Here is a 72,089-nt window from a genome sequence, read left to right as displayed (position 1 = left end):
AGACATGTTTGATTATCAGTATGGTCTTTCCATTCTTGAATGTCGTGGCTCTGTGGTCCATAATGTTATGCCTCTGCGGTGTTAGTTGCAACCTCTATCTCTTAGTCACACGACCTCTCCGCTATCACACAATTGTAACTAGAAAACGATTCTTCTGTATTTTTTCAAGCGCTTACTTGTTAATACTGATGACGTGTGGAGCGCTGTCTCCGGTTCCCGATTCTCCCTTCATTGCGATATTCATAGACCAATGTCAAACCCTTCGAGTCGTGAAAAAAACTCCAATATTCTTTATCAACTACATTTATCTTTCTCTCCCAGTATTCGTGACAACGATATGTACAACCATCATTTATATCAGGCTTCTGATAATTGCCAGGAAGAAATCAAAAGAGGTGGGAAACCTAGAAAGACCGCGCGAAGAAATGGACTTACAGCATAGACAGCCACAGAATGGAGCTGACCTACAAGTGGGTGGCAACGTGGAACGTCGAAAGAGAAGATTGTTCAAAGGTTTCGTTACCACACTCATCCTGACATGTTCGTTTTGTATCTCTTTGGTACCGTACCTTTTCATCGCCATACCAACGAATGGGATATTGCAGGCAATCTTGATCTGTTTTCCTTTGAACAATACGTGGATACAGCCTATTGTGTACTTGTTGACGAATTCTGAGGCAAGAGGACTATTCTTGAAGTTAGTAAGGTCTTGCTGCCTTTAGTGATCCTACCTAAGCTCTATATACATTATGGTGCACGTTTGTAATACAGAGGAGAATCTCAATCAGCGAGGAGTCAGATTAAATCCATCAACCCTGTCATGCCTGTGATATTTTTGCGTTAATCTAAAAAACAAATAGCCTAATATTGGGGGTATACATCACACAACTCTAAATGCAGTCCTCCCCAAGTCAATGCTATAAGCAGCCCTGATTGGAATCGCCGCCGGTTAAAATAAATATCCTTAAGAAGAGGCTAAATGAAATAGGGAAAGAAAGAGAGAGATAGAAGCTGGATTGAGCTTACTCTTTCAACATCATTGTAGATTGGTTTTCGAAACGAGTTTAGTTTCATCCTGTTTTGCTCTATCTCCTATCGAATAATTGTCACAGTATTTACAAGATAATTTCGATTATTATTCATATCCAGTAGTATTTCCCTTTCTCCAATAAACTGAAAGTTTGAATTGACAAATCGATTTTCTTCCGATCGAGTCTTGGTTTCTTTCATAAAAACCTTCATGTACCAATGACGTACAGTTTACGCACGGTCTAGGAAATGTCCTTTATTCACGATCATGATCTATATATTCACGTGGATGGATAGGAATCATTGTAAAACATTAGTTATAACAGCTAATACCAGAGCGAAATCTTGTCATTATCAGGGAAAATTATACATTGAACTATTTCATCAGGAACTCCATTGAACGTAATCGCCTCGGAGACTCTTGACACACCAAATGCCATATTCTACGTGGTGACATTGCTCTTTCCGTAATTTCCAACGGACTTTTATTGAGAGTACTTCGCAACCAAAAAGAGCTTCACCCTAATATGCAAGTTCTGTATAGAATCCTGGCAACTTGTAACCTGATCTTGAGTGTAACATGGAACACTTGGAATATGATTTGGTTTTCAATTGAAAGCGCGAAAATGTGCACGATCATAAGTCACGCGTTTCCTTTCGTATTTGTCTTATCGTTTGGTTCGTCTTGCAAACACTGTTCGCAATCAGTTTCAAGTTTCAGTTTCAAGCCTGATGACCTCCTGGTCACCAGGCCCCTCCGGTATCCTACGATAGTGACGAAGACCAGATTGATTGTAGCCCTTGTGCCTACCGGAGCAACTTCATTGGTGGTATGTGGAACATACCTGTCGATTCCAGAATCGCCTACTGTTTCTCGTCCTTGTGACGATGTTCTTCACAGCAATAATATACATTCGACTCTTACTCATCGCTTGTCAAAAAGAAAAGACTGTCGCAAATCAGAAAGACAGTGCGTTTTGCAGGAACGAACGTCGGATATCGAGATGCAGAACGCCAGGAAGCAACGGAATGGATTACCACAGAACAGACCTAACCCGAATGCAATGGGATACCAAAAATGACATCCCAAGAAGAGGGCTGTCAAAGGCCTCACGACTGATGGCCTCGTTTGGATTGGGTCATTCTACGTTACGTGGGTATCATTTTGTTGTGTTTTTCTCAAGAAAATGGGAACCGCGTGCTCTCGCCATTCTTGATAAGTTTGCAGTCTGCAGTACTTGGGTCCAGCCGATAGTGTACCTGTTGATGAATCCCGAAGCAAGGAAGATAATGCTTGAAGATATTCAGGTTTGATCGCGGAGCTCATGCATTAGATGTCTGATATTGCCAATCATCTGTTTATTTTGTTGGATGTAGACCTCAGACCCCATCAAACTAAACCATGATAAAGGCGAAAAACGGAAAAACACGAGATGAAGAGAATGACAAATGGGAGAAAAGGGAGAAGTAGTTCGGTAAGAAGGAAAAAAAAGAGAAGTCTCACGTTGTGAGTTTCAATAATTTCATAAAATGAAGAGGTTCTCGGGCTAGCGTTCAAACTCACTTGACACTCCGTTTTGTTGACGATCAGCCATGCATTAAGTCTTTTGGTCACCATGCGATAGCTTCTATGGGAAACCGATGAAAACACGTTTATTTAATGTGTAGCGACCAAACTAATTTCTTAATTTTTCTGTTTGATTTACCTATTTTTCACCACCCTACGACCAATTCGGGTGTGGTAAAATTTTATCACAGACCGCGAAACCTAATCACTTTTGGGTCACGTGGGTCTAGTGTCATCCCACCGAGGAAAAACAGTTCTCCCCTTTATTATTTTTAAAAACATGTATTATGATGCTATTGTTGGACATAGATGCATGAATGTAAATATACATATATATATATATATATATATATATTACACATTAATGTCGATTTAGATTTATATTCACTAGCATATCATATTGTGATGCATTAGAATGTGAGGTCATGAATATTTAAATGCGGAGATATATTAGGCAAGGCCCGGTAGCTGGGCAGTGGCATTATCCCGCGCAAAACACAGAACGAAGTCGTCGCGGCTTGTTGACTATTTTAGAGGCTGCACATTAGCTTTCGACTGTATGTTTGCAGTTGTTATTTACCAGGTATGTTAATTATATTTTATCTGATGAATGTTTTACTTTGCTGGAATGTATAGGAATGATCTTGCTACTTGAAAATATGCTTATTTCTATGGAATAGTTCATTTTCTAGCCGGACAAAGTAGTGTTAGAAAACACTTGTTTTACATTTTGGAGTGTGTCGTTATGTATATGCAGTTTATAACTTTTTAATCTTGGAACACACATTAATATTCATTATGTACCCCAAAATAAACTGCTTATATGTTTTACAGCTTATTGGATTGACAGTGATGATATTTAATCACCTTGCATTTATTATACGACATGTTTTATCTTTATTCACCAAATGATGGAATGTATAATCATTTACGTAAGCCTACTCCTTGTGATATTTGCTTACAATAATTATTTAGATTGCTTAGTCTAAAGTATCAGACCCAGTTTGGTTTTGCGAATTTAATCGTTTCTTTTTTTGAAGTAACAATTTATATGATGAAATACATAGTAGATAACGGATCTATTCCTTTTTTATAGCCGCTGATATAGAGGCTGTTGAGTGTTCATGGCTGCTGACCATGGGCGCAGCTGACCAGGAGACATATATTCCTGGGACCTTATTATACTAGGGTGAGTTACTTAATCTAGTGATTTACGCCAAATTCTAACATATGACCACCCGAGTCAGAAATAGTTTGATGTCATAATTTCAGGTGTTTTTCCTATCCGGAAATTAGGATGACATTTATAATATTATATGATAATAATTTCTATATTGTTTGGTTAAATAACTACGATTGATATTCCATATCAATTTACTTTAATTGAACTGCTTATTTGTACAGAAAGTCTGATAACTGATGATACAACTTGTAACAATTCATGTTATTTTTATTCTCATGATGTTTTCTTTTGTCTTCTGTACATTGCAGGGGTTTTCTGTTTTTCATTCTTCTGTTTGGTTTACGATTAATAAACACTACCCAACACATCTGCCTGTCCCTTCGCTCTCATCTGTTCTTCTCTTGTCGCCCTTGATGAGTGAATGGTTGCGGCCGACTTAGGGCCCCAACAAATGTAATTATGGAAATACAAGCCTTATTTAAAATAACCAGAACTTTTTTATTTCATGACCTGATACAGCCCGCCAAATGACTTTTGGTATCCCCTCTTCAAATTGTTTTTGCTCACTCATGCGTAAATGAGGAATAACCAAAGTAATATCAGATAAAAGAGGAGATTCTAAGTTTTACAGTGGTAGGTCATTTGTCTATTGTTTTTTTGTGATTACGTTATGATGAATCATCGATAAATCTCGGTTTCATTTTTTTTCTGGGACGCACTGTATATGTCCACATCAGAAAAGTGTCAGACAACACCAGTTTCGTTTTGGTATAACACCAGATAGGTATTTATACAACACCAATTTTTATTAACAGCATCGGTTTGATTCCAAACTGGTGTTGTTTCAATACTTCTCTGGTGAGGACATTCGATTCCGGGCTGGTGTTAAATCAACACCGGAGTTTTTGCAGTGTATGATTAGAGCCAGGTAACACAAAGGTCAGCGATTAATCATTAATTTGAAAGAAGAATTGTGATAGGCTCATTGTCAGTCTACTGAGCAAAATGCGCATGTGACGATGATCTTGATTGGCCGTTTCATTTAGCGACTTCAGCGTTACGTGGCCCCTCTTGATGATGCTGTTGATTGAATAAATTCATCATTTTCTGATAAAGCCTAACATGGACGAAAATTTGAACGTTTTGCCTCACATGCGATTGTCTTTTTTTGTACTGCGAAGATCGTTATGTTCTTCGCAGAGTAGACGTGTTTTGATTGGTGCTCCGCCAACCATTGCAACTATATACAAAAGCAGCAACTCTGTAGTATGACGGGCGAAAAGAAATCAAAGCGAGACGAACCAGAAACCCAGACCGATAGTCGCCCGACGAAAAAGAAGAGAAGTAAAGCAAAAAAAGCTGCTGAAGTACTCAGTGACGAATGTGCAGATGACATCCACGATTTGACTGAATCAATTAAATCAGCCTTTGAGACCTTGCTTACAGACAGTTTATTCGTCGACAAATTTGTGAATGTGATCAGGGAGAAGCTAGTTTTGGAAATGCATGAATCCCTCTGCAAGGAAATTAAGCAATCGCTGGTCTTCGACACTGAATCTCGTGACGCCAAAATTATAGAGTTAGAAAAAGAAATAGAAGTACTGAAAGCTGAAAGTATGGCAGAGATTCATAGAGAGATGCAAGATGTTCACGGATCCATGGACGACTTGGAGCAATACTCCCGCAGGAGCTGTTTGATCTTCTCAGGCATTAAGGAGAATCGAGGAGAAAATACCACGGAAGTGATTAGGGACCTTTGTCGTGATAATCTCGGCATCGAAGTCAACGTTCACGATGTCGACCGGAGTCACCGGCTTGGTCCCGTTCGACCGGATGGCGAAAACCCGGAGTCAACCGACGGTCACGCAACGACTTCGAGATCGACAACCAAAGCAAGAAACATCATTGTGAAGTTCAGCAATTATGGTGCCCGCGAGAGAGTATATAGCGCTCGGAAACGTTTGAAGGATTCTCCATCAATTACAAATGTGTACATCAATGAAAACTTGACGAAAACCAGATCGAAGCTCTTGTGGAAAATCAGAAAAGCAACCAAAAACACAGAGTATCGAGTATGGACACAGGACGGTGTAATAATCGTCAACAAACCTGGTGGCGGACATGTCAAGGTAACCCGAGAAATTCACCTCTCCAGATTATCCGATCTAGATTTTTCGTGAACGGACTAAACGATTTTTGTCATTTTGAACTGTGATGTTTTATATCACTTTCTTTACTTGTTTGTTAGTATGATTCTATGTATAATTTTATTAATTCTTTCTAAAATGCGTTGTAACATTTGTTGTAAGTGTGCTAATAAGAATCAATCAATATACCTTTGCTCATGTGCTCATGTGGAAATATATGTCATGTAGCATGTGCTAATGATAACTCTTATTCAATACCCTGGATATGTCAATTTTGTTTAAGTAATGTAATTCCTTTCAACCATATAATTGATGACTTAGATTTCAAATTCGCTATTCATTCATTTTTTCAATTAAATCACATTCCACTTCATAATTCTGGTATATTCAGTAACAATGATTTTGACATCTTTTCCTCTAATGAAGTGACGGCTTCTATGCTAGACGATAATATTTCTAATTGTAACTATTATTTCAATGACACCTTTAATATCAAACTGAGTAATAGAACATCGGAACTTCAATTTTCCTTGTTCCACTTGAATGCTCGAAGTCTTATTTCTAAGTTTTCTCATATAATTGATTATATACACACTCTCCACCACGATTTCACAATCTATGCATTTACAGAAACCTGGTTTAAGGAAGACCCACACTCATTTTACAATATACCAAATTATAAACTTATTCATAAACATAGAAGTGATCGTTTAGGGGGTGGTATATGTATGTATATCAAGAACAATGTCACTTTCAAGCAGAGAACTGATTTAGACTTTTGTACCTCAACTATAGACACTGTTTTTATTGAAATCATGAAGGAAGGGAAGAATGTGATTGTTGGAACTGTATACAAAGCTCCCAATAGTAGTGGTGCTGAGTTTAATGACCTTTTTGAAGTATGTCTTGCTAAAATCAACAGAGAAAAGAAACATTGTTATATTGCTGGAGACTTTAACTTTGATTTACTTAGTTACGCCCTTCATTCTGATACTAGTGCTTTTATCGATACAATATATTCATCCTCTTTTCTCCCACTTATCTCGAGACCAACTCGTGTTACAATCAATTCTTCTACTTGTATCGACAATATCTTTACAAATGTTTTGGATAAGCCGATTTTACCTGGTATTTTGTATTCAGATCTATCTGACCATTTCCCCATCTTTCAATTAACGAACTCTTTTCCACCGAGTTACCACACCCATGTCTATAATAAAACTCACGTTAAACACCTAATAGACTTTAAGTCATTGTGTTAAGATTTAGCAGCTAACAATTGGTCCTCTGTGACAAACTTATCCAATGTCAACGTAGCTTACGATACTTTTATTAAGGGTTTAAAAGAGACTATATCCAGGCATTCAAGGATAGCATCCGATAAAGAAAGAAGTAGAGCACCCCAAAAACCCTGGATTACAAAAGGCATTCTTAAATCCATTAATAGGAAGGAACGCTTATATAAGCGATATTTAAAACAGAAAACCCATAACATGAAGAAAAAATATACATCCTATAAAAACAAACTTATTCATATTATACGTGTCTCTAAACAAAACTATTTTGCTGCAAAACTCAAATCGAATTGTTATGACTTAAAGAAAACTTGGAATATTCTGAACAGCCTGCTCGGTAAAGAGAGATCGTTTAAATTGCCTTCATTCATCCGTAAAGATGGCGTTAAACTTACTGAACCGAAATCAATTGCAAGTGCTTTTAACTCTTTTTTTGTTAATGCTGGTTGTTTTGACGATCCAAATACCATTGGATGTTTTCGTGATTATTTAAAAAACAGTGTAACCAATTCTTTTTTTCTTTCGCCGACAGACAGAAGTGAAATTTTGAAGGTATCTTACTCTTTAAAGAATAAACATTCATGTGGGGTTGATGATATGTCACCATATCTTGTAAAGAAAATAATTAATTATATTGTTGAACCTTTAACCCACGTGTTTAATTTATCTTTTCAATCTGGATTATTTCCAAATTCAATGAGTGTTTCAAAAGTTATACCCTTATTCAAAAAGGGTGACAAAAACGATTTATCAAACTATCGTCCAATTTCATTGCTGTCGACCTTTTCCAAGATTCTAGAAAAATTGATGTACAATCGATTATTTACTTTCCTCAATAAACATTCAATTATTTTTTCTGAGCAATTTGGATTTCGAAAATGTTATTCTACAGAGTCAGCTTTGCTTTTTGCTTCTGAACTTCTGTATAAATTTTACGAAAAGAAAGAGATAGCTTTGGGGGTCTACGTAGACCTTAGCAAAGCATTCGATTGTCTGGATCACCAAATCTTATTACAAAAACTAAAATTTTATGGAGTCAGAGGTATTCCCTTGGAATGGTTTAAAAGTTATTTATCAAAAAGAAAGCAATTTGTAAAATACAATGAAACTGATTCTGAACTGCTTTTTATACGACAAGGTGTGCCTCAAGGTAGTATCCTGGGCCCGTTGTTATTTTTGCTGTTTATTAATGACATTATTGAATCTTCAAAGAAATTACATTATATATTATATGCTGACGACACGAACATATTCTATTCAGGTAATAATTTGAAAAACTTGATTTTTGAAGCAAATGTTGAACTTCAGAAGGTTGCTAATTGGTTTTCTGCAAATAAATTGAAAATTAATGATACAAAAACCAAATATATGATTTTTAATTTTGGCAAGAAAAATGATACTGTCATTGAAAATATAACTTTGAAATTGGACGGAAAATGTATCGACCAAGTCCAATTTGCAAATTTTTTAGGTTTAACCATTGACAACAATCTTTCATGGGAAAAAAATATTGAAATAATTTCCAAGAAGATTCGATGTAATGTTGGCGTTATGTGTAAACTAAGAAGTTTTTTACCATCTTCTGCCATGCTTTCTTTATATTATACACTTGTATATCCGTACTTAATGTATTGTAATCTTGTATGGGCAAGAACATTTGACAAATTTTTAAAACCCCTTTTTATACTTCAAAAACGGGGCTGTTCGTTTATGCTGCAACGCCACCTTCAGGGCACACACATCTCCATTGTTTAAATCTTTGAAATTACTCAAATTTGCAGATATTCTTTCCCAAGGAACATCTTTATTTATGTATAAATTGAAATACTCCATGTTACCAGATACTTTTTATGACAGTTTTCATTTGAACTCCGATTATCATTCAATTAATACAAGAAAAAAGGGCGACTTTCGTCTTCCAAAATTTACAAATTCTTTTTTACAAAATAGATCAATTAGATTTCAGGGATCAAAAAAATGGAATTCTCTAAACAGTGATTTAAAGGGTACTTTCAATTACATTTCATTCAAAAATAAATTAAAGAGCACAATACTTGCCACTTATTGATATATTCAATTATGCTGAATGATTCTTACTATTTCTCTAATGTTAGTTAATCCTTAAGTTTTCGTATGACTTTCTTGTTATACTTACATCGTTATTTATTTTATGTATATATATATATATTTTTTTTTTATCTTATGTAATTGTATTCTCATTGTATTTGATTATTTTATATGTCGAGGGTTGCTTGTTTACAAGTTTTTAACTTTTTTTAGCAATCCTGGTATTTTATTTACTACGTTGTTTTACATTATATTATTGTAATTTGATTTTTATCTTATACCAAATAAATGTTAATCTGAATCTGAATCTGAATCTACTTCGTCTATTGTTTGTTGTGACCCCAACCGACACAGATTTTTTCCCATTTTACTGCCTATAAAAATATGTTGCACATCAATCAGCACCTCATAGCATTGGCGTAATGATGTCCCCCTCCCCCCAACAAAAATAAATAAATAATAATTATAAGATAACAAGTCACGACTAAGAAAAAATAAACAGGGGAAAAAATGAAAGAGAGAATGGTATAATGTGATATCATTTTCTGAATATTATGTAAAAATATATCACAAATTGGAGTTTTGTAATAAAAGTGTAGATTTTTTCGCTCACTAGCAATTTTGTAAATTTTTTGCTCGATATGATTTCCCATGGTCATTTTTTCGGGGGGGGGGGGGGGGGGTCATTATGCCACTGCACACACTTACAAGTTTGAAAAGGATGGGTAAAATGAGTAATTTGTTGGTATAAATGGCATTTATCGGATTAAGATGAATTATGTTTCATTGGTAAAAAAAAAATCAAGTAACATGGATTAACAGTAAGCCCGTCTCACTCTATGCGATCCGGTGCTACGCGTTTTTTCAAGAAATCTCATTTTATATTAAATATGAAAAATCTGAAGGAGACAAATGACTTTATTTAAAGTTTGGAATATTGTTAGGAAAACTAAAATCATATTTTTACTTTGCGGCAAGCCCTATGGTCGGAGTAAAGTCCCCATCATCTTCAAGTCGAAGCCGATGAAGACATCATTATGATTTGGAATTGAACTTGTTTTTATTCATTCAGGGAGGCTCTAACTGGACTGAAATTCGGTTTCAGTAGTTCTACCACTATTCTGAGCTCTGATCTGTAATATTTTAGTTGTTGGAATATCCATATCAAATTCTATCACAATTAATTTGAAATTCGGATCGCAACGAATCGCATAGTGCGAGACAGGCTTAAAAGCCCCCTCACACCTGACCGAATGTAGGCGGACGGAGGGTGACGAATGGGAAAAATGCACGAAATGCACGCGAATTCAACGAATTCAAATAAAATTTCCGTCAAATCATGTGATCATTAGCTATTGTCAAATTTTATCAACGAACGGTAAAGCCCCTTTTACACCTTCACGGAAGCAACACGGATCATCCCGGATTGTCAATCCGGGGTCATCCGTGTACAGTCCGGGACTACCGTGTACACTCCGGCTACTCATCCGGCGCCATCCTTGATGTACCGGCATGGCCGGGAGAAAAATTGAACTTGTTCAATTTTTCATCCCGGAGTACACGGACTGATAATCATCCGTGTTCATCATTGTAGCCTCCTTGTACATCCCGGCGTGCAGCTACCGAATGCATCCGGTAGGCTCCTTGTAAGAACCGGGTGATCCTTGTTGATACCGGCTTTATGCAGGGTCAAATGTTTGTATTGTTTGCGTACATGAACAATAGTCTGTATTCATAACTAGACAAGACCAATATTGGGAGAATTTGAATTCAAGGAGCATTTTGGGGTAAAAGTTGGAAACCGGTCATTTCACCTAATTTGAAGGTGCTGAATCTGATAAGACCGGTTCCCAAGCCAATTTTCAATGTCTAGACTACCTAATTTGCATAAACAAAATGGCTGCCAAATTGACCATTTAAAATCTTATTTCTACAATATTCTTTTATAATACTCGCTTTCATCGACATGGATACTGCAAAATCCTGCATACATGACATGTACCATTCTTGAAAATTTGTTATTTCTGTTTGCGGCTAATTAATTATGCAAATTTATGCATATTTTGCAATATTATGTATAATTTGATAATTACACCTAAAAGTTTATCATTTTGGGTACAAATAGCATTTGTATCATTATGATAATTGTTTCGCCCTTAAATATAATATTTAGGTCAATTTTTCTATGTATTTTATCGTCAGAATACTTGCCTAATGCACTTGATATATCCCAGTACAGAATGTGAGCAACCGTGAAGGTCCGTGTAAAGACCCAGTAACATCCGTGATCATCCGGGTATTCCGTGTTGGCTCCGGGAGCATATCAAACAGGATCCCTATTGCTACCTTGCCTATCCTTGTAGACTCCGTACTTTTCCGTACATATCCGTGTTAATAACCAGTTAACTCCGTACTCACTCCGGGAATGCTAGGAAAATACAAATTTGTGCCCCGGATCATCACGGACTGAGATCCGCGATGATCCGTGTTGCATCCGTGAAGTTGTAAAAGGGTCTTAAACGAAGGATTAACATGACATGCAAATGATATCGACTTTCGGTTCACCTCTTTGAGGAAATTGCTGCCGAAGGCGAGCAAAGGGTTGATATAACACAATAAGACGAAGGAACAGTGAGCAATGATCTGATATGGCGTCCGATTAGAAACGAAGACGAGAGAATAGATCAGGCAATCTTGTTCGTTGTGTCATCGTGATGCTTCGTTACGGGTTCTTTCGAGATCGGTCCACTTTTGCAAAAGCGGAATTTGATGTCCATACATTGTGTTTATATTTATTTTATTTTTAATGAAGCTGTTCAAGAAATAAAAAAGGGAAAAAGAGATACTGGGTAAAATCATCCTTCAGGTTTAAAAAAAAATACAGTATACGTTTTATAATGACATTTTGAAAAATTAACTTATTGTTGTTAGTATTGTTATCATCCTCATAATCAATATAATTTTTACTATTATTATAGTGTTTAATAATCATCATTGCGAATAAAAAAAATTCCCCGCTCGCTTCCCTTACTTACAATATTGTTTATAGACAATTAGCTTATAGATTTGTATGTACGTACACTCATATAGCCGATGTATAATACACACCCTCACCCACACATATTTGCCCTATTGAAATTTATATATCAAGACATCTAAGATGTTAGTATAATGTCAAGTAAATTTTCAGTTGAATTTCGTGAATCCTCCAATCTCTTAACCTTTAATGGAAACCAAAATACGACCAGGTGGGTGCTTCATAAGCTGTTCGTAAGAGACGAGTGACTTTTTTTTTATATTTATAGTTTTTATTGAAAATCAACACAAATCACAATATTTACATATCATTAACAAGGTTAGAATAAGATTACAAAATAAAAAACAATAAGAGGCAGAGTAACGAACAAGCAATAAATATGTGCACCTCAAGAGCAGAGCCAATACCAAGATTGTATTACAATAACAAATGAATAAAACAGAAGTCCAAAATCCAGACCGGTCTACAAGGCAAAGAAAAAGAAATACATAACACTTTCAAAATCTAGTCTCACTCATAGATTCCAGTACTCTCTCTCTCTCCCTCTCTCTTTCACTCTAACACATTCACTTATCTCCATCTTGATACTACCCCAACCTCACGCTCAAAAAATCTTCACGAATCAGCCTCCCCCTCTCTCCCTCACGTTCCCTCCCTAAATCACTACAAAGCTTTTCAAACACTCATCTATGTCTTGTTGCCCGATCCACGAAAAAATCTATTGATTAATAAACAAAGGCCAAAAGGTCATATTGGCTCTGATCGAGAAGGGCACTATGCTTGCAGGCAGCTAATACAAAGTACAGTGTACATGTAACATGTACGTAAATACAATAGTTCACATACATCATACTTCAAACTTACAGGGGAAAGGAGGAAATTTTTCAGTGCAGGGGTAACAAAATATTTAAGGAATGTCGAAACACCACTTTTGGAAGTGAATGTTAAGTTTGTTTCGTTTCTTGGCTAAATAGAATTCTGTCTCCTTATATTTTCTCACAAAAGATTTGAAAGAAACAAAATTTGGAAGATTACCATTAAATTTGCAACAATAGATATGGTATTTCAGCAACAAAAATAGAAAGGTTAGAAATTTATCATTGTAAATACCAAAAAGTTTTTCGAAATTAGAGATATTGATGTTGCGATTAGATCTTTGATTAATCAATGTAAGAAGATCTTGCCAAATAGGAATTACTTTATCACAGTCACAAAACAGGTGTACCATTGTTTCTTCTTGTTCATCACAAAAAGCACAATTAGGAGAATCTTTTCGTTTGATCTTAAAAAGAAAACTATTTAAAGCAATTGCATTGTGGAAAATTTTAAAATAAAACGACCGTAGTTTAGAATCAATTGTACAGAGAAAATTTGAGTTGTGGATCTTATCCCAACTAATGCAAGGAGGTATTGGAAGATTGTTTTGCCAAAAAACATATCTCTTGTCGGGACTAAAACTACCAAGTAATAAGCAATAAACATTCTTGGGAACCTTTTTTAAGCTCAGTAATTTCAAAACCACTGTATCATGCACACCAACAATGTCAGTATCACAATTTTCCAACCAATCATTTGGAATGTTCTTAATAAAAAAATTAAACTTCCTCCTATCTGTAGAGGGAACATTAAAATCTAGTACAAGTTCCTCAAAAAGTTTGTGCCCAAGAAGAGGAGGGTTAAACAAATCAGAGATAGTATAGATATTTTTAACAAACCAGGATGGGTAATAAAAATATTGCTTGGACTTAGAGCGAATACATCTGTTATACCAAATAGATTGACACGCACTCAATTGAGAATACTTTGAATCATAAAATTCGATGGTAGCATTTTCTCGAAACAAATACCAACAACGAAGTGAATCAGCTAGTTGTATATCTTTCAAAGAGTTCAAAATACTTTCAGGTGCATGAGCTTTCCATAATAAAGATACATCAGGATTAAACTTTTCCAAGAAAGATAGTTCAATAGCTTTCCAAAGAGAATTATAACTGTCGTCAAGTAAATTTCTTACCCAAACCATCTTTAGAGCAATAGAAAAATTAAGAGGGTCAATCATTCTAAGACCAGCTTCATTGTAATCATTACACATGACCTTTCTCTGCACCCTGTCTCTGCCTCCATTCCATATGAAATTATAAAATATCTTGTTCAATTCCTTGAAAAAGGAATTTGGAATTTTAACACAAAGAACAGAGAAAAGGTATATTAGTTGAGGTAACATAAGAGTCTTGATCACACAAACTTTACCAATAAGAGAAAGATTTCTCAAACGCCAGCAGTTAATGCTTTGTTTGATATGTTTTAACTTGACCTTATAGTTCAAATCAAAAATAGAACTTACATTTAAAGACAAATTTACTCCTAAACATTTAAACTGATTCACTTTCCATGTGATACCACGATTTATGGGGGGAATGTGTTGACAATCCTTTTTGGAACCAATCCATATTGCTTCAGTTTTGTTAATATTAATTTGACATCCAGAATAAAGCCCAAACTTATGAAGGGTATTGAAAAGATGAATAAAAGAGTTATCAGAACCATCTAAAAAACACACAGAGTCATCTGCAAATAAAGATATCTTAGCCTCTTGATCACCTATAGCAATACCAATAATTTGATCATTTTGGCGTATCAAAAGGGCCATTATTTCAATAACAAATAGAAACAAATAAGGAGATATGGGGCAACCTTGAAAAATACCTCTCTCCATGTTTATACACTCTGTTAAAAAACCATTATTTATAACATAGCTTTGACGAGCCGAATATAAAGTTTTAACCGAACTAATAAAAGTTGCACCAAAATTGAATTGTTCTAAGGTTTTGAATAAAAAATCATGAGAAACACTATCGAAGGCTTTCTCAATATCAAGTAAAATAATTGATCCTGGAATATCATTGCACTCTGTATACTCTAATATATCCAATATCAAACGAATGTTGTAGCCAATGTATCTATCTTTCATAAACCCAGATTGATCAGGATGGATAAGATCATGTAAACAACGTTTTAAGCGGTTAGCAAAACATTTGGCCAAAATTTTGTAATCAGTGGTCAATAAGGTAATAGGTCTATAGTTTTTGATGAATAAAGGGTGTTTGTCTTTCTTAGGAAGGAGAGTTATAATACCATATCTCTGCGAAGCAGACATAAAACCACTACGTAATGAAAAATTAAATGAATCTAATAGCATATCACTGATATCAGGCCAAAAAGCAACATAAAATTCAACAGGCAAACCATCAAATCCAGGAGTTTTGTTCGATTTCATAGATGTGATAACTTCAAACAGTTCTTTTTTGGAAAGTGGAGAATCCAAACGTTTTTTATCATCTTCATTTAATTTGGGATTGTAATATTGTCAAAAATATTTTCAATACTATTTGGATCAGAAGTGTTACTATTGAAGATGTTTGGAGAAGAGTATAACTTACAATAAAAATCATGTATATTTTTCAAAATGTCTTTTGAATTTGTTACTATATTATTATCATTGTCTTTCAATTTATTGATAATTTTCTTCTGCCAGGCCCTGTTTTCTAAATTACAAAAATATTTGCTACTCTTTTCACCCTCCTCTAACCATCTTACTCTCGACCTAATTATCAAACCCTTAGTTTCAAATTAAAAAATTTTATTTAATTTGTTTTCTAACTCTTCTAACTGCAAAAAAAGAGGGTCATCAGAAGTAACCTGACTACTTGGTAATTGAGATTTAATAATGTCAATATCTACTAATAACTTATTTTTCTCAATGTTACGTTCTTTTTTCTTTTTTGCGGAATATTTTATAGCAACACCGGTAATATAACATTTCAGAGAATCCCACAATATATTAGCATTACATTGGGAGTCTTTATGAATGGACTGAAAATCTTTGATACTTTTTTTAATCAAATTAATGAAATCAGAGTCATGATGTAAATAGTGTGTATTAAGTTTCCAGTAACCTCTACAAGAGACGAGTGACTTTACGCACGACTGGTGATTCTTTCATGTACTATATGATACATGTATCCCCGTGTAATTGGGTTATGACCTAAGAACATGTTCCAGTTGTGCGTAAAGACGTTCGTAACATTACGAACAGCCTTATTAAACACCTACCTGGCCTTAATTGTCATTGGCAGTTAATGAGCGTTACCACGGTAGTTACCATTGGATGGCAAAGTTAACATAGTGGTAACTTTTATGCAACAGGACCCTGAACGTTAAACAAACAAGCTGCTTACTTTACAAGATAATTCAAGGAGGAGAAAGTAGACTTTAATCAGATTATAATGTGTTGTCTCGCTCTTTGAGGAAATTGTTATGGGATTTCCCCTGGTAAATATCTATTCAAAAGTACCGCCTCACCTTAATGACGCATCCTGATGGTATGTCTAGGGAATTACAGAAATTAACTGCATGTTCAGTGAACCAGCGGCTAGCTATAGGCGATCAGCACAAGTCACACACACAATTAAGGGCGTTGTGATGACCCTCTACCGGACAAGGACAAAACATTACAATTTATCTGGGCTTTCCCTAAAAAAGATCATGTGGATTCTATATTTAGGATTCTATATTTAGAATTTGAAGGGGGAAAATAATAGGCCTGTTATACCGTCTTCCAAACATGACGTCAACAGTAAATACCATGAATACGTACGAGTGAATATGAATTCAAATGCGTTTTCTCTGTATAGAAGCCATTATCTGTAGCTGTCAATTCAAAACTCACTTTTGTCACGCTCCATGGACAATGGCAATGTTCGCGTTTGCAGTTGTTCGCGCGCAGCCATGCTGTGACAAGATGGACTTTTCTACAGGTGTGAGGCAGCAGTTCCATCAGGATGTTTCCGAACAGACCAACTTTCACCGACTACTACAGAAAACGCGTTTGGTGTTGCAGGAAGGCTGTTGATTGCTCCTGTTGATTCGTTCCGACTACGAAGATAAAACTTTTAAATGCAACCCGAAGCAGCACCGGAAGCAGTGTAGGACCATGGGCCCGACACCTTCACGCCCAAGGGAATCGGAGTAAGTGATCAATGATTTTCATATTATTTTTATAAACTAACAAGCTTAAATATCTCGGATCTAGCTATTACACTGCAAAATTTCTGGTGTCGATTTATTGCCAGCCCGGAATCTATATATGTCCACACCAGAGAAATGTTAAACAACACCAGTTTCGTTTTGGTCTGACACCAGATTAGTATTAAAACCGCATCGATTTGATTCCAAACTGGTGTTGTTTCAATACTTCTCTGGTGTTGACATATATAGATTCTGGGCTGGTGTTAAATCAACACCGGAGGTTTAGCAGTGTATATTATTCTCTGATGTCCGCTAGTTTGCTTCAGTTGCTTTTTAAGTCATTGTATTTACTGTCAATTGAATGATCTTTTACTTTATCTTTAATATTGTTCTACATATACTTACAAATATATTCATGCCTATGTTATGACATGATGTTAAGTGTTATATGCTACATGTATTGTCACAAAGGCCCATGAGAGACCAACAAATTGTTTAATAGGCTTCCCTGTTTTAATAAAACTACTTTATACCCATATCAGGGGCTGCAGCTGTCTCTTAACATTGACAACTGATTTAGAGCATTAGATATGTATTGCTGCAATTTATTTCATTATAAGGGAGACATATTATTCACACAAGTATGAAATAATGAAAAAAAAATATGATTTGTATGTAATAGCATAAGAAAACGGAAAGTGGAGATGTGACATCATCAGCCCACCTAATGAATATTAATGACGACTGTTTTCACAAAATATTACTGAAGTTTAAACTTCAATAACTTTATTATTTGTTATCCGATTTTGATGAAATTTTCGGCATTTTGCTCAGTGAATTCTACTCTATGTATTAAGATATAAATATTTTCAGCCCGGACCATCCCTTTAATAACATATTTTCATAATTTAAACTAACGACTCTTATCACGCAGCACAATTGAATGAAAATGTTTTCAGTACTTGGGATTTTTGAAACCCGCTCTCAAACTGTCAAGTTATGATTTGTTTCAGTAATCCCTATTGTCAATTTTGTGTCAAGGTCAAGTTGAATGAAGACATACGCGATAACACATGGGACATTGTCTATTGCATTTTCATTTTAACAAAATTGTGCCAATATCTTCTTTTACAATTTTATTTATGAAAATCACACTGATATCAAGAATGAAAGAATCAGCTTATCAATTGAAGCTATACACTCGGCAAAACAGTTCTCGGACACTTATAAAAGTTAAAATATTCCATATAGATAATTGATTAAATTCAAATTATTGTATGTCAACATGACCAGACAATATTCTTCTTCCAGTATGACATGACATTTTCATGTGAACAGTCATACATGGGTGGTTAAATGCTTTAAACAATAGCAATGTCAGTTAAAGTAAATTGTAAGAAATGGACCATTCCAATGCTAATGATCATGGCCATCCTGTAGGCATACATTCAACCATTTCAACAGGTGGTTATATATCATTTGAATTGAATGCTTAGGGATGCATCATGAGATGCATAATGAGATGGATCATCACTTTCAAGATGAAGCTTTCCAACCAAGAGTGTGCAAGAGCAATAGGAATATTGAAGTCTGGGCAGTCATTTAGACAAGTGGCTCAATATTTCCAAGTTTCACCAACAACAATTTCAAATTTGAACCAGCGGTATTTGGCTACTGATGAAGTCAGAGACCGCCCTAGGAGTGGTCGGCCTAGGGCCACCACCCCTGCAGCAGATAGGAGGATAAGGATGCTTGCGTTGAGAAGGCGATTTGTCACTGCACCAACTATAGGATCTAAAATTCATTGACTAACTTTGACTTAAAATTCATATGGAATAGTGATGCATCCAAGGTGGATAACTTTCTCTTCTCTTTAAGAGTAGTATTTGACTTTAAGTTTTCTTTTATCGTTTAATGGATACTTATGCCACATAAACTTTCACAACTTAAAGAATGACATCGTTTTCTTGCGATTTTCTTTTACTGACATTGCTAAATAATAATAATCAAATATCTATATGGAATATTCTAACTTTTATAAGGGGCCAAGAACTTTTTTTGCTGAGTGTATTTAACAAATAAATAAAGACAATAAAACACTTGAAACTGTAATACAATACTGATCAATGGTGTACGATTTGCTCTAAATAATATTAAGCTGCTGATTTTTTGAGAGTCGCTTTGTGACACCCTGATCAAATTGTACTGAAAAGAAATAAGTGTCAAATTTGTGTTCTTATGTTTATTCTATTGTTTTTAATATCTCATGCATTTCCTTGCTTTAAGTTTTTTATTGTATTTTGTCGATGGAAATTTTAGGTGACAGTATTACAACCACAGATAGCATGAAGTACATTGTAAATTTCTTTCAGGTCCCGGGGGCAACTTACATTGACGAGTGGATACCATGCGCGACCAAAAAAACACGTAAAAAGGATGTCCTTTTCAAGATAGGGCACGTTACGTACGTAACGTGATGAGGGTGTCAAAAACACAAAAATAATGAAAAGGGTATCTATTTCGTTAGGAAAGCTACGTGTTTATGGTCAAATTTCCGGGGATGCTAAAACAAAATAAAATTGTGTTATAAAGGATGTCCTTTTTGCCCCAACGCTACGTGTTTAGAGTCCGATTTGCGCGACATGTGGAAGGTGCGGCCGTACTAAACCAAATGATGTGTAAAAATAAAACTGATGACCGACGGACCCGTGACATACATGTATCTCTCCCGGATATCGCTGTACTTGTTTAGGGGTTCATTTCAGGGAGTATCTTTTGTTTCCAATACTTGTTAAGGGTAGGGTTTCAAACGCCAATACTTGTTAAGGGGTGCATTTTCATTTTGGAAAATACGTGTTTAGGGTGTTTTTCGAGACCCCATGGTCGCGCATGGTATCCACTCGTCAATGGAAGTGACCCCCCGGATTACAGGTCATTAAAATATAATCAAGTTTACATCGCTGCAAAGAATACTTCCTGGTCATCCAAGCGTGGACACGTACCACATAAATATGGTATCAAATTATTTGGGAGAACGTATTCTTTTAGGTTATACATAATGATTATGTGTTCATGGCTTATCTGTTCCTTAAATTAGGGATGAGTGATGTTTCATTTTTTTTACTCACACGGTATGTATAAATGGAGTGGGCGCAGGGGGCAACCACTTACTCCTACGTACAGACGTAACGACTTCAATTGGTATTCAGAGACCGAGGATCTCTGCATGGGTTGTGCAATCATCCATTGATCTTTCATTGTTCATACGAGTTTACAGATATTTTAACTGTTAACATGGTCATGCTCCTGTGCTTTGTATGTATAGGCTACCGATTCAAGTCATGGAATTCAATTGGGTGAACTTGACACGAATGCGGAAAATACACAACACAGCATTACTTCATATTTATTCATGTTGGTTGTATCTTGTCCCCCATATTGGTCTGGTATTTCGTGCAATCTAAAATTCCTTGACAAGAAGCATAAGGATGAAAGGTGAAATGTGCATATAGATACGTGAATTATAGGGTACGTACCTACTATTTTGACGAGTGAAATAGACGTTCATACTTTATGGAGCGAATTCGGAGCGAATTCCGTGGGGGTGGGTGGAGGGGTGTACATCGGCATTCATCTGCCAGGCCAGACAAAAGTCACCAGGTTAAATGTAACCAACATAGGAGCAAATGACAGCAAACATACATGTATGTTAAGCCCCCAATAATGGTCGGGGAGCAAGACACCTTGGCCCCTGAATCCCCCCTGGTATATATTTAAGAACCCGTGGTCGCACGTGTGTACTGTATATCTTTAAGTTTTTATAGTACTGTAACAGTTAATTTTGCTGGTTCTATTTAAATTTAAATTTGGCTTTCCATATTTTATTGTTTACATTCAACTTGTTTATTTCCATCCCTACTCATCTCATCCTTCTTTCCATCCTCTCAATCCACATACATTGTCACGATCTCATCTTTCATTCCATCTCCACAATACATCTCACATAGCAACACAGGTTCATTGCATTTCATTCTTTCAATCAGTTTCCCCTCAGTCATGCTTCCTGGTTTTCCATTAGCTTTCCACTCCACATGGTCTTATTGTTTAATTCTCATTAGGATTCAGTTTAACTCATGATCACCCTTCTCTATTCTCTGATTGGTTCTTATTTTTAAATAGGGTTAGTTCATTTTATAGTTCATACCATTTTTCTTGTATTTGATTGGTTGATTTTTATGATTATCCAATGTGGGTACATTGGCAGAAGATAAGATTGGAAAGTAAAGTCAGTGCTGATCTGGACTTCATCTTGTCAACTTCTAATTTATTTTGTGTTCACCCTATCTTCAGTTTAATAATTTTAGTTTAATTAAAGGAGAGCTTAGTTTGATTGAGTACAGGAGAGCATAGGAGACTGAGTTTGGAAGTGTACAAACGGTCATGTTACAACTGGTGCCAGCGGTGTTCCGTTGTCTTATCCGGACCTGATCCAGCCACGCCCTCACTTCATATATTTTTACTTCCAGTCTATGCCATTCCTGTTTTGTCAGCATCAACATTTTCTCCCTCCTTCGTTGTACTTTTGAGCTCCACCCTTCTTCATGTATTTTGGTACATTATTATTGGTGAGTCTACCTACATTTTGTTTGTATTTTACACCCTACTTCATTTGATGACAGTATATAGTCCAGCTTCCCAGCAGCACTCATTTTTCTAGTCATTTACATCGTAACTCCTGACTAGATTTTGTAATATTTTAGCTACATCATAGTTTTGATGTTGGCTGAGTTGGTTGCCCTACATCATCTGGTGTCTTCCTCTCATATGTCCCGACATATACCAGCTATTGGAGTCTAGATATAAGAGGTCTAACTCTTCTTGTTATATATCTCCCTCCTTCAGATGTAGTTTACTGATATAGATCTATTTGCATGGATCCACACAATCTGGTGGTATATCTTCCTCCTTCATATTGGTGCTCAGATCTTGACATTAGCTTTGTATCCAAGCACTGAAGATCTATATTTCATTCATTTTTCTCTACTTGAGACAAGTATTAGAGAAGAAAAGGAAACCTTCCTCCTTCATAGTTATACGAATACCTCAAAACTATTCACCTATTTCATCCTTCGTCGACATAGTCATGTTTCGAATTGAATTGCCAGAGTTTTTCTCTGGCGAAGATGGAAAGGACTTTAGACAATGGGTTAGGAGATTGGAGGTAGTTGCAGCGGCTGACTCATCAGTGGCCGACAAGCTTCAATTTGTCCTTCCCTCCAAATTGACAGGTCCTGCTTTCTCTGTATGGGAAAGTCTTCCTCCAAGTGAACAGGCCGACTTTAAACAGGCCAAAGAGAGACTATCCGCAATTTTTGGTCGGTCTGATTTTATTACTACATTCCAGTCATGTATTACAGCTCGAGTGAGGCAGCCGGGAGAGCAGATCCCTGTGTACGCAGCTGCCATTGCATCATTGGTCGAGGAAGCTTTTCCTTCTTATGGTGATAATGCCAAGGAAGGGGAGAAGTTCCGAAGATTTGTCGCTGGCCTGAGCAATGTTTTGCAAGTTAAGATCCACGAAATGGGAGCAAAGACTTTCCAAGAGGCTGTCGAGTTGGCTAATAGAATTGAGAGAGCTCATATTTTCGGCAGACAGACCGAAACCCCCAGTGCAGCTGTCTCTCCATCCGAGGAAACTTCTGATCACCCTTCTCTTCAGAAAGTTTTAGATCGTCTGGAAGATCTTGAGAAGAAAGTTTCTTCACTGACACTTCACCCTACATCTCGTACCCGAGGTAGAGACAAATCGCCTCGTTCTCATTTCAAAGAGGACCGACGTCGCGCACCCAGTCCTAGTCCAAGGCAGTATCCTGATTTCCGACGGGAAAGAGAGACAAGCCCCGTCCATCGTGGCTATGACTCCCCAGATTATGAGTATCATAGTCGAGAAAGAGCAGCAAGCCCCCTCCATCGTAATTATGCTGATAAATTTCGCCAACGATCGCCGAGTCCTCGTCGGAACTACAATGATAATTGGCGACGTTCACCGAGTCCTAGTGACAGACGAGACAGAGGAAGAAGCCCCCTCCGTCGTGATAGATACTATGATGACTATCGCCGACCTGAACGTCAAGGTAATGTGGATACATCCTTTCGTCCTCATTCTCCAAGGAGAGTACATTTCTCTGATAGGCAGGGAAACGACCGTTAGTTGATGTTGTGGGCCAGCCATCAACTACCTCACCAACGGCCCCACCAAACACTGGTATGCACCTACGTCCTTCCAAGTCTCATGTGTGTGCCATGAACGTTAGCAAGATTACTTGTTCAGTAGGTACACAAACAGATGCACCAAGAGAGAAGCCCGTAGTAAATAGGCCCTACCTTCCTCCTTCGTTGCCTGAATCACCTGACTATCCAGAGTCAAATAGCAAACAATGTCTTCCTACGTCAGAAACATCCTCAAAATCAGACGATGATGCTCGTCTTCCTCCATCGTCAGAGATTCTTAATGGCCTACGACTCAAAATCTTTCGTCACCAGCAGTTAGACAAAGATGTACAAGTTGTCAAAGACATGGTGATTGAAAAAGTCAAACTTGGTCCTAGAGAAATACGCCGTTATTCACCAAGAATGAGACGTTTCCTATGGCAATTGAATCGTTTCACGGTAGAGGATGGCATCCTTTATCGCACAAAGAGAGACTTAAAAAAGTCAACTATCCTCTATCAAGCTGTTATCCCACAGAGTTTGGTGCCTGAAGTTCTCAAACTACTCCATAGTCATCCTACTTCTGGACACTTTAGTACAGAGAGAACACTGTCTCGAGCCGAAAATGATATGTACTGGCCTTACATGCACCGAGATATAGTAGACCACTGTGAGACTTGCATGGCATGTGAGTCGTTCAGAAACCCAACTCCCTCTCATCAAGCACCACTACAAAGTGTTACGACAAGCTACCCATTCCAAACGGTTTATGCTGATATTGCGATGTTACCCCGCACTTCCTCCGGTTCTTCCTACATCCTTGTAGTTGTGGATCACTTCTCAAAATTCATCAATCTTTATGCTATGAAGGATCAGACAGCTACCACAGTATCAAAACACTTGTTTGAAGATTATGTCAGGGAACACGGTTTACCTGATATATTACATACTGATCAGGGACGTCAGTTCGAATCTTCTCTTGTTCGTCAACTTTGTAAACAGTTTGGTATCAAGAAAACCCGCTCATCTCCTTACCACCCCCAGGGTGCTGGCATAGTAGAACGAACCAACCGTATCGTCAAAGACCAGCTGGCTAAATACTTGGCAGAAAGAGGAGGTGAATGGGATCAACATCTGAAACAGGTTGAATTAGCATACAATTCGACTGTACATTCTTCAACTGGGTATACACCTTTCTTCTTACTGTATGGCAGAGAAGTTCGCCTCCCCCATTCCGTACCATCCCCAGACACAAGATCGACTGGTATCACCCATCATCAGTATGTTCAAGATCTGCGTTCTCGCCTACATCGGGCATTTCAGTATGCTGCTTCACGCAATAATGCAGCTAGAGTCAAACAGCAAGCTACTTACAATAAGAAGGAAAGAAATATCCAATATTTTCCTGGAGATCTGGTTTGGCTCAGCAATCCTGCTATGAGTAGAAGTAAGCTAGCGGCTAACTGGAAAGGACCCTACAGAATTGTTTCGTCTTCAATGGGGCCCACAGTTCGAATCCATGGTCTACATGATGACAGGAAAGAGATGGTGATACACAAGAATCGCATCAAACCATATCGATCTTCCACGGACCCATCAGATGGTAACTCCTTCAAATATCCTCCTTCAGGCAGACATCCTTACTTCAGTCAAAGTCTCCCTGATGGTCATACTCACAATATGACCTCTCGTCCTTCCTTCACACCTTTGTCTGGCTCCCTTCCACCATCTTGGAGTGGAGCCCAGGCAAACCTCCCTAATGGTCGTCTCCATCTCGACGATCTACCCCAAAACTCTTCAGACGGACTACATCCACCCCGTAGTCCAGCCACTTGCTCTGAGGGACATCGCCTACCTAATGACCAATCCTTGGCTCGACCCTCTGATGACCAATCCTTGGCTCAACCCCCGGATGATGACCAACCCTTGGCTCAACCCCTGGATGATGACCAACCCTTGGCTCAACCCCCGGAAGATGACCAACCCTTGGCTCAACCCCCCGAAGATGACCAACCTTTGGCTCAACCCCTGGATGATGACCAAACCTTGGCTCAACCTCCCCGCGATGATGACCAAACCTTGGCTCAACCTCCCCATGATGACCAACCCCTGATGGTACCCACTATAAGAACTAGATCTGGTCGCTCTGTTAAAAAACCATCAAGGTATAAAGACTATGAACAATAACATTGAACTGGATCGAAAGCCAATTCTTACGACATTTGAATGTATAGCCTTTCATAAAAATTTGTCATCGACAGAAGAATTATTCTATCACATTCGAACACAGACTTTGATAGAACATTCATCATTGACAGAAGAATAGAGAATTTTTTTTTGTCATCGATCAGAGAATTTCCTACCGATGTATTTTTTTTCCCTTTTGATATTCACTAGAAGGAAAATACATTTGCAGTCATAACTTGTTTGAAGTTTGGTTTTTAAATCTAACTTAAAAAAAAAAATTAAACACATTTAATGTTTCATCAAAGACAAAACAAGTGCAAGGAATATTAAAGTGGTATATATTTTATGGCTTTAAATGATGTGTTCATAGGACTTATTTTCATTTTACCTCGATTGAAAAAAAAACCACCTTAATAAGTAAAAGATTGAAAATGGAATCAGATATAAAAGCAGCAATCGGATTTCATGATTGTAATGCAATTTTGACTGCACTGTATTTACCCTCCAGGAATGTGTTGATACTGCATTTCAAGATTTTATTTCTTTCAACAACAAAAAAAAAATCTTGGCAAATTTTGAATGCAAAACAGTTTTCTTTGAATGATATATGCATTAATGTCCTCTGACTGAGATAACATTTATATGAAAGTGGCAAACCAATTGGTTAAAAATATCTTCAAATCAAGGGATAAAAGATTTTTGGCAATACTTTTGATTTTCATGAAGATTTCATGAAAATTTACTCTTAGTCACTCTTTCATTTACAGAATTTATAGTATATATTTATGTGAATTGTGAATATTCTTGAAAATATCATTTTTGCAACTAGCCATACTATTGATTAACTTGATTTTACACACACAAAAAAAAGCAAATAATTGTGTTCATTGTATATTAAATATGGATACTTGAATTTGGAAATACAATGAAACCAAAAAAAAAATTGTATCTTTAAAAAAAAAAATGTTCACGAAACGAAAAGTGATATTTATTTAAATTCACAAATATCGCAAGAAAAAATTAAGTTTGAAAAAAAAAGAAGAAAGCTAATTGTTTATTCGAAAATACTCATGCAACAATAATATGCTGATACATATCATTTTAATGTACACGTATACTATTTGTGCTTTTGCAACTAACAGTCAGATGGCCATTGGTAATAGTTAATATTGATTTGAATAATTATTTCTCTTCGAAAGAAATATCAAAGTCGTAATATACATTTTTTTTCAGATCTTTGAAATCGTCTGTTTAGTGACGACCGTTATAAAAGAAAGCAATTATTACATAGATTGGGTTTTGACATTTGTCAGTTCTGCTGATTGTTGCAAAAGTAATGACTTATTGATATTACTGTGAACAGTTGAAATTTAAGGTTCCTTCATTATTTTCTTTTATCCTCTTAAATTTTTGGCCCGTTAAAAAAAAAAAATTCATGCTAGCAAGAAAAAAAAAAGTTCGGAAAGAAAACATGAATCGAAGCTTAAAAACTTTGGAGTGTATATTGAAAAATGAGGACATTTTTAATGAAGAGGGAATCTTATGTAACAGTTAATTTTGCTGGTTCTATTTAATCTGTACTCTTACATTTGGCTTTCCATACTTTATTGTTTACATTCAACTTGTTTATTTCCATCCCTACTCATCTCATCCTTCTTTCCATCCTCTCAATCCACATACATTGTCATGATCTCATCTTTCATTCCATCTCCACAATACATCTCACATAGCAACACAGGTTCATTGCATTTCATTCTTTCATTCAGTTTCCCCTCAGTCATGCTTCCTGGTTTTCCATTAGCTTTCCACTCCACATGGTCTTATTGTTTAATTCTCATTAGGATTCAGTTTAACTCATGATCACCCTTCTCTATTCTCTGATTGGTTCTTATTTTTAAATAGGGTTAGTTCATTTTATAGTTCATACCATTTTTCTTGTATTTGATTGGTTGATTTTTATGATTATCCAATGTGGGTACATTGGCAGAAGATAAGATTGGAAAGTAAAGTCAGTGCTGATCTGGACTTCATCTTGTCAACTTCTAATTTATTTTGTGTTCACCCTATCTTCAGTTTAATAATTTTAGTTTAATTAAAGGAGAGCTTAGTTTGATTGAGTACAGGAGAGCATAGGAGACTGAGTTTGGAAGTGTACAAACGGTCATGTTACAGTACCACTGTCACTACTACTGTTACTAGGGGTAGACCCTGGATTACATGTAGATATAGGGGGGGCACGTTGACAAGCAATAAAAAATAATTATAGGCCTATATTACACGGTTGCTATTTTGTACACATTTTTTTTACACAAAGGTAAAATTTCGGTGGGCAAAGCAAATAGGCCCCAGGATCAACGCCTGAAAGTAGTACTTATTCAACTATATATGCATATCCACAAGCAAGCTTGCATGTAACGTTGTAATGTTCTTACTTTCATTTAATTTTGGTCAGACTCATGCATGCTGTTACGATATCTCTGTTCTCTGACCAGATTTATTTCACTACCACTTTTCAGGAAGCCTACTCTGAGGAAAAATGAACTTCTCGAGCTATCCCGTAAACTGAGCTTTAGTGACGTCACTGAAGTTCTACATCGGCTAACATGTACCATCCCCGGGCACGAATCGACGATACCCGAGGCAACCCAGACCGGGTCTATAAACTGCTTCTGGAGTGGCACAAGAGCTGTGGGGCGCCAAGTGAAGCTAGAGCGAAACTTTCCGTTGCTCTTTCACTTTCTGGTAGACAAGACCTGGCCGATGAACTTGAATCAAGTATGTTAATTTTGAGGATATTTGGGTACCCCTGTTCCTTAATTTAGACAAAATTTAAATTCGCAACCCACCCTAGGTCAAATATGCTATTCTGATTTAATCATGAAAAATGATTGAATTTGGTAAAAAAACTGCATCAATTCAACTTTCCAATAATTTATGTCTTTTTCTGTGTGCGTAAATGGAATCGCTGGTCCCAATACATGTCACCACACCATAATAAGCATGTGAAATTCCACAAAATTACGGCCATCTTTAATAGATTTGGGGCTTGCGCAATTTTGCTTTAGACCCGAGATCATCAATATTGTCACTTTATGTCGGGAGGTAGGACATGGAACACACAAACACTGTGAACACCGTTCCATAAGTAAAATGAAAAAAAAACATGACCATCGTATAGCCCACTCCTTATTGAAGCAACCATTATCTTTCTCTTGTTCTTTCAGATGAAATCTTACATGTTACCCTATGTCGACAGATTCTCGCCTTTAGGTATGAGAGCCTGTTGGAGGAAGAAAAATGGAAAGATGGCTATTTCATCAAACCAAGGCTAAAGCATCTCAGTGATTCGGGGATATCTGAACAACCTTCTTTTGATCCTTACGAGTGCTTGGCGATGCCAGGGAAGAGTATCATCATAGAGGGTGAAGTGGGAATGGGGAAGACGATGCTTATGAAAGGCATTTTGGCCGAGTGGGTAAGGAGGTATAAGAGAGGAGTGTCTCTGCCTCTCTTATTCTTTTTGGCCAGCGACGAAATCAAGGAAGAAGACACACTGCATAGTGTAATCTACCGGAGATATTTCGGCAGTTGTGAAGGCATCACAGAAAACGAACTTTCTGATTACATCATTGGGGACCCACATGGATGTTTGATCGCCATTGATGCAGTTCCTAAGATGCGATCATTATTGAAGACTCAAATTGGAAGGTCTTTCCAAAGCAGTATGGGAATATCAAGCTACGAATTGTCTTTGATTATCACATCCAGGCCAAGAGATTCGGCTTATTTCAGTTCGGATCTGAAATTCAAGATCGACTCCTTAAATGCCGAAGAAGTAGAGATGTACGTCCGGAATACCTATTCATCCCCTAAAGATAAGGAACATGGAAGGAAACTCGTAGAATTCCTTCAAAGGAATCCCATCGTTTGCAATGATCTGTGCTCCATTCCACTTCTATGTGGTGTGATGTGTAGACACTGGAGCATTTGCCGACAACAAGAGAAAAGTCACATGCAACAGCGAATGGAATTTTGCCATGGTATTACCCACGTTTCTAAGTTGGTTGCTGAAGCATTGGTACACGATAAAATCACCGACATTAAGCCCCTGCTTTTCCCTACACCAGGTTTCAATTTCCTTCTACAATTGAAGAATTCGGGAGACTGTGGTAACACAGCTCATGCAGACGACCTTCTGCAGAAGAACATGGAAAATCTCGGCCAAGTGGCATTTAAGAAATTGAAAAAAGATTCAATCTCTTTTCGGGAAGCCGATTTTACCGTTTGTCCGAGATCTTACAAGATAGCTTGTCTAACGAGAGTTCTGGTGAAAAGAGGAAGCTGCATTGAATTTTTCCACCCGATCATTCAAGCCTACTGTGTAGCTGCCTACATCGTCAAACTCCACCATCGGGGATCCAGGGAGTTCAACAAAACTCTATGTGAATTAGATAGCTGCGTATCCTCTTATCGCAAGTGGGTCTACAGGTTTGTCTCTGGAGATAGTCACATCGAAACAGCAAAAGATGTTATAAATCATCTTGCACGAAATAGTTCCACTCACAACATCCTCTGCGAGAGCCTCGCAGAAGTATATGAGAATTACGATACGCTTCAGGATGAACATCCGGTTATTGTGCCTCCTGATTTCCACGACATTACATGGCCCTCAGGTATCGTTCTGAAAGATCCCACCTCACGCACCCTAGGAGGGTTCTATTCAGTTGCCAAGTATGCCAATAACGCCATAAGCGAAGTCACGATACACAAAATGTCCTCGTATGGTGATGAGGAAATTCAGAACCCGCAAGCTTTCCAACAATTGCAAGAACTTCGACTTAACTTAGGTGCCTTGTTTATGACAGAATGTGACCTTCACCGGTGTACTCTCCTCTTCAAGGCGCTGATTCAAAGGACATTGCGGGTACTTGATTTGTCCGGTTCAACATCAATAGAAGACCTGAGCAATGCTCCCGAACAATTTCTATCATGTCTCCCTGACCTCACTACTCTCAGACTTCCAAACATGGACCAATATCCATGTCTGCTTCTGGCATCTCTTCCAGATTGCTGTGCAGGACTTAAGGAATTGTCGCTGGCATTTAGGAGATTTTGCAGCCACTCTGGGAGCTGCATGGAATGTAACAGTCGTTTCGAGAAATTGGAGACCTTGGCGATTAAGTGCCCTAGCTCCGTGGTACCATCGCAACTAGCACATATCATATCATGCACCAACATCTTAGGAAGCATGTCCTTGGCATGTGAAAGAATTGACGAGGATTTTATTGAGTCTCTTGAAACCTTGAGACACGTACATAGGGTTCTTGTTGAAGTAAATTCAATCGAGCGGGATACACTAGATTGCCTCCTCCAAAAGATCCCGGGTCTCAAACAATTCAAATTGGCGTTTGGTGGGAGGCACGAGGCTGAATTAATCAATACATTCACGGCACTTTCGTCTTCCAGCAATATCAGTGAGCTAGATGTCAGTTACATTATTCCGGATACCCCTTATTCAGATCGACCACCACCAAGTCCTGCACTCATGAGGAATATGCACGACCTGATTGTCAAGCTCCGGAACCTCAGGATTCTAGCCATGACGGATGTACCCCTTGGCAACACGGCAACTCTTGAAATACTCCAAGATATGAGGTCTGAAAAGATCACTGTAACTGACTTACGGTAAATAAGAATTTTTTAACAATAAATATTCTTAAGACAGTATCACCATTGAAATTTTCAGACGATGTTTACGCGGATTCGAATAGCTCGTTGATGTATTTTTAATGAATTATTTTCTCGCTTTTTGGTTTGTGTCAATTAATCTGCCAAATATAAGTTCTTTTAAAATTATCCTCATATTTTTCACAGATTTGTTTCGAAACCTCCAATCCCCATGTTAATCCTAGAAACTAGTTTGAGTTTAAACCGTTTATCACACAAATGTGATGACGAAACGAGAAAAAATGGTTTTGTTGAACGGCATGTAATGATTATAATAACACTTAATAAAATGTGTAATCAAAGAATCGTTTCATATGTAACTCCTAATTAAATAATTTATGTAAAACGATAGGAAACTGCCAGTTCTGACAAAAAAAGACGATATACTTTTGTTGTTTCTCCCCAGACTTATTCGATGCAATACGCAATCCAGTGGTCCCTTCGATATCTGTAGAGAGATCCGAAGAAAGGGCTGTGACGTTACAATTGTCCATGGGACACCCGGTTGCAAGCATAATTCGGAGGTAGGTTATCCATTTAGATGTTTGATAAGCACACTTTGTGGTCCATCAGACAGAAAGAAATAAAAAAAACAGTATCCTTCAAGATGAGGTGTGATTATTTACACATTTTCTTGACGTTTGGGATTCAGTAGCATCAGCTTGCTTCTGCATATATTCGTATCCGTTCACTTAACATGTTATAATATGCACATTAACTTGAATGTTGTACTTTTAATTAGTTAAAATTTGAAAGAAAAAAAAGAACGCTTGCATGTTTTAATGAATTTTGAACTATATGATTTGGTTTCAATTGTTGGAGTTACGTACATTTCAAGGAAACTCCTGGGAAGAAACTTTCATCAAATATGAAGTGCGTCCAATAATTATTTACTTAATTTATTTTTGTATCGCAAACTCCTATTTTGACATTCCTTTTTGCCTCAAGCAGCCAACTGAATCAAGGGGAGGGCAGTCGGTTATTGGTGCAGAAGGAATACAGCTATCCAGAGATGCGCGGGATGACAGGGGTGGACAAGCAACTCGTCCCAAGAGATCAAAATCGTGGCGACCGACGATTCCTTTACAACGGCCGTCAGTTGAATCTACAGAAGATAATGAACTCATGCCAGAGATACCGCCTCCGAAGCGGTCTTCCTCGAGACATCAGTCAAAGGCTGTGGTGTCTCCTGAGGGATCTTCTTCCGGAGTAGGGGACCCACAGATGACGTCAGCCGAGGAGCGTTTGCTAATGGTTTCTCTTCCGGTTCTTTTGCCTCACACTCTCAAAATGAAGCTTTCAGAGCAACTCCAATCCAATACCTTCACAGGCAATGACTGGAGAGCTCTTGCTGAAAAATTTCACATCGATAAGTATGCAGCTCGCATGAGTAGACATCCAAATCCTCCGGAAGCACTGTTCGACGTTGCTATGGAGAGAAGATGTTTTACATCACTTGAAGAATTGGCAGATGTATTTGAGAGCATTGAACGGGAGGATTGCAAACATGAAGTCATGAAGTACATGCAGCAAATGAACGACGAATGAGGATAAAATAAGTTTGTTACCATATGATATTTAAACTTATTACCCTTTTTACTTTAATACCTCGTAATCTGTTCTCCAAATCTATTTTTATGGGCAAGTTAACGACGTACAAGTATCTCGTTTGTCATTCAATTATTTAATACCTTTGGACAGGTAGAAGTGTGACATAGTCATGATAATGGTAATTTGGCAACATAGGAAATGTTTCATCATCAGTTTTGTCGGACAAGTTTCGACAACTTTCCGTGATTCTGATTGGCTGAGACTCCTAAGAGGCACTGATAACATAACTGTCGAATATACAGATTTCGTCGAATAAAACTTCTGAGTCGTTTCATGAATCGCCCCCCCCCCTGGTGGAAATGCAGAGTCGAGGAAGAAAAGAAAAATGAAAAATCCATATTTGATTGTTCCAAATTCAAATTAGAAATAGATATCCTCGCGGAATTAATCTTGCCTAATCGATCGTGGGTCCGGTAGACACTCAGCAGCGCCAGATCGACGTTGCCCTATAAAAGCAGCAACTCCCGTTTTGTAACATCTTTTGGTCTGACGCGGCCGGGGCTTGAACACACAACCTCCCGATTGTGAGGCAAACGCTCTAACTCTCACCAACGGAGCCAACATTGGGTGTGTATCGCGCCTATCGACATAGTATCACGCTGTTTCATTTAGAGGTGGTTTGGTGGCGATATGAAATTCTGGGCTTTTTGCATTCACTGCGGAGAACTCTACAACGCAGCACTTCCTTTGATAATGAAAGCCAAATCACAACCTGATAATGGAGAGCTGAAAGACCTTTGTCGAAAGTTTGTGGACCGCGGGACAGCATAGGAAAATCTTGACTCTGGATGACGACATACAGGCGCGGATCCAGGTGGGGGCCGAGCCGGCCCCCCCCCCCCTAATGTTTGACAACCTGCAGAAAAAATTGTTCTCTTTATCTTGAGAGAAACTGCGAAAAACAGAAAGAAAAGTAAAAAACAGGTATATACCCATGATGTGTAATTTACAGCCTCGTAGCGGCCGACCCGACCCCGAAAGGAAACAAGAAAAAGGTGAGGGGAAGAATAGGAAAATAGATTTCAAGAGGATTAAATGACACTTCATATATCCAGTTCTGAAGTCAATTTGCACAGAATATTTTAGCTCGCACATCAAGCTTTCATTATTTTGTTTGATTTACACAAGTTGTTTAATAAAAATTTTCAGCTCGCACTGCGCACTCGAATTGTTTGATTTGTGAGATACCTATCCTCTTTGGGAATTCATTCCAAACTTTGTCAAAATGCTCCTTTATCATGTCAGTATACGCTCGCATTTGATTGTTTCAGACACACAGCTTGTTCTTTATTTAAATAAAAACTCGCTAAGACTGTCCAGTTTTCAGGTCGGAATATCAAAAATTTTGAGCTCGCGCTTCGCACTCTCATTGTTTAATTGGTGATACTTGTATCCTCTTCATTAATCACTAACAACAGTCCTAATTGAGTTTTTTTTAACGGTATTAAATTAAAATTTCTGCTCGCGCTTTGCGCTCGCATTGTTTAGTTGGATACTTATCTTTATTCATGATAATGAAAACGACTCAGAATCTTCAGTTCTAATACATAACATATCAAAGAATTTTAGCTCGCGCTTCGCGCTCGCATGATATATTAAGACCACATGAGATACCTTATCTTGTCTATAACCATAAAAACTAACATACTTATAACTTCACTCTTTAGTTAGGACTACCCCCTGAAAAACCAACCCAGAAAATCAAATTATAGCGGCCAATCGAGAAAAATGTTGATGAAAATATTAGTCGGCCCCCCTATTGGCGAAAGCTGGATCCACCCCTGACATATGTTTAATTGTTCGTCCGATGCAAATCTTCGGGTGATCTGCTATCCCAGTCCAACTATCGACAAAAGCTTCTCAGCTCACCATTGTGACCTTGCATTTTCAAAGGAATCTATGCGTTTTAGAGACAACCGCGTAGCCAGGATTTCATTTTGGAGGGGGCGGTAAATGCACGCGAAGCGTGCCAACACTTACAGAGCGCGCGAAGCGCGCTCCCTAGGGGGTGGGTGCCGGGAGGGGGAGTTCCCCCTCCCGCGCGAAGCTTTTAGTGTTTCATAAATTAAAATGAAAAGGAGCCGTTTCTCTTGTCTCTAGTACCTCCAATTCGGTTGACTATATTGCGATTTTGAACCTTGTTTTCAAAAGTGATTGTGAACGCACAAAAGAGGTATACAATGGAGGAAATTAAAATGATAATAACTCAAGCGCGGAAGCTAAAGTGTTTTATCAATTTTTCTTGCCATAAAAAGGGTCCCGAGAAAAGGGTATTCTCAAAGATATATTGAAACTTTCTTTGGAAAGATCAAATTTGATTACAAACAATTTAGCATTAGTGCATATTTTTAACTCGCAAAACAGAGGAGAAGATTGGTAGAGGAAGATATTCTTCCCCGCGCAGAGCAATGAAACTCTGAAATTTCAAAGGGCGGACATTTCATCAAATGTAGATATCTCTAATACCCAATCGTCTCTAATTCAATTGATTTTCTAAGATTATTGAACTTCATTACAAAGAAAATAGTGCGCATAAAGTTGAAACTTCTGTGATTTATTGAAACTATCTATCTATATAATAAAGGATGATTATTTTTTTGTTACTTATCCTGAAGCGCTTCATTTTGAATATAAAGAAACTTAAGTGTCATTTAAAATTTCAAACTGAGGGCGCAGGACAGGAGATGAATGTATACCGGGAAATGACATGAAGTTTAATACAATTTGATAAAAAAATATTGTACTTTTTTTATTTAATACGACTGGAATTCCATACCTTCCTTTTTTAAAATTAGGAACCTGTTTGCCCCCAAATTATGGTTGTTTATAGTAATGAGCTGAAAAGCGGGAGAAGCTGATTTTATGGAGGTGACGACAGAAACTGATATAAAGATTTTACCCGCTCGGAGCCGACCAGACCAGAAGTTGCGCGATCAATTAAAAAAAAAAAAGATAAGTTCATATATTTACTTCGGCCTAACCTTACTCAAATTCATGTCCTTATGTATACAATTTTAACTTTAACTGGCAAGAAGCACATAGCTGAGGTGGAAAAACAGGGTTAGAGAAAAGGTGGGGGAACAATGGAGAACTTCAATATTGTCATTTGACCGCGCGCAGCGCGGAAGCAAAATTCATATATGAATTTAGAGCAAGAAGACTGAAGGAGTTTTTCTTTTGAGAAAAAAATAAAGAATAAAAAGAAAAAACACAAAGCTACATTTCTTCCCTTTCCTCCCTTCCCTTTTCCTTTTCTCCTCTCTTTTTTCCCTTCTTTTTTCTTTTTGGGGACGTTTTTTGGGGGGGGGCGACCGCCCCCACCGCCCCCCCTCGCTACGCGCCTGATTAGAGAGTGTCTCCGTATTAATTGCAAAAACTCTCTATTGTGAGAATTTGTCGGGGTGTAACCTAGTTTTTCCTTGGAATCGTTCCTGATTGTAAAGTTGTGGTCTATCACAGTGGCATAGTGAGCCCCCAAAATATGAGGAGGCACGATATGACGTCTGTGGAAAAAAAATCTAAAAAAATCCTGAGCTCGCGACGTCAGCAAGCCAAAACTTTGAACTTTGAATATTCGAATTATTTGCATCAGATTTTGACATATTTTGAAAATAACATAACACAGTACCCCCCGTTTCTTTCCTTTTCTACTTTTTCTTTCGTGAATTTCTTTTAAAGGGGTGGGGGTAATGATCCTGCTCAAGATTCCATTTGTGCCCCAGTGGTTTATCGTGCGGTTTTGAAGAGATGTAGTCAGGAATTGGCTTGATATCAGAATCGATCCTATATGCAAGATCACTGGGCCCAATTTCCGCGAGCTCTGACATGTCTAAGCTATGCTAAGGAAGCCAGTTATAGTTGCAGTTCCAGTGGATTTTTTTAACCTACTGTTTCTTCAAATTTTTGTTGTCAACTTTACCAACATCATTTTTTTGTTACCCTCGTATTTTGTAAATGGACTATATGATAAACTGTAAATACGGTATGTCCAAATAATCATATCCAAAGCTGTGTTTTGTAAATGAAATGTATGATAACTGTTAATAGGATCGACACATGATATTGTAGATTCGAGTTGCTCCACATTCATTGAAACGATTACATGAATCTTTAGTCTTATAAAAGGTGAAGATTATCGCTGAAGTGTTTTACCTCTGGGTCACCCTACAGACCCAAGTTATCAATGTAAATGATGCATTAAATATTGTACACATAAAAACTAAGGGCTGATACAGGGTTCTGACAGGGTCTTGTCCTGCCCCTCTCCTTCATAAGACCAACAGACTTCCCTTTGTTTTACCTGTCATTGTTTTGCAAGGTTTTCCGTGTTGGTTACCTTTGACATTATTTTTGTACAGCACCCCCCCCCCCCCATCTTGCTCAATTCTAGATCCGCCTCTTTGAAATACATGGCATTGAAACAACTGAAATATTTTTAATTTTGGATTTTATTTGGAAATTGAATTTTTTTGTCTTCGAAAAACAACTCCACCAGAAAAAACACGATTCGTTCCGGATTCGGCGGTCATCCGAACCGTCGTATCACTCATACGACGGTGCTCACCTTTTTCTGAGAAAAATCGACTTCAAAGTTTACCATAGCTTTCTCACTTAGTTCCCTAGCCTTTCAACATAATCATTGCTTGAAAATACATGATTGGAAAGACCAAGAAAATTGCTTCACGTTGGTATCTTTATTCTAACACAAAGTAAGAATCTGAGAAAATAGATGGTGGCAAAATAGCTACATGCTTGTAATTTCGGTTTGAGCGGCTTATATTTTCCCTGTACAAAACCTCATAGGGAAAGCACGATACGATGTTTTTACTGACCACGATTTCAATGCGCGCGGTTAGTCAAAACGTCATATCGCTTTTCACGTGCAAAGTCAATGCAGTGCCCAGTGCCGATACGACGGTTTGGTTGACCCGCGCGCATTGATATCGCTCTGTTACAGTACACGTTTCCCAATGGGATTGCGCATTTTATTGAAAAAAAAATTGTATGGCATCGCCATGAAAATTCTCTTATATCTCAAAAAATAAAATAAATTGCTGCATAAAAAATTAGTTATGAATGGAGTAAGACTTATACTTTCATTTTCTGCAAGTATCTCAATTTTTTTTTTACCAGAATTGACTAATACGACGGTTCGGATGACCACCGACGGTATGTGTGCTAAATCTCTGGAGCCACGTTTTGTATAAAAATTGTAATGATCCTGTCTCCATAGCCAATCAAAGTTCAGGAATTTAGTTGCGTAAAGCAGTGTAATGTAACTGTGTAATCGTTTTAATCATTTTCGTGAAGAGAAACCTATTCCAAGATGTTCCAAGTTGAAGCTGTTCACACTTTTGCTGGCAACTTTTCCATGCTGGGGAAAATCTCCCTCATCTTTCTGAAAAAAATTAACAATTGGGAGAAAAAGAAGTATATAATGTATATATTATATCTAAATAATAATGATAACAATAATTGGATTCATACATGTACTAGTACTTTTCAAGAGAATTCACAGCAAATCTATATTACAAGCATTATCATGCCGGCTTCAGCTCTTGTTGGCAAATCCAGCGCTCATTAAGTGAAAATATCTTGCCAGGGGCATAGCCTCATACAGCATGTATAGTGTCAGTAGAAATTTTTCGTTCTTATTTTCTGATTGTATGTTATTTGATTTATTGTTACAGATGTTGTTGCCATGATATGTTTTGAATTCCTCGTTATACGAACTACGAATTATCAAATTGTTAGCCGATTAGGTTTTTTTTCGACAGTCTTATTTGAGTAGAAAGTGGTTGTGTCCGCTGCCTATTTTTGGCCAAGACATCATTTTCGAACTAAACAAATCCATAGCATTACTTTCTATATTTTACTTAGTTACGCCGCTTTTATTTCATGTTTGATTGTATCTGATCACATTTGTAATATTTTTTTTCCTTTGTATTGTTTTCCTTTGAAATACATTTGGCAATCCCCTCAAAGGCTTGTGTATCTTCGTTTCATCATTTCGTAATTCCAAAGGTTCGTCATTGCAAAAGTTCGTATTCCGAAACACGCAAATTGCCACTACCTCGAAGTTCATTAATCCGAAAACGAAAAAGGGTTTAGAAACAGAACATTTGTCATGGAACCGCGGGGGGGGGGGGGGAACTTCCATTGACCATTGGATACCAGATGCGACCATGGGGTTTCGAAAAGCACCCTAAACAAGTATTTTCAAGATTCTGAAAATGCACCCCTTATAGGTATTGGCGTGTGAAACCCCTACTCGCAACAAGTATTGGAGACAAAACGATACTCTCCACAAGTATTCCCTGAATTGACCCCCTAAACAAGTACATCAATATTTCAATTGTTAAATCACGGACGTTGGCTTTACCTTTACTTACATTGGGTTTAGTACCACTGAAACCTCCCATACCACGCTCAAATCGGACTCTAAAAACGTAGTGTTGTGGCATAAAGTACATCCTTTGTAAAGAATATTAGTCTTTTTATAGTTTGACATTCCTTTTGCCTCAAACAGCCAACTGTTTAAAATTTGACCGCCTACACACGTAGCTTTCCTAAATAAATATCTTTAAAACCCTTATTACGTTACGTACGTAACGTGCCAAATCTAGAAGTAGAGATCCCTTTTACGCGATTCTTTGGTCTTGCCTGGTATCCACTCGTCAATGGAAGTGCCCCAACCCCCCCCCCCCCCTGTCATGGAAAAGCTTTTTAATACCAAAAAATCGGGCGTCCTTACAAAATATGTTGAATTTCCTTACCTCTTTATGTTAGAATTTTGTCACAAATTAAAGAAAGAAGAATGAATTATTTACTCATATAGTACTTCTACTTCTAGTTCATTTCGTACTCGAAGTGGTATAGGTTATAGTAATACGACCAATTCATTTTCTTGTGTAAATATATTATAATATATTATAATGTGTTATATTATATTGATATGAAGTTATAACTGATCGCATACAATTTGTTAAGTAATTTGTTACATGTTCTTTTTATGTTGTACTCTCATACCCATAGAGGGGGTCGATAGAGTGAATAAAATCTTATCTTATCAACATCACGAAGGATGAATAGGGATTTCGATCGGTCACTGAAGTACCTCTCCGACCGTACTCAGCGACCGATTGTTTTTTTTTACCAAAACGATCGGTCGCAGAGTGCAATGAAATGCTTTCACATCATGATTTCGGTCGCTGCAACCGTACCCAGCGATTGCACCTTGGTGTGAAAGCAGTTTATTACTTATTAGCCAACACATTTTTTCTCTCTCTCAATTGAAACCGTCGATTCTCTTTGAAGATCGAGTATTATCTACCGCCCTCTCTCGACGACTGTTTTAAAAGAATTTTTGAACACCTAATTTACGAAATTATCATAATGGGATATCAGAAGCAACATCTGCCATCTGATCAAAAAAAGAATTCCAAATCCTACACATGTTGTTGCCTCCAGGTGGAGGCGTCATGATATGGTCTAGTGGTTACGATTCTCGTGTTTATATCAGAGGGACGTGGGTTCGAATTCTAGCCATGACGTGTTTTCCTTCGGCAAGACATTTACCCACGTTGTGCTGAAATCGACCTACGTGAGGTGAATTGGTATCGGGTAGGAATTCTATGGCGCAATAATAGCGCAGATATGGCGGCTTACCTACGACCGGGCTGATTATGATACCAAGTATCATCAAAGCGCAGTTGGGTATATGAACATAGCAACTGCGCTATATAGATGGACATGTTATTACTTTTTTTGACAGAACAGAGGAAAAGCTTTTAAACCACTTGTGGGGTTGCCACGCAGTCAAGCTTATCTTATAGTCGCAACCCCTGTACCTTCTAATAACCGATATGTTTTAATAGAAAATGCAATTTTCTTTTTCTTCTATGCTTTGCTTGTCAGTTATATGTATATTATTGTTGTATTTTCTTTGTTAATGTGTTTATGAAAAAGTGTTGCAGAAACCAATAAATGAAAACGAAAAAATGTTACTTTGTCGGTTCTTTTTTTTTGGTGATGTTTGTTCATTCCATACGATCAAATACCAAATGATCCAAGGCATAACCGTCATTACGAAATCCAATATGGGACAAACATGACAATTGACAAGAATATTTTGACATAATTATCAACACAATTATCTCAATTTACTTTAAGATTGAATGCAGGGGCCGATTGCACAAAAGAGTCTTTGCAAGAACCGTCTTTCGTGACGCCCATTTATTATGATGCGCCATGTGAAACGCATTTTAAAATAAATTAACTGCAAACATTTTTTATTAATCCGTTATAGTAAACAAAATCTTTGTTTATAAAATGAGGTGATATATCATGAAATTGTATACAAATTGATTTGAATGCTAGCTAACAAATTTTATTTGTTTATCTTACATTTCAGAAATATCCCCAATACATATACAGCGCATCATAAAAGATGGGCGACATGAAAGACGGTCCTTGGAAAGACCCTTTCGTGCAATCGGTTGATTAAAACAAATATTTCATTTATTACAAATATTCCGATCTGAAAAATCTGTATGATCAAAGTTCTGAATATTGCTATGAATACGAGACTTTCTGTTGTTAAAGGGACATGCATAATCGTAGTGACGTCATACAGACATCTTGTTATCTGCTGTGCGATTCAAATCCGAAACGGAATTTGTAATGCTTAAAGTATGATTTTGAATCCATTATTCCTTATCATTGCTACGGTTATTTTGAATTGGAAATGAGATTAACGAGGTTACTATCCCTTATGGAACAAACACAGTGTTACCACAGTGTGTTCACATAGTTGACTATGTGTAAACTATGTGTTAACTATGTGGTCACAGTGTTGTCACAGTGTGAGACTTCAGATCACATAGTTAATCACATAATTGCCCACTTAGTTGGGTAACAAACACAGTGTTACCACAGTGTGTTCACATAGTTGACTATGTGTAAACTATGTGGTCACAGTGTTAGACTTCAGATCACATAGTTAATCACACAATTGCCCACATAGTTGGGTAACAAACACAGTGTTACCACAGTGTGTTCACATAGTTGACTATGTGTAAACTATGTGGTCACAGTGTGAGACTTCAGATCACATAGTTAATCATAATTGCCCACATAGTTTGGCAACAAACACAGTGTTACCACAGTGTGTTCACATTGTTGACTATGTGTAAACTATGTGGACACAGTGTTAGACTTCAGATCACATAGTTATCACATAATTGCTCACATAGTTGGGTAACAAACACAGTGTTACCACAGTGTGTTCACATAGTTGACTATGTGTAAACTATGTATTCACAGTGTTAGACTTCAGATCACATTGTTAATCACATAATTGCCCACATAGTTGGGTAACAAACACAGTGTTACCACAGTAAGTTCTTCAATCGTACCCGAAAAAAAATTAACAAGCAAAAAAGGGTCTTCAAGCTCGTCAGGGGGGGGGAGCAGGGAGGAGTACTAAACTTGAAAAATTGTTTGATGCACTATTCCCAATACAATCTCCATTTAGTTTATAATTTACACTGAAATTTTGCCGGTAATTTGATATTTGATGATTTTTTTTATTTTCTTTTAAGATCATCATCGCAATGGATAAACTATCAGTAAAGGCTAACGTTTAATAGAGTTATAGATCTATACTAGATATCCGGAACTCTTCGGTAAATCTCGGCCTCGGAAATCTATTTTCGGCGAGGCATGCTATCGCTAGAGTACATGTGCGTTTCAAATTCAAAGCTCACCGACGCCCGTTACAGTTTATCACTTCATCCAATATTTACGCCCGTTAGAATCTGATCTTACTGGACTTTGTCTTAATCTTCTTGAATTGATAAGGATATCAACCATGTGGGTTTTAGAACACTGGGTGGAAACAAGGAACTGTTACTTCTAGCGATTTTGTAACAAAAATGATGTTGGTCAACTTGGTGGACCCGAACTTGAGTTGAGGGCCTGGTGGAGTCCGGAACCCCGTAGAGAAACGGCCGAAACATTGGCTGGGATGTGGAAGGCCAAGGTGTTAGTGGCCAGTGGTAAATATACATTATTATATCCTGATTTGTACCTAATATGTAATTATTTATGCTCTCCCTTTGTCCAGGGGTAATTGTCGAACCGTATGTATATAGATCTATACTATAGGCTATGTGGTGCTCGACTAGCATGACTAGCCTGGACTCTGGAGGCGTCTAAAACTGAAAGTCATGATTTTAATCCAGGGAACTCCCGCCCGCCCGCTACGCGGGCGGGGGTTCCCTAGCCTGGGTTACTATGAATTTAGCTCTACACAGTACTCTACGTAGTCGTAGGGTAACTCCCCACTGACGCCTGGGATCACGAGCTATATTCACCCACGTACGGTACTGCCACTGGTACAAAACCTGAAACTTTCGCCCCCGAGATTTCTACTTTCCCTCTAAATCTAGCCCTAAAACATGTAGGCCTACCTGTCATGGGGTTCAACTTATTTTCCAAGTAAAGTAGATTACCGGGTGTAACATTTCTGCGATATTGATTTCATTTTTAAAGAAGAATTCATAAAAAAACGAATCGCGCGATTTGCGTGCTGTCTCCAAGCGAAAGACAAAGAAATCAAGATGGCGACGTAAACACGGCCGTAAGCTCTTTCCATCTTTTCTACTAGCCAGGAGGCTTCTAAAGAGTAAAAAATCATTTACTAATACTAGGCCTATACTAACGTAGTCTTGAGGAAGCAATGATGATGATTTTTTTTTAGATATGTCATATACTTCTTCATCATTGACGTCTTGACACTCTCTCCATAGTGTCTTAAACGAAGGACCAAAACAAAGATGGATTTCCCTAGAAAATCCATCTTTTTAAACCAAAATCACAAGAATTCTATTAATTCTATTCATTCTTACACCTTCCTACGCCTAATGCGTAGGAAGGTGTTAAATATTATTATATAAAAATATAAAATTTAGAGATAGAAATTAGAGATAAAAATTCTTATTCAACAAATATTAAAATTTATTTCGTGATCATAAATAATTTATATATATTAATATGAATTATTTATAATCAAAAAATAAATTTTAATATTTGTTAGATAAGAATTTTTATCTCTAAATTGTTCGTTAAGACGGGATTGCTTTCCGGAAGTACGTCATACATAAGCGGCTCAAGGGTCGACGCTATTGTATTTCCGTTGTTTACATGTGGAAGGGGGGGGGGGTCTACGCGGCATCAGTTAGGTAAGAAATCTTCATTTTTATATTTTTATATAATAATATTTAAAACCTTCCTACGCATTAGGCGTAGGAAGGTGTAAGAATTAATAGAATTCTTGTGATTTTGGTTTAAAAAGATGGATTTTCTAGGGGAATCCATCTTTGTTTTAGTCCTTCGCTTAAGACACTATGGAGAGTGTCAAGACGTCAATGATGAAGAAGTATATGATAAAAAAATCATCATCATTGCGTCCTCAAGACTAATACTAACGTATCTTAGGCGTAAATATTCATATCTGAATGACACGCGCCTAAAAACCCAAGCGAACAACAACAACAACATAGGGTGTGTTTATGCTTCCATTGCGAGGACAGAATCAGCGATTTCAAACGTCGATTCAAAACGCCGATCGTAAACGTAGTTCTGGGAGTGCTGTTTATGCTTAACTTTTCGGAGCAAATCATGATCTTGTAAAGCGAGGTCAAATTGGGCGTGCCTTTTTTTCGAAAGTTTTTTTTTTCCGATTGTTGTTTTTACGTAGAGATAACAAGGAGCAATACGACTGTATCTGCCCGCAGATTTTCATCTCACCGGAAGCATGTACCAAATGACGTCATTTAAACATGTTTACGATCGTGGTTCTGTTTATACTTCCCCAGAAAGCCTGATTCTGGTCAAACGACGTTTACAAACGCACCTTTTTGTGAGTTTACGATCGGCGTTTTGAAACAGCGTTTAAGTGAAAGTAAGCATGGACGCAACCGTGTTTAGGACTAATCACATTGATTCTGGCTTGAAAAGTGGAAGCATAAACACGGCCTTACTCTCACCTAGCCAGGCGGCTTCTAGTTCTAGAGAGTAAAAATCAGTTACTAACGTAAGGTTACTCTCATCCGGAGCCAGGTCTTCCTTCTCATTGACCCACACGACGGAAGCCAAACCCTGAAACTTTCACCCCCGAGATTTCTACTTTCCTTAATAGAAAAGATCTAGCCCTAAATCACGTATATTGAAAAAACTTCATTTCCGACATTTCTACGATCTCGTTATTTTTTAACAAGAATTCATCAAAAAAATGAGAGAAATATTGTGAAAAGACGGAAGAGACTTGCCCGATGTTTACGCCGCATCTTACTTCCTATTGTTCTTCGCCAACGTTACTCGACGCACGCGTCTATGAGAAGGAAGACCTGGCTTCGTATGAGAGTAACCTTACGTTAGTAAATGATTTTTACTCTCTAGAAGCCGCCTGGCTACTCTCACCCACGTTACGCGACTCAAGCGTCCGTATCGTGGGTGAAGAATAATAGAAAACAAGATGGCGATGTAAACATTGGGCAAGTCTCTTCTTTTCATGATATTTTTGTCATTTTTTTAATGAATTCTTGTCTAAAAATAAAATCCATAGCATAGAAATGTCGGAAATGAAGTTGTATCCCAGGTACATGATTTAGGGCTAGATCTTTTAGAGAGAAAGTAGAAATCTCGGGGGCAAAAGTTTCAGGTTTTGGCTGCCTACATGCACATGTATACAATAGAAGCCCTGGCTTCGTATGAGAATAAGTTACGTTAGTAAATGATTTTACTCTCTAGAAGCCTCCTGGCTAGACTGGATTAGCATTACATCGGCTAATTAACAAATTTGGGGGCAAATTTAATGATGTGAAAGATTCTTACTAGTTTTTAAATAATAATTATGTTATTTAGATCAACTGAAAAATATGTCTACAACTCAAAATAGTTTGTGTGTACAGAATAAAATTATTTACGTCTATAACTTAAAAACTGGTGTCTGAATTCTGATTTGATAACTTGTCTGTACTCTGTAGTAATAAATCTAATAATGCTAAAACTCCATTTTTACAATGCATTTCATAAATGGCTCTTTGAAATTACTCTGATTATTTATGTCTGTCCTTAATGTGCCTGTCCCTTACAGAAAAAAAGCTGATGTACTAAAGAAAGAGAAGGAGTTCCTAAACACCGCAACCAGAGTAGATGAGGCTATGGATGAGTCTGATGCCACAGATGAGGACATGGAGGATGAGGCTTCAACCTCAAAAAAAGATGTGAGAAAGAGGGTACGTTGAAACTTTACATTCAACTTAAATTTTTAAGACGTGCATGGATCAGGAAATTTTGAAGCATACTAGCCAGGAAATTTAGTCCAAAGTGATAAGTGTTTACCTGAAGCAGGCCAGACTTTATTCTGTGATTTGCAAAAAAAAAATGACTTCTACATAACTTGATATCACTGCCAGTGGTGATTAAAAAAATTGCTCTTAAATTTCTACTTGAAAAAAAATTGATGGAATTGGAAAGTATTGGTGGTACTACTTCAATAAAAGAAAATTCATTAGAAAAACTAAAAATAATGATACACTTATGAATTTTGTCTGGATTCCTAGTCTAGATACAGAATTGCATTGATTTGCACATGACCGCGTACCCAGGTGTCGCAAATTTGAACTCAGAAGATATGCGAGACTTAAATGTGAGTGGCGCGGCGCGGTTACCCCAAAAAATCGCAGCTGAATGGTCTTGAAAAATGTTGAACGGGGGGGGGGGGGGGCTAAATTAAATCTTAATTTTAAAAATTCTTAACATATTCCATATGTGTTCATATTTTATTTCCATTTTTGGTTGCAGGTTGGGAAAGCTGACATCTGCTATGGCAGAGCTTCTAAAGAAGAAAAAGACTGAAGACCAGCGGAACCATGAAAAAATTTACGGCAAGATTCTGTGGCCAATTAAATGAAAAATCATGACCAGAAAACAAAATTCTCATATGTCCAGAAAGAGTATCTTCTCCAGAGCATTGCATTCATGCTTTTGGTGCAAATAGAATTTTACATCACAACAAAGAATACCTCTTAATTATCGAAGGTTAAACATATACCACATAAAAATGGTATCTGAAATTATGATGGAGTAGATGCTCTTTCAGGACATACATCTATATGAGATGAGAGTTATGTTTTCCGGACATGCTTTTTCATTAAATTGGTGATTTTTTAAATGTTAAAGTTTTTTTCTGACTTTCTTGGTATATCATTGTAGGATATTGGCACTCTAAACGGATGAATTTCCATTGCTAGCCCTGGCATATCAACATTCACAAATAACACTGTCTCACACACAGATTTGCGTTATGGTAAATTCTAGTAGAAGGGGCTATGAAATGATGTGTCTGATGATATATCCACCGCAAAAATAAAGAAATCACTTTCAATTTTTGAAAAAATGGCATTTTGGGCAATTCATATCGTCTGTGATGTCATAAAATCATATTTTAAAAAATCTCTGTTCTTTAATGATATTTATCAAACCTTCACTGATATATTTCTCAATTTTTTTTTGCTTCTTATTACAACAAATTATTCATCAGGGTGAACTTCCCCTTTGATAGCTTTTACATTTTCTTGTGTATTTTGCCAAGAATGATTGTCTCTGCGTGAATCTACAAATGAATTCAGAATATCACAATTACTGTTAATAGGAAGATGCTCTGTAATTTCTCATATTACCAAGCTTGTCAATAATTTCAAGGCGGAGGGTTAGGGTGAATCTCCCTGAAAGAGAAACTACATGTACTACAGGTAGAATAGCACAGTCTCTCCAAATGGTAATCTACCGTGAAAATAAGTTTTTGATGTGGAAACAATAACAAACGAACAGAAAAAGGAGGAAAAGGACACCGACTTTGATTTGAATCTACGTAACCATAGAAAACATTTTAATGTTTTAAGTAAGTGATTGATCTTCACAAATGTCTTGTCATTTTACATTTTACAACGATGCTGCCTGTCACCAGTACAATTTCTTCCAGAACAGCGGACCAAAGAAATTAGAAATTCACAGAGTCATAGGCTTAGACAATCAACCAGTTTAAGAACTTAATTTCCTTTAAGTCACTTCCTTGTCATTTCATAAGATATTTACAATCAAGTAGGACTATAGAAATAAGATTACGGAGCCTGAAATCTTGATTTTTTTAGCTTTAACTTATCTGCCCCTAATATTATAATCCTGTTTCATGGGTATGCATGGTTTTTTGTTATGTTTGTGACTCTTAGATACTCCACTGCAGCTGAGTAACCAACAGTCACAAACAGACGGAACTTGACTTGGCTTTAATTAATATTTATAAATGATGTAGAGTCTTTGATAAAAGTTTGAGACTTTGAGCCAGTTTTTGTGTCCTTTCATTTTCTTATATTCAGCACACACAACAAGCAAATTTCCCTGCATTTCCAGGGGCCAAGTACGTGCACGCATGGGCCAGAAGCTGAAAGATGTCTGTTCATCTCGAAGACGTGCAGAAAAGCAGGTTTAAGTGTGATACCTTTTTTTTTGTTTGGAAATAAGCCTTAATACTGCCTCATACAAGTCATTAAAAAACCCATTTTATTCTGATCATGGGTATATATTACACGAAAATGTCTTTCATGTATTATGACATGTCTGCTAATACAGCCAACTCAGGTTTATTATAGTGTGTGCTTTCAAAATTTATCATGACATTCCAACTCCTGCTTTATCACCTTGTGCTATTCATCAAACTCAGATTGATATATTTTTATATTTATACTATGACAAATCATTTTCTTGCCATGTACCTTCCGTTTGATACTGTTTCCAAGTTCCAACTAATACAAAGGAATACTTATATGCAGCTATATGGACGCTAGTATATGCACTTCATGCAAGAGATTTGTGGACATTTCTTGACTCTTGTTCATATTTTTCTGATATTTGTCTATAAGTGTGAAAAGGCAAAATATATGCAAAGTGTTCTTATTTTTGAAAAATAAATGTTGGTTACTTGTTCCTGTTTCGAAATTTCACAACTCTCTGTGATGGTAGGGATTTGCTTTACTACATGTGTAGGCGTTGCTTTTCCGACTACGGCGGCGTAGTCGTCAACATTGAAATCTTAACCAAGGTTAAGTTTTTGAAATGTCGTCATAACTTAGGAAGTATATGGACCTAGTTCATGAAACTTGGACATAAGTGTAACGAAGTATCACTGACCATCTTGCATGAGTGTCCAGGTTGCATGATCAAGGTCATTTAGGGTCTAATTTTTTTATGTCATAACTTTAAAAATATAAGGGCCTATTTTATGAAACTTGTACAAAAGTTAAATTGCTGATAATCTTACATTAGTGTCAGCCTGTTAGGTCACATGATCAAAGTCAAAGGTCACAGCACTGAAATCTGAACTGTTAATCCTTTTTTAAGTGTCATTATCATGATCCTATTTCATGAACTTGAACATAAGGGTAATCAAGTACCACTGACAATGAGTTTCAGGTCACATTGTCAAGGCCAATAGTCATTTATGGTCAATAAAATTTGACCATGTTTGGTTATCAAAATCGAAATCTTAACCAAAGTTTTTGAGATGTCATCTTAAAGGGGAATCCAACCCAAATATAAACATGTTTTTATAAGAAAAAGACAAGTTGAAAGGTGAAAGTCTGAACAATATTGGACAAACAACAAGTAAGTTATGAATTTTTTAAAGTTGTAAATATTGGTAATCACTATACTCATGGAGACTTCAAATTGGCCGCATATGGGATGTCATTGTGATGTAAGGCAAGGACTACTCTTTCATGTACTCCACTGCATATTATGACTAAAATGTCATTTTTCCCAAAAGTTATATTTCAAATTATATTTTTCTTTTATGAGGACATTAACAATATACCACCTGGGTTATATTTAGATTACTGCCCCAGGCAAGAGGGTATTTAGGAGAAAACCACAAATCCCTGATAATAAAGTACATGGCCTATGGGAAAGTTGTCCTTGCCCCTTGTCATAATTTACTTACCCAGTTGCCAAATTTGGAATTTACATATTATTAGTGATCTCAATTTTTAAGCAGCTATAACTTTCTTATTGCTTGTCCGATTTCTTCAAAATTTTCACCATTCTGTTTAATTTATTTTTCTCCTTCCCAACACAACATTTAATGGCCAAGGTTGGATTCCCCTTTAACTTCGGAATTTTATCGACCTAGTTCAGGAAAATTGGACATGAGTATTTAAGTTTCACTTATCATCTTGCATGAGTTTTAGGTCACATGATTAAGGTCAAAGGTCACTTAGGGTCAATGAACTGTGACCATGCTCGAGATATTTTTTTAAATGTCATGAAACTTGGATATAAGGGTAATCAAGTATCATTGATAGTCTTGCACTAGTTTTTAGTCAAATGATTAAGGTCAAATGTCATTTAGCGTCAAAGAACTTTGACTATGTTGGTAATAATTTTAGAAATGTCTTCATAACTTTGAAAGTAAACTTGAACATTAGGGTAAACAAGTATCACTGTTTTTTTATTCAAAGTCAGCATTGTTGCTATATTGAATTGCGTGACACAGGCGAGACTGTCAGAGGCGTTCCACTTGTTTTTTTTTTCAAGTAACCTTTTCTTTTAAGGTTAAACAGGTTATTTTAGTTCGGTGTTTTCATCACTTGTAACCTTGCAAGTCTTGTTTCGAATGAAGATACTTGCATTTGAATGAAAGAACAACCTCAAAGATAAATTTGTCAGAATATAAACTCATAAATGTTAGATACTTTAAAGGGGTACTCCAGGCTGAAAATAATCATATCAAAATAAATATAGTGAAATCCACCGAGCAAAAAGCTGAAAATCTGATAGCAAATAGCGAAGTTATAGAATTTCAAGCTTAGCAATATTTTGTGAAAATAGTCATATGCAAGTCATCATGAATGTGCAATAGGTTGACTAATGATGTCATGTCCCCACCTTCCTTTTTCTTATTTTATTTAATAAAATCATGATCATTTCATATTTTCCTACATGTGTACACGACATGTCTCCCTTGTAACAAAATAAGTTGGCACAATGATTTTCTTACAAACTAAATCAGTTGTCAATCCAATTTTTTTATTGTATCTGGTGACAAAATTTGACTAAATATAATTTTTTGAAATAAAATACAAAAGATTACGTGGGGATATCATCAGCTTGCTCATTGCATATTCATGAAGACATGCATAGCACTGTTTTGCCCTAGTAATGCAAAAGTTAAAAATGTAATGACTTTGTCATCCTTGTCAGATTTTGATGAAATTTGCAGTATTTTATTTGTCTCATTTTACTTTATTTGTTAAAATTGTATTATGTCAGCCTGGAGTACCCCGTTAATATGTTTACATTTAAGAAATATTTCATACCAGGCGTGTTTTCCCAAACAATTTCATTCCACAACGTATGTTTACTTGTGAAAATCGAGGAGAAAAATTCATGTTTGTATTCACAGTGCTTGTATTTATGACCCAGTTATTTTCATGTTGCTTTTATTATATTACTGTTTATTAAACTGAACAAAATGAATTTTTTCATTTTTTATTTCTAATTATATTTTCTTGTGTCTTGTGGATTGCTCTCCCTACTCTTCAGATTGGGACCAAAGCACAATGTCTACCATGATACAACCACCCAAGTACCTACAGCCAGTGACAACAGACAAATTCTCAAATCAATTATGTTGTGATCAGGAGGATGGAAGTTTTTAGTGTTGATTTTTTTTTACAACTGGGTATGCAAAATGATGAAAGATATATTCTAAAATTTGATTTGAATTGGTGACACTATTGTCAGCTTCCACTCTTATTGAGATCAGCACTAATTGGCAATGATGGTATACTTTTGTGGTCAAGATTGCGGGACACTATGCTTCGTTCCAGTTGGCCTGTGTTGCAGTGGTCTACATGGTATGTGCTGCATGGGTATGTAGTGGACTGCATGTGGTAAATGAGCTAGTGGCACATGCATACCACAGTGTGGTGGACTGTGTAGTCAATGTCCGTGTGGTGGACTGTGTGGTAGACATCACAGTAAGATGAGCACCTTAGTGTGGGGGACTATGTGGTGTATGTCATAGTGTGGGGGACTATGTGGTGTATGTCATAGTGTGGTGGACTCTGTGGTATATGTCATAGTGTGGTGGACTATGTGGTATATGTCATAGTGTGGTGGACTATGTGGTATATGTCATAGTGTGGTGGACTATGTGGTGTATGTCATAGTGTGGGGGACTATGTGGTATATGTCATAGTGTGGTGGACTATGTGGTGCATGTCATAGTGTGGTGGACTCTGTGGTATATGTCATAGTGTGGTGGACTGTGTGGTATATGTCATAGTGTGGTGGACTATGTGGTTGATGTCATAGTGTGGTGTACTATGTGGTGTATGTCATAGTGTGGTGGACTATGTGGTGAATGCCACAGTGTAAAGGACTATGTGGTTATAAATGTGTGGTACACAGTGTTTTTAATATGTGTTTCGGACTGTGTGGCGACTGTGTGGCAACACTGTGTTACACAGTGTTGTAAACACAGTGTTACCACACGTCCCAAAATCATATATTAAACACATGTGGTACACGCTGTGAACACACTGTGGTACACACTGTGTTACACACTGTGGTACACACTGTGTCACACACTGTGGTACACACTGTGTTTGTTCCATAAGGGTACACGCAATCACAAACGTTCTTAAAAAAAATCAGCGGGGTTAAAATGGTTTTGAGTTAAAAAAAATACCTCCCATTCCACTATAAAGACAAATTTTTAATACGATTTGGCATGTCCGAATGGCCCTTGCCTAAATTTGCATGGCAAGCATGCAGAAGTCGTTATCGGGTCGTACTCGGATCGCAAAGTCTGCGGCTGGCATAAGATTAGATGACGTTATTAGATTTAAAATGATCGTTCTTGTACTTTTGGCAGGGTTGAAACGGGTTTTGGTTGAAAATTTACTTCCCATACGTCTCTAAACACAAATCATCTGATTCCTCAATGACCCCCGACTTTGAATCGCAGTAAGATCATCGCTGATTCAACTTACATTCCAAATGTTTCACCATCTTCTAGCGTCTCGGGGAGCTTCTTTCCCCGTGTTTCCGGGAGGATGAGGCATAAGCCAGCTGCTAGCATCGCGGCTGCTGTCTGAAGGACGAGAGGACCGGGCGACCACACGTCATAGAGGAGGAGTACAAGAGGGGTTGCTATAGCAACCAGTCGAGATGCCGATGAGCAGATTCCAACGCCCACACTCCTTTATTTTTGTCATGAGAAAAGAAGTAGAGGTTTCAAGGGTATGAGTATGAGGTATAATATGCGAGCAGCACTTGCAATCTAATCAATTGCATTTATTCATATATTTATAAAGTTGTGAGTCATAAGTTATGTCCGTATTAACACAAATTATTATGCGTTGTTTTAGAATTCTATTAATAAATATTACAGGATGTTACACTCAGAGTCATGAATAAATATAAAACGAACGTTCGGTATTTTTTATTTTTTTTATCATCTCACCGTGTAAGTTGTCAAAACGTGTATGTGATATGAAAAAGCAAAATAGCCATCTTTGCCAATAACAAATCGATGGATCAATAAGGGGTTAATTAGCCAACCTTATTTTTTATAGGCGTTATTTGTTTTCATTCCGTTTGACTAATTGTTATTATATAATTGATTATGGTTTTTTTTTATTACATTTTACATTACATAGGTTATGTATAAATTGGTTAAATTTAATATTAATATTATCATTATTACTACTATTTTATCTGCTTATTCGTTATGTTTTTTTTTTCATTTCCCCTTTTTTCGGCGCGCGGTCTTACCTTGTGACCGTTGGCAATACCTCGATAGGATATATCAGCCCTACCGCCCATGAGCAGGCGATACCAAACTTGCCCACCATGGCAACGCTAGTTTTCGCTGCACCGATAGCTGTTAAAGAGAAAAAAATATAGGCACACCGTGACAGTTTCACGAAGGATTAACAAGTTATGGCATTCTTAATGTTTAGCTTACCCCCCAAAAAAATGAACATAATGGAAGCTGGTACAGGGGTTCCGAAAATCACCTCAGCAGAAGAACGGTGTGCCACATGGAGGCTCAAAGCCAAGTGGAATGTTAAGAATCCCTTTGTTACGCTTTAGAAACCAATCAGTGCGTTTTACATAAATTACTAGAGTTCTAAGCAACTCCCTTGTCACACATCAGTGAATTCATTAACCAACCGATCAATGCCCACCTCGTTAGGTCAATGGTCAGACACTGAATGCAACTCTGCCGTCGACTGTCGCTAACAACATTGACCGATACGTCACAATCAGAATGAGATTTGGAACCCTTTTTAAAAGATGGTGCTTAGATTTTTTTTAGATATTATCTCAAAAATAATTTTAGGATCGAAGCAACATATTTGGAAACTTGAATGACAACGTGTGAGTTGTATTAATCACAGTGCATTACTAGGATTCAACTTGAACTTTTGTAATTGTGAGTTCTACTGTGGTCCACTGCGATCGCTGAAGAAGCCGTTATGGATGTGAAAGGTTGCAGTTTGTGATGTGAATAACCTGCTGTAAAGAAAGGTATCTCGATCTTTTCATATTTATTTCCCGAAAAAATTAACGTCTATGTTGATGCCATAGAAGCTCGGTCCATTCGTATGTATACATTTAATATATAATATTTATGTGTTTCTTTACAGGTCTTAAACACTTGTTCACTGCTACCACCCTGCATTTTCAATTAAGAAAAAAAATCAAAGAATCAAATTTACAACCCAAGTTATATGATGAATAGCTATAATAAAAACTGAAAGTGTAAGAAAATCAAGCATTTGTCCCACAGTAAAAGAGAAAATAAGCCAAACATTGCCACCCTTATTTTGCCACACATGGAGATGTATCTGAGAACAAGGTTATATCATAACCTTGTTCATTGAATGAGTGTACTTAAGGGCATTTAAAAACATAATTCATTCACGTTTGAGGCACGTATTAGGCAACAACTACGTTCCAGTATAGTCCTCGTTCTTCATAATCTTTCATATCTGGAAATAAAAAGGCGTGAACGAGCGAAAAAAATATTCCCCTTAAATTGAAAATATATTTCAGGTTTCTTTCCTTTCTTTTTCTTTTTGTTTTATGATAATGTGTTTGGTTGTGGAACTTTGTTTCGGACAATTTCCCCAAGACCTCACTTATAACCCAATGTGTGAGGGTGATTGTGTGTGTGTGTCCACACACCTTTCTATCTTGGTTTTGTTTTTATTAAATTCATTCAATACAATATCATAATTTTTCGAGTAACAATACAAATAAGATATATAGATGTTTCAAAATTCGTTTCACTAGATCAAAAAAAAAATACCTGCAAGAATATATACATAGGTGATCATCAATTATAATCAACTTTATTTTCAAATTTCAACCTTATTGGTGTAATCGCGAGTGATCGAAACGAGCGAGGAAAAAAATGCCTTTCAATTAATTACTTTCACATAACAGTGAGAATAGTTGAATTGTATCATTACCCCATTCTACCCGAAAACCAGGAAAGGACGGGGGTAGGTCATTGCATAAAAGTTGCGAGGCATCTCCTACCCCTCTCCCCTGGATACCGGTGCCCCCGATAGGATGCTAATCCTGAATCGATCGATTGACTTACGGGTAAAAATGACGACAAAGCTAGCAACTCCCGATATGGCGAGGCAAGCGATAATACTGTATCGACGTCCGATCACTTCGATCATTGGCATAATCAGGAGCATCGCAGTCATTTCTACTATACCAGAGATTAGGAAACTAAGGTAGATATTCACCCCGAAGCTACCGGTACTGAGATGCAGCCCGTAAAATATCAGATTGTTAGCCATCCTGCAAAGGATACGATGAATAAAGTAAAAACTCATATATTTTGATTTGGAACGTGCTCCAATTAGAAGACAAAAATCAACCAGTCTGGACAATTGAAATCTGAAATATTTCTTGTAGATTTTTTTTAAAACGGATATTTGATTCTTGTTAGTGTCTCAGTTTACAATCATTCCAATCATGATTTCTCTTAATCCAGCTTTTTTTTTCAGGGGGGGGGTCTAATCAGTATCGATGCACTTACCAAACGATGATCAGTACGATCGTTCTTTTCCGTAAGATAGGTGTTCGGAAAAGATCGGAAAGATTCGGATCACGAGTCTTCTCAAGTGTTCCAGTTTCCTTGTGTGGACAATGAGTAGGGTAAAAAAAAATCATGATTACACTGCAAAACCTCTGTTGTTGATTTACCGCCAGCCCGGAATCAGTAAAGTATTAACTGCACAACCGAGGACTGTCGGTAGGAACCCCGGGGGTGTTTCACAAAGATTTAAGTATGACTTAGGTCGCACTTAAATGTCGACGCGTACATGATATGCAACGCGCAATCTTATTGATCAATACGCAGTAGTGCGCGTCCTCTTGGCATGATCTGACCAATGCTGTCATGCCTTTTATACTGCGCGCAACTATACATTTAAGTGCGACTCTAAGTCATACTTAAATCTCTGTGAAACACCCCCCCCCCGGTAAATCAATGATCATTATAGACCTACATAATTTACTTTAGAATCGAGGACATATCATATCATTGCACATTGAGGACTTTAAGGTGCAGAAATGCCCATCTTTGCAGGAGTATATGATTTGGGTATGTTTGTGATCGAGCCGAGGACGTCCTCTATTCGTGGTGTGAAATTCATGAAATTCATGTGTGTTTCTGCATTTACAACCTCGGGCATTAAAGCGCGCGCCCACATCACCCTTTAAAAGATATTACAGACTGAAATTCAATAAAAAAACATGCCTCATGTATTTCAGAGCAAAAAGAACGGAATAATTCCGGTTATATTTTGAAAAAGAAAATTCTCGCTCTCTCCTGCATGCCCGGTCTCGGTGAAAGCATGGTGAACAGAATGCCTCGTCGTTGAAGTCTGCATACAAGACTAGAAGAAAAACGGACTACAGGTTACATGGGCCTAATAACAACTGGCAGGCAAAAGATATTCATTCGAGCCAACCCATTCTCAATTTTTTAATTTGATATTGCCTATTGACAAAAATAAATTAATATGACTGAAAATCTAACAGCGATTCTTGGGAGGGTACTTACTGAACTTACTTTTTCCACATTGGAAAGATATATCACTACTATGGAACTAATGTTTTACTGGCGGAATAATTAGGGCCATTTTACTCTCTCAAGTGACGATTTTGATCCCGTCAGGTGTAGTCTTCATAAATGCCGATTTATTGTTAAAACAAGCCGGTCGAGGTACCTTTTTTTCTGGTCAGAAATGGAACGTGCCGAACGCACGAACCAACCAAAATGAGCGGTCGGGATAATTCACTATAACAGTTACGGTTTCAGGACGAGTTTTTACCAAGACCGGACAGCTTTAAATCAAAGTAATCATTACCTTAGATTTGTAAATGTTGTGTTTGTAGAAGAAGTCGTCTTCGAGCTTGACCTTGTTTATCTCTGCTACCCTCCTAACGGTCTCTTGGGCTTGCTTGTATCGACCTTTGGAGATCTGCCAGCGGACTGATTCTGGAACGAAACTAGAATCAAAGAGGGAGTGGGCTTATATAACATCACCCAGTTTGATATTCTTAATTTAGGCCTAGATCGTGTATCACGAAAGAACCTTCAAATCGGACAAAGATAATTGCTAATCGGAATAGAATGAATTATTTAATTTTTTCCTATCCCTGTTCACTATACACCGCTGTTTGTTTTATGAACTTTTTTAGTAGTTGTTAAACAGTTGACATAAAGATATGCTTAACTTATTTAAGCTTAAATATTCAAAATTGAATTTGTTGTTTAAGATTTTATGTACCTAACAACTACTGTGTTGCATAAAAAGATAAAACAGCGTTTTTACTGGTTAAGGAAGTTTGGAGTTTATATATTTTTTTTGTAATTCACTCGGAAAACAATTACGATGTTGCGCCAAAGATGAGAAAAATAATGAAATGAATAAAACAAAATCAGCACTTTTTTATGCGCAGATTTTCAATTTGCCGTGCCAGTCAATATAGCTGACGTGTTGATCCGTGTAGCTGATGTGTTGGTCCGTGTTGCTGACGTGTTGCTGACGTGTAGGTCCGCGTTGCTGACGTGTTGGTCCGTGTAGACGACGTGCTCTGTCGGTATGGTCCGTGTAAATCATTGTGAAGATGCCGTGTGCGCTGTCATCAACGCTCGTCGACGCTTAATCCGGGGCAAAACGATCCCGGACCTCCCCGGATAATGCCGGCATCGCCGTGTTGATCGGTGTCTATGTGTGACTGGGGCTTTAAGCATAAGGCTTTTGCAGGTATGGTACTTATAACGACATATTAAGCCTCAGTCACATATAGACCCCGGACCATCCCGGATCTGATCCGGGGTGGTCCGGGAGAGATCCGTGTAGGCGCCAAGGGCATCCTTGGAGGTACTTGAACGTCCAGGAGGCCAACACGGCAGTTTTTGATTGACTGTAAAAAATATTCGGCGTCATCCGTGGACTGCCGTGTAGATAAGCAATCCGGGATGGTCCATGTAGCTGACATGTTGGTCCGTGTAGGTCCGTGTAGCTGCCTGGAGTATCCTTGGCAGTCCGTGTTCTTTTTTCCCCATAAAATCTGTACAACGCTATTTACTTTTAAACTTTTCAGTAGTTGTTAAAGAGTTGACACCAACATGCTTAATTTATTAATGATTAAATATTCAAAATTATTTTTTTTGTTCAAGATTTAAAGTACTTACATGTAAAAACTACTGTAAAAACAGTAAACTGTGTTGTATAAACAAACAGCGTTTTTACTGGTTAAGGAAGTTTGGAGTTTTGATTTTTTTAAAATAGCAAAATAATATAATGTTGCGACAAGGATGAGAAAGAATAAAATATATAAATAAATATCAGCTAATTATTATGAGCAGATTTGCCGTGCTGGTCAATATAGCTGCCCTGTTGGTCCTGGAGCTGACGTGTTGGTCCGTGTAGCTGACGTGTTGGTCCTTGTAGGTGACGTGTTGGTACGTGTAGCTTACGTGTTGGTCCGTATTGCTGACGTGTTGGTCGTGGAGCTGACGTGTTGGTCCTTGTAGCTGACGTGTTGGTCCGTGTAGCTGACGTGTTGGTCCGTGTAGCTGACGTGTTGGTCCGTATTGCTGACGTGTTGGTCCGTGTAGCTGACGTGTTGGTTCGTGTAGCTGACGCGTTAGTCCGTATTGCAGACGTGTTGGTCCGTGTAGCTGACGTGTTGGTCCGTGTTGCCGACGTGTAGGTCCGTGTTGGTGACGTGTTGATCCGTGTTGACGACCAGATGATCTGTGTAGACGACGTGCTCTGTCGGCATGGTTCGTGTAGACCCTTGTGAAGATGCCGTGTGTGCTGTCATCAACGCTCGTCGACGCTTAATCCGGGGCAAAACGATCCCAGAACCTGCCCGGATCGTGCCGGCATTGCCGTGTTGATCCGTGCGGATCCGTGTCTATATGTGACTGGGGCTTTATTGACGATGTCAGAGAAAATAGTGAACAACCGTAAATCGTAGCATCATGATTATCTAAATCTAGGGTCTATTCCATTAGGGTTATTTTTCTAGGGATGGTTTAACTTTAAGAAGGGCCATTATTACATAAAAGCTAAAGAAGTAATAAAACAGACAAAAACAAGAAGAAATACTGAGAATCGTTGAAAATTGAAATCGTTGAAATATTGTATGCATTTTTATTGTTTGATATTTTTTATGTAACAGGACCGTGTTGAAAAACAGTGTATTTTATTTGAACATGTTATCCTGTATAAATGTTTTGATAAACAAAATAAATAAATAAACCTGGAGCATACCATCAACAATGTAAACATACGCCAAAAAATGTATACTTACATGAACACAAAGAAGTAGAGGACAAACGTTAGGTGCAATGCAAGGAGAAGGTAACGCCAATTGTTGATGAAATAAGCGTATAATGTGAGAAGAAGATATCCAGCTGGGAAGGCGGTCGTCAAGATGACGCTAACGAATGCACGTTTAGACGGGCCAATGAACTCCGTAGCTGCAAAAGAAAACGATAAAGTCTAAAGGCGGTTAGAACTTTGTCCAGAATACCGAATTGAAAAATCCGATTTACCGTCTAACTCAAGCATATATAACCCTCTAGGTCAGAAATAAAAGACTATCGATTAATAGATATCAATGGCGCAATTAGTCAAAGGATTTTGATGAGGAGGAGCTGAGTAATAAGATGTAGGACTTTTAAAACTGAAAAGTTCTAAAAAGATGTATCTAATATTTCATTATTTCCCTTTCATTTTCGTTTTTCTCTTTTTCTTCACTCAAAAAGAAATGAATTGCAAATTTGGCTCTGTCAGTGCTAAATTATCATTTGTGCGAAATTGTTTTTTTTCACCGATCTCCAGACCCCAATATGACTTGCGTCTTCGGAATAAGAGTACGCATGCCATGAATGAATCAGCACCCTCAAATTGCTGGTACCCTTATAGGCCTGAGGCTTAAAAATATAATATATATACACACATGTATATATATAATTATATATATATAACAAAATACAAGCTGAATAAAAAAAGTGTTGCAGTGTGCGTGCAGTGTCTGGATTACGGGTCTATTTTAGCTTAAAAAATCATCTTTAGATGTATGCAATTTCTATAAAAAAATTTGATCATCAGTATTTTCATGGTGCAACTTAAGCATTTCTGCTGCTGCACATTGATTTTTGATGGATTTACTCAAGATTAAGCTGGATTTTTAATGGACTTTTTACCATCTCTAGACTACAGAAGGAAAGCAAGCTCCCTGACTTCAGTCCCATCTACTGTATTTTGAGTAGGCCTAGAGTTGACAATCAAGCAGCAGATGACACTTGTACTTTCTTTCTTCTTCAACCGGTGCTACTACTAAAGCATTTTCATCCAAGTAAACTGTATCAATCTGCTCAGGTAGTTGTGATTAGTTTGTATGCTGAATTTTGAGACCGTTTTTATCTCATTGCTGGATTAAGTTGTGAATGGTGTGTACATGTACTGTTATCATTTATTATATCATTGTAGACTCATTGTACTTTGCAGCCCTGAGGCTGATCTAAGGTCTGTGATTGAGTTACCCATTGTATGTTATCCTGATGATAAGCTTGGCCACAAAAAATGGCTAGATCTGTAACTGGCAAGATTATTTGCCTTACTTTGCTTCTGGCAATCTTAAATATAATATACTCTGAGAATTGTGTCTCTAGATCTACAAGGTCAAGGACATTGCTATTTGCAAGGCTGAAATATACCACTAGCCATAGGTCATCATCCAGCAAGCTTTCTATAGGGCATGCCCAAATAGGATTTACCAATAACCTGCCAACTGATCTTGAGGTTTTAACAAACTCTCTCCATCATCTTCGAGTGTAAAGGAAGGGCAACATTCACATGCTTAGTTCTACATGTCGTTGTAAGACTCTCGTAGCTGCTTATCTGACCCTGCTGCTCTTAACAAATGCATCAGACATTGAACTCAACCCAGGTCCTGTCAGCAAGTATCCTTGTCAGATTTGCACCTACCCGGTAACATGGCGACAACGAGGCATTGCTTGCGATGACTGTAACCAGTGGTACCACGTAGAATGCATGCACATGTCAACACCAGTTTATGAAGCTCTCGCTAATTCAAGTGTATCTTGGCAATGCATTTCTTGTGGAATGCCCCAGTTTTCTTGCAGTTTGTTCAACTCTTTTATCGTTGACACCAGCAATACCTTCTCCACACTGTCATCGTCCTACTCTGATGATAATGCAACAGTGCCATCAAGTCCTGGACCGCCTATAGCATCTTCTTCTCCTTCCCGCCAGTCCAATAGAAGGCACCCAGTCACGGAAAGAAAGATGAAGATTTTAACAGTCAACTTTCAGAGTGCACGGAACAAAAAGGAAGAGATCGGAAATCTAATAGATTCTTCTTATCCGGATATTATCCTTGGCACTGAGACTTGGCTCAACAGCAACATCCATAGTGCTGAATTGTTCCCTCCAGAGTATGAAGTGATACGGAAGGATCGCTTTGACGGATATGGTGGTGTTCTCATAGCACTTAAAAAGGACATCATCTTTGAACAACTACCAGATGATCCTAATCTTGATGTTGAAGCAATCTTTATCAAAGTAAGCCTTCCAAATAATAACTTCCTTATAATAGGTGCTTTGTATAGACCTCCTTCTAGTTCTGTCAACTATATGGAGAATCTCTGTCAATCTATAGAAGAAATTCACAATCAGCACCAAAGTTCTGTCATCTGGATGGGTGGGGACCTGAATCTACCGGACATCGACTGGGATACAGAGTCGTCATCAGGTAACCAGTATCCTCTCCCAATCAAGCAAAGATTCTTGACGATGGTCCACAATTGTGATCTACAACAGATGGTTTCCTTTCCTACTAGGTTGAACAGCTGTCTTGACATTTTCCTGTCAAATAGGCCCACTCTTCTTAGCAGGTGTATTGCCCTTCCAGGAATAAGTGACCATGATATCGTGCTAGTGGAATCCTCTGTTGTAGCACGCAGGAAAAGACTGGTGAAGAGGAAAGTATTCCTTTGGAAGCATGCTGACATGGAGGCCCTCCGAGAAGACTGTCTTGCCTTTCAACATTCCTTTACAGAGCAATTTGATAGGACGAGTCCTGTGCAAGTCATGTGGGACAACATCAAGTCTACCCTCTTACGTCTGATGGAAAAGCATGTACCATCTAAGATGACATCAACAAGATACAGTCAACCTTGGATCACTCGTTCATTGAAGCAGTTGACCCGTAGGAAGAAGCGATGCTTTGACAGCGCTAAGGCAAGCAACAACCCTGGGGATTACACCAAGTACTTGGATGTGAAGAAACAGGCAAAGAAAGCATGTAAAGCCGCTTACTTCAAATATGTTGAAGATATTGTCAGCCCAGATTCAACCACCAATCCTAAACGATTCTGGAGTTACATTAACAGCAAAAGATGTGACTCATCTGGGGTAGCTTCGCTGAAGTCAAGCGATGGATTTACATACTCGGATAGTGCTTCAAAATGTAACATCCTGAATAGACAGTTCTCATCTGTCTTTACTAGAAATGAAGACATGACTAACATGAAGGACATGGGTAGTTCTCCCTATCCCTGTATGGAACCCATCACCATACAATGCGATGGTGTGCAGAAAATCTTGTCTGGTCTACAAATCCATAAAGCCACTGGGCCCGATGAACTGTCTTCACGGCTATTGAAAAACCTGGACCGCGAACTCGCACCTGTTCTGACAGTCCTATTTCAAGCTTCCCTTGACCAAGGAGTTGTTCCAGCTGACTGGAAGAATGCAAACATTGCCCTGTCTTCAAAAAGGGAGAAAGATGTAAGCCAGAGAACTACAGACCGATCTCGTTAACATCAATGACATGCAAAGTTCTGGAACACATTGTCCACAGCAACATTATGGACCATCTTGAAGACCATGACATCCTCTCTGATGCTCAGCATGGTTTCCGTAAAAAACGATCCTGTGTCTCACAACTTGCTCTTGCGGTCCAAGACCTTGCGAAGGGTATAGACAACAGAGAACAGTTCGATGTCATCCTGCTAGATCTTGCCAAGGCCTTTGACAAGGTGCCACATGGGAGACTTCTTCATAAGCTTGATTTTTATGGCATACAGAACTCTACTCATGAATGGATAGCCGACTATCTTGACAATCGCACACAACAAGTACTCCTTGAAAGACCATCTCTACCAAGTCCCAAGTGACATCGGGAGTTCCGCAGGGTAGTGTCGTCGGTCCGATGTTGTTCCTGATATTTATCAACGACCTACCAGAGTACCTGTCTAATGACACCACTGTTAGGCTCTTCGCAGATGACTGCCTAGTTTATCGCAAGATAAGGTCAGAGGAAGATGGTGCTCAACTGCAGGAAGACATCAAGTCCTTGGAGCAATGGGAGGCTGACTGGCTGATGGAGTTCAACCCCAAGAAATGCCAAGTCCTCCATGTAACTAACAAACGGAAGCCTATCATATTGCCATACATCCTTCATGGTTACATCTTGGAGAAAGGAGACACGGCAAAATATCTTGGAATCTACCTCCATCAAAAGCTTAGCTGGAATTATCACATCAGCCAGGTAGCAAAAAAGGCTAATTCCACCAGGGATTTTCTTCAAAGGAACATTAGATCATATCCTCGCAAAGTCAAGGTGCTCTGCTACCTCACTCTGCTTAGCCCAGTCATGGAATATGGAAGTATCATCCGGGATCCTTTCACTCAAGCTAACATCATGAGGCTTGAAATGATACAGAGAAGGTATGCTCGCTTTGTTTGCAATGACCACCGCAGAACAAGCAGTGTCACCTCCATGCTCCAACAACTGCAATGGCCATCCCTGCAAGAAAGGAGAGCCCAGGCAAAGGTTGCGATGATGATCTGCATTAAGAACTCGTTAATATCCATCCCGGAGGCTACTCTGATCCCATCTCTCCATTCCTCACAAAGAGGTCATAACCAGAAATTACAAGTACCATTTGCTAGGACACAGACACTGCAAAAAAGCTACTTTCCTGACGCAACCAGGCTATGGAACGCTCTTCCACAGGTCGCCGTCTCATGTACCTCTCTTCCAAGCTTCAAAAGAGAGGTACAAAAAATCCAGCTCCGTTAACTTTCTACGGATGTCTTTTTAGCTGCACACTCTTGAGTTCATTTTAGACCCTTTATTTGAGACACTACATACATTGCACCTGCACAACAGTACGACAATACGCCAGACGGTGGCCTGTACTTACAGAGAAGAAAAAGAAGAAGAACGTATATAGAAGAGTTGATCAAATTTTCGCCCATAGGGCTTCATCAAGAAATGATGAATTTATTAGTCAACAGCACCAACCTGATGGAATGAATGTGTCTTTCCACTCCTTTCCCGTGGTTTGATTTCTTTTCTCCCCCTCTCTCTCTCTTGCTTCCCTTTCTTGTTTTCTTCGTTTCTTTCTGTTGTCCTTTCCTTTCTTTTCCTTCTTTTTCTTTCTTTTTCTTTCTTTTCTTTTTTTCTTTCTTCTTCTTTTTTTCTCTTTCTTTCCTATTCTTTTTTTCTCTTACTTTTTTTCCCCAGCTGTCCTCTCTATTTCTGGCCCCTTCTCTCCCTTTCTCTTTTTTCTTCTAGTCATTTTCCTTTTCCCTTTTCTCTCTTCCTTTTGTCTCCCCTGCTTTCTCTTCTTCTTTCTTCTTTTTCCCCTTCCCCTTTCTTTCCCTTTTCCTTTTTTTTCTATCTTTCTCTCTCTCTTTTCGTTTGTACTGTTGCGCTTCACGTCTTACCTTTAGCGCGTTGTTTTTTACGCTTTGTGTTTTGCGCACTGCGTTCCTTGGTGCTGTTGACTAATAAATTCATAATTTCCTGCTGAAGCCCTATGGGCGAAAAATTTATCAATTCTTCTATCAACGGTTGTTTCATTCACCTTGTATCTTGCTTTATACTGCCACAACCGACAAAGGACCTTCATTTATATATACATATTATATATAAATATATATATATTATATATATATATATACATATACATATATACAGGAAAGCCACCCCAATCTACGATGATGCCCTGAAATCCAACGGGTACCCGGAAGGTTTGTCCTACATGAATGATCGTCCTAGGCGGAAAAGGAAAAACAGGCAAAGGAATATTATTTGGTTCAACCCGCCATTCAGCAAGAACGTCTCTACAAACATCGGTGGTACCTTCTTGAAGCTTGTGGACAAGCACTTCCCCAAGAAATCAAAACTGAATCGCATATTCAACAGGAATACCCTCAAGGTCAGTTACAGCTGCATGCCGAACGTTGCCAGCATCATCAAGGCCCATAACAAGCTATACATGGAAGAAGGCAAGAAAACCAGTAGCAGCAAAACATGCAACTGCCGGAACAAGAACCTCTGCCCCCTTCAAGGGAACTGCTTGGCTACTAACATCATCTACAACGCCGAAGTTACTAGCCCAAGCAAAACGATGGTCTACATCGGCCTTACGGAGCCCCCCTTCAAGTTGAGGTACAGCAACCATCTCCTATCCTTCCGACATGAGAGGTATCAACACAGCACGGAGCTATCAAAATTCATCTGGGATCTAAAACGGCATGATACACCCTACACCATCAAGTGGTCGATTGCCCGACGTGCGCATCCTTACACCAACGAGTCTAAGAGGTGTGACCTGTGCTTATCTGAGAAGCTGCTTATAATGAACGCTGACAAGCAATCACTCCTAAATAAGAGACCGGAACTCATTTCTAAATGCCGTCATCAGAATAAGTTTTACTTGTGCAACTTCAAGAAAGAATTTTCGTAATCGCTTTGCATCTTCTTGCCTAACCCAGTTTCACTGGTGCATTGTCGCTTCATGCCCCCCCGCGCTCTCTCTCTTCCTCCCTTCTCTCCCCCTCTCTCTCTTTCTTTTTCTTTCTCTTTCTTTCTCTCTCTAATGCTCTTCCTTTCTCTCTCTCTTTCTTCTCAGTGGAACCATCCCAGCGCGCTAAATTACCATGGTACCTTGCGCTCCATATGCGTGGAATGGGGTTGCGCGCTCTGCGCGCTTTTTCAGTGAATTGTTAATGTTCAAATGGTATTGCCACTAGCCTTTATTGTTGCCTGAAGATCGCATCTGCGTGAAACTCCGAGTAGCAAATCAATAAAGTACTGATGAACCACACGTTATCTGTGTAACTTTATTTATTTTATACATATATATATATATATATATATATATATATATATATATATATATATATACATATATATATATATATATATATTCAATCTAGATCCAATTTTTTAAGACAAAATCCTAGGCTAGGCTAGGGCATTAACTTTAATTCATTGGTTTACTGCAAGTAAACGTAAAATTTGGAATTAACCAGTTCTAAGTTAACCATGGCATTATTCGGCTGCAGGCATTAGACAGGTCCAGATTTGAGATAAAGTTAATGCCCTAGCCTAGCATTTTGTCTTGTCATTCGGCAATTCGATAAGTGTTTCAGAGTTAGATCTAGATATTGGATCTAGTATAGATATCGTCCTAAGGCCTATAAGGGTTCTGAAAGTTACAGAAAGCATCTGCAAAGTGGATGCTGCGAAGAGTTTGCCCACTGACCTATAACGTATGAGATGATAGCTGATCCAAAGCAGGCTGCAGCATCGACGGACCTCGTCACAACAAAAGTAATGAAATTCGGTGAAAAGGCAGAAACTACCCAAGAGATTACAATGATCACGTTACAAAGGATGAGAGACACTCTCCTCCCGAATCTGAAAAAAAGCGCCAGAATGAACAAACTATTAATGAAGGTGAAAGAGCGGGAAACTAATACAACCTACACAGAAACCTATATATATATATAATGAACCGGACATAGTGGCTCAGTGGTGGAGCGACCTGCCACACGAACATAACATATTTTAAAAATTATGTAGGGCCCGCTGGGGGAGCAGCTCATAAGAGGTTGAAGTGGCTACCGTGTGTAAATTATTATTATTATCATTATTATTATTATTATTATTAGTATTATCATCATTATTATCATTATTATATAACCGGTATACGATAATTCTATAAAAAACACATTTTGAATCAACAAAAATAAATGACATTCTCGTTTCCTGCGACATCTTTCAAGGCAGCGCCAAAGGGCAGAGGTGGGGTAAGGGGCAACCACCGCACCTGGTTGAAAATTGAAGAAAGGGAAGAAAAAACGTTTTAAAATGCCAGGTATGGGTACGTCCTCACCCACTGTTGCCCCATTATTCAATTGTTTAAATAAATAAGGGAGAGCATTCATTTTTTTTTGTTCCCGGATTGAACCAAAGTGCAAATCCACTTACCTATCGGCTATTCCCCCAAAGGTCGCAGATCCGATCAGTATGCCAACGAAGAAGAGGGATTGAGATAGATTGATCAGGTATTTCCGGTCACAAACCAGGTCAAACTGTTTGGAAAAATTAAGAAAATAGTGAATTCAGATGATGCATTGTTTAATGATTATGATAAAAATTAAAATTTGTAGTGAATTATCATGATCTGATTATGTTATTCCTACTTTTATTACTATTCGGTATGATTCGAGATTTTTAAAAACATTAAAAATGGTGATAGGGCCTAATTCTCTCAGATATATTGATAGTCAAGATTTAAACTTAAGGGGGGGGGGGGATTACGTTTCATTATCCAATTGTAATAATTAGTAGAAGCGTAACGAATAAAGTGAATTCTTACATGTATGGGCAGCCATAAGGTCAAAATTAATGTCATCTTAAACGAACAAAATAAATAAAAAAAAACAAAAAAAAGGACAAAAACAAACAAACGTTGAAAGGTCCATGTCAAACGATCAAAGGACGATTACAAAGAAACAAAATGAGATTACAGACAAACTACGATTAAAAACAAAGGACGGTAGAAATAAACAAAGTACAATTAGAAACAAACAGGATAGTTGCAAAAACAAGGGACGATAAAAAAAAAACAAACGTCCTTTAAGGACGATAAAAAACAAACGAAAGAAAAGTTAAAAAAAGGTCAAGTAGAAACAACGCTTATAATCAAACGAAAGGACGATTAAAAACAAGAAAGGATACTTTTAGCCATTATTGCCGCCCATAAACACGGGGGTTTTGTGGTCTTAATAGTCTCATCCGAGCAAAACATATTTTTGTATGATCCAAATTTGTGACAGATTTTTTTAAATGTAGAAAAATAGTCATATTTTTATGCCTACCCTTTCACTTACTGTAATTATTTTCTTTTCGCCCCCCCCCCGGCCTTACCCCCAAACATGCGCAAGAGAACTGTTTGATTGTGAATAATGTCATTTTTTGTAAAACATTTGATTTGACAAAGAATATCTTATTCTTTTTAAGAAGGGATTGAGTATATACTCAACTTACCGATTGGGTTATTGTTAGCCCCGATAATTCTCTGTCATATGTCCAACCCTCATCACATGATATGACGTCATAAATAACTTCGCTCTGATTGGTATTTTCCGCGTAAAACGTCATTGCATCAGCAAACGATACATGCGCTACATCGTACTTGCGACACTGATCGTAAGTAATGGTATCGTCGTGTGCTATTGTATGAGGTATACTAAGGTGTTTCTTGAAGAAAGCACACTCACTCTCATTCAATCTCAGCTCCGTGCAATTGGCTGTGTCCCAATGCGATACCTGGTAAAAATTGTGAATATGTCATGTTGACAATTTATTGAAAGAGGGATAAAACGGCATAGCAGCTACAAGAAATTTGATCGAACACAAATATTTGTTGACTTTCCTTTTTTTTATTCAACTTCTTACATTACGCCAACAGGTTGTGTGCAAATGAAATGTATCGAAAATGATAAAATTGTAGTCTAATCAGAACATTGCAGAATGCAACCTAAATTTGTGATACAAAAAAAAATGAGATTCAGTTCGACTAGAAAAATAAAGTTGATTTTTTTCATATACATAGAAAGGCGATGCCAAGAAATTTTTAAGCGGGAAGGATTATCTAAATGCGACGTCTTAATTGTTCTTGATAGCATTGTAGAGATATAATAGGGATATAACTGCACGGCTCAGGCCTATCATTTTTAAACTGTTCTTCATTTTTTTATCCTTCATATCACTGTTTCTCATCTCTCTTTATTTTCAATATTTGAAATCCCATAAGAGGCGGTTGATGCTGCCCTTGAATTTATATTAAAAAAAAACAATGTCCAAAATTTTACCCGAACTGGCACTTATTTATTGCAATGTCAACAAAAAGAAGAACGAAGTGCTGATCAGTATTAAAGTTTGAAATCCATCAATTCATCTGAACATTGCACCGTTCTATTACATAATATGTCATTTTCTTATCATTGGTATCTCTAGTGTAGCCTGTGTAACAAAAAAATACAACACGAGTTATTAAATTGTTCTTTCATTTGACTTACCGAGCACCAATGATCAGCCGGTGCAGCGATGAAAACTATCGCCAAGACATTGGCAGCTGCTGGAAATTTAAAGACATATAACAGGATGGTGATGATCTTTTGGTAGGTACCAATTTCACCAAGCGTGGGTAGAAGATCGTCGAAAGCCATGTTTCTCTTGCGATCCTTTCAGGTGCCAGGGGTGCCAGTTCCTCACCTCCTAAAGTTTACAACTTCAATGGGACGGTGCGTGGGTGACACCGCACGCACCGTAGCACGAATGTTTACTGTCAGTCGCAAATCGAAAAGCACAGTTCTGATTTGTCACTTGTTTGGTCTTTGTAAGGGTTTATTTCGATTCGTCCAATTGCCAACCCGTCTATTTTCATTTGGTCTACCATCAGTTCGTCCACTATCCACATGTTTTAATTTAAAAAAAATCGTCCTCTCACCGTTTCGTCTAATAACCAGATGGTCCAATAGCCATTTAGTCCATGAACCATTAGATCTAATTCGATAAGTTTTAATTGGACCGAATTAATGAAATGGTTATTGGACCAAAAGGTTGATAGCCGAAATTTTGATGGACGGAATGACATTAGACTAAATGAACGTAGACCATGTATTGAGTGGACGAGTTGGCATAAACGAATTGGCAATTTGCCTTTGGAAGAACATGCGCCCGTTACAGAAATCCCGAATGGTCAAAGCCATTCTCGATTGGTTGAAGTTCTCTGTGCTTCCGGTCGCCTTGTGATCATGAATGTTTTAATGCAGTCACATACCAGCGGTACCTTAGATAAAAATAACACCCTAATAGTAATAACCAAGTTTCAGCTCTTAAAAGGCCATTATAAAACCAATCCGAACTTTTAGAGGTCTTTGAAAATGCCATAAACATTTACAGAAACTTCGAAGATTCGACCTTCTGCTCTGCAAATATACCTTATCACGTTCTTCAAGGTTTCTGACCTTTGAATCTACTTTGTCTCTCTTCTAAAATAACACACATTTGTGCATGTTTATGTGCATAATTAAGTTTTTTTTAGAAGCAAAGGAACATCAATATTTGAGTATCAAGTGATCCCTAAACAGTCTAGTCAAGTTCAAAGGAAAAGGTCAATGCCATACCAATGATGTGTTTACATTCATATCGTAAGGTTTAATGAGAGCAAAGTTAAAAACTTACCGTTGTCTATTTCGTTTGACGCTGATGTGCATGAGGTAACCAGTAAAGTTCATTAGATAAGAGGCGGATGGGCAATGTAGACTCAATCATCCATTTGGTTGCAACCAAAATTGTGGGAAAAGTCTAGACATCTGTTAGCGTGTTTATGAATCATCATACGCATTTGCTAAAGATTAAAATATTATACTTACCTTGATTAGCATTACTTTACTATACAAAGGAATATCTTCGATTCCTATACCTGAGCTTAGAACTACACTGTCGCTCATAAATTGGGATATATTTTTTGGTGGTCCAGTCACATCATTTTCTCCCGCTTTAATTTCTAGAACAAGTCACGATATCGAATTTCAGTACCCTCACTAAAACGTTAACTAGCCATTCCCCGGGTATTAAGTAGAATTTTAAAAAAAGTTTGTCAACCTCCGCAATGCCCATTTTTTTAACCCCCCCCCCCATTTTGGTTCATTTTTTGTTAACCCGACTGATCAAGGCCCCTTTGTCCTACTCCCACGAAATGCGTCTAACGTATAGGATTGTTTCATCTAAAACTTATACAGTATATCTTTTTCAAAATGGAAAAATTTTGCTCACTTTTGCCTCGAAATTCAAGTTTTATTGACCTTGTCAATTTCCTTGATAAACATGACAATTTGCATAGCAAATATAAATGCATAAAATTGATATGATAATTGTATACGTTATTAATCATCATCATCAACAACATCATCATCACTATGTA

The 72,089-nt window shown here is 37.7% G+C and overlaps 2 protein-coding genes across 2 annotated transcripts; one reads left to right on the top strand and one right to left on the bottom strand.

The window, feature by feature from the left end:
* The first annotated feature begins 30,723 nt into the window (after positions 1-30,723).
* Positions 30,724-33,922, top strand: LOC121414484. Its single transcript, XM_041607679.1, has 3 exons — positions 30,724-31,435; positions 31,884-32,001; positions 32,429-33,922. The coding sequence occupies exons 1-3, from the start codon at positions 30,777-30,779 to the stop codon at positions 33,023-33,025; spliced, it is 1,374 nt and encodes a 457-aa protein (XP_041463613.1). The 5' UTR covers positions 30,724-30,776; the 3' UTR covers positions 33,026-33,922.
* Positions 33,923-37,568: 3,646 nt separating this feature from the next.
* LOC121414483 (solute carrier family 22 member 13-like) lies at positions 37,569-70,360 on the bottom strand. The gene is made up of 11 exons (XM_041607678.1): positions 70,180-70,360; positions 69,146-69,427; positions 68,084-68,187; positions 67,356-67,510; positions 60,077-60,245; positions 57,616-57,757; positions 56,280-56,377; positions 55,830-56,038; positions 53,990-54,098; positions 53,206-53,415; positions 37,569-38,486 (listed from the first exon to the last, which is right to left on the bottom strand). The coding sequence occupies exons 1-11, from the start codon at positions 70,327-70,329 to the stop codon at positions 38,435-38,437; spliced, it is 1,680 nt and encodes a 559-aa protein (XP_041463612.1). The 5' UTR covers positions 70,330-70,360; the 3' UTR covers positions 37,569-38,434.
* Positions 70,361-72,089: the final 1,729 nt, after the last annotated feature.

Source organism: Lytechinus variegatus, chromosome 4 (assembly GCF_018143015.1).
Source record: "Lytechinus variegatus isolate NC3 chromosome 4, Lvar_3.0, whole genome shotgun sequence".
In the NCBI taxonomy this organism is placed as follows: Eukaryota; Metazoa; Echinodermata; class Echinoidea; order Temnopleuroida; family Toxopneustidae; genus Lytechinus; species Lytechinus variegatus.
Note: the sequence above shows the minus strand (reverse complement) of the source record. Positions and strands in the feature narration are given on the sequence as shown.

Bases quoted from the DNA above. Each gene is read 5' to 3' on its own strand.
- LOC121414484 (XM_041607679.1), top strand. From the start codon at position 30,777: ATGGACCAATATCCATGTCTGCTTCTGGCATCTCTTCCAGATTGCTGT. The intron at 31,436-31,883 runs GTAAATAAGAAT...GTTTCTCCCCAG, and splicing joins ATCACTGTAACTGACTTACG to ACTTATTCGATGCAATACGC. The intron at 32,002-32,428 runs GTAGGTTATCCA...TGCCTCAAGCAG, and splicing joins GTTGCAAGCATAATTCGGAG to CCAACTGAATCAAGGGGAGG.
- LOC121414483 (XM_041607678.1), bottom strand. From the start codon at position 70,329: ATGGCTTTCGACGATCTTCTACCCACGCTTGGTGAAATTGGTACCTAC. The intron at 67,511-68,083 runs GTAAGTGGATTT...GCTTTTTTTCAG, and splicing joins TTTGGGGGAATAGCCGATAG to ATTCGGGAGGAGAGTGTCTC. The intron at 53,416-53,989 runs GTAAGACCGCGC...ACAAAAATAAAG, and splicing joins GTATTGCCAACGGTCACAAG to GAGTGTGGGCGTTGGAATCT.